The sequence below is a fragment of the Oncorhynchus nerka genome, linkage group LG4 (assembly GCF_034236695.1).
Source record: "Oncorhynchus nerka isolate Pitt River linkage group LG4, Oner_Uvic_2.0, whole genome shotgun sequence".
Taxonomy (NCBI): Eukaryota; Metazoa; Chordata; class Actinopteri; order Salmoniformes; family Salmonidae; genus Oncorhynchus; species Oncorhynchus nerka.
Window position 1 is genome coordinate 21,691,234 of NC_088399.1, and position 70,873 is coordinate 21,762,106.

A 70,873-nucleotide genomic window follows, 5' to 3' on the forward strand; every position below is an offset into this window, starting at 1 on the left:
ATTAGGACACGTCTCAATTAAGCATGAAGACAGTGGGCCATTAGGACACATCTCAATTCAAATCAAATCAAATTGTATTTGTCACATACACATGGTTAGCAGATGTTAATGCGAGTGTAGCGAAATGCTTGTGCTTCTAGTTCCGACAATGCAGTGATAACCAACAAGTAATCTAACTAACAATTCCAAAACTACTGTCTTATACACAGTGTAAGGGGATAAGGAATATGTACATAAGGATATATGAATGAGTGATGGTACAGAGCAGCATACAGTAGATGGTATCGAGTACAGTATATACATATGAGATGAGTATGTAGACAAAGTAAACAAAGTGGCATAGTTAAAGTGGCTAGTGATACATGTATTACATAAGGATGCAGTCGATGATGTAGAGTACAGTATATACGTATGCATATGAGATGAATAATGTAGGGTAAGTAACATTATATAAGGTAGCATTGTTTAAAGTGGCAAGTGATATATTTACATCATTTCCCATCAATTCCCATTATTAAAGTGGCTGGAGTTGGGTCAGTGTCAATGACAGTGTGTTGGCAGCAGCCACTCAATGTTAGTGGTGGCTGTTTAACAGTCTGATGGCCTTGAGATAGAAGCTGTTTTTCAGTCTCTCGGTCCCAGCTTTGATGCACCTGTACTGACCTCGCCTTCTGGATGATAGCGGGGTGAACAGGCAGTGGTTCGGGTGGTTGATGTCCTTGATGATCTTTATGGCCTTCCTGTTACATCGGGTGGTGTAGGTGTCCTGGAGGGCAGGTAGTTTGCCCCCGGTGATGCGTTGTGCAGACCTCACTACCCTCTGGAGAGCCTTACGGTTGAGGCGGAGCAGTTGCCGTACCAGGCGGTGATACAGCCCGCCAGGATGCTCTCGATTGTGCATCTGTAGAAGTTTGTGAGTGCTTTTGGTGACAAGCCGAATTTCTTCAGCCTCCTGAGGTTGAAGAGGCGCTGCTGCGCCTTCTTCACGACGCTGTCAGTGTGAGTGGACCAATTCAGTTTGTCTGTGATGTGTATGCCGAGGAACTTAAAACTTGCTACCCTCTCCACTACTGTTCCATCGATGTGGATAGGGGGTGTTCCCTCTGCTGTTTCCTGAAGTCCACAATCATCTCCTTAGTTTTGTTGACGTTGAGTGTGAGGTTATTTTCCTGACACCACACTCCGAGGGCCCTCACCCTCCCCTGTAGGCCGTCTCGTCGTTGTTGGTAATCAAGCCTACCACTGTTGTGTCGTCTGCAAACTTGATGATTGAGTTGGAGGCGTGCGTGGCCACGCAGTCATAGGTGAACAGGGAGTACAGGAGAGGGCTCAGAACGCACCCTTGTGGGGCCCCGTGTTGAGGATCAGCGGGAGGAGATGTTGTTGCCTACCCTCACCACCTGGGGGCGGCCCGTCAGGAAGTCCAGTACCCAGTTGCACAGGGCGGGGTCGAGACCCAAGGTCTCGAGCTTGATGACGAGCTTGGAGGGTACTATGGTGTTGAATGCCGAGCTGTAGTCGATGAACAGCATTCTCACATAGGTATTCCTCTTGTCCAGGTGGGTTAGGGCAGTGTGCAGTGTGGTTGAGATTGCATCGTCTGTGGACCTATTTGGGCGGTAAGCAAATTGGAGTGGGTCTAGGGTGTCAGGTAGGATGGAGGTGATATGGTCCTTGACTAGTCTCTCAAAGCACTTCATGATGACGGAAGTGAGTGCTACGGGGCGGTAGTCGTTTAGCTCAGTTACCTTAGCTTTCTTGGGAACAGGAACAATGGTGGCCCTCTTGAAGCATGTGGGAACAGCAGACTGATATAGGGATTGATTGAATATGTCCGTAAACACACCGGCCAGCTGGTCTGCGCATGCTCTGAGGGCGCGGCTGGGGATGCCATCTGGGCCTGCAGCCTTGCGAGGGTTAACACGTTTAAATGTCTTACTCACCTCGGCTGCAGTGAAGGAGAGACCGCATGTTTTCGTTGCAGGCCGTGTCAGTGGCACTGTATTGTCCTCAAAGCGGGCAAAAAGTTATTTAGTCTGCCTGGGAGCAAGACATCCTGGTCCGTGACTGGGCTGGGTTTCTTCTTGTAGTCCGTGATTGACTGTAGACCCTGCCACATGCCTCTTGTGTCTGAGCCATTGAATTGAGATTCCACTTTGTCTCTGTACTGACGCTTAGCTTGTTTAATAGCCTTGCGGAGGGAATAGCTGCATTGTTTATATTCGGACATGTTACCAGACACCTTGCCCTGATTAAAAGCAGTGGTTCGCGCTTTCAGTTTCACGCGAATGCTGCCATCAATCCACGGTTTCTGGTTTGGGAATGTTTTTATCGTTGCTATGGGAACGACATCTTCGACGCACGTTCTAATGAACTCGCACACCGAATCAGCGTATTCGTCAATATTTTCATCTGACGCAATACGAAACATGTCCCAGTCCACGTGATGGAAGCAGTCTTGGAGTGTGGAGTCAGCTTGGTCTGACCAGCGTTGGACAGACCTCAGCGTGGGAGCCTCTTGTTTAAGTTTCTGCCTGTAGGCAGGGATCAACAAAATGGAGTCGTGGTCAGCTTTTCCGAAAGGGGCGGGGCAGGGCCTTATATGCGTCGCGGAAGTTAGAGTAACAATGATCCAAGGTTTTACCACCCCTGGTTGCGCAATCGATATGCTGATAAAATTTAGGGAGTCTTGTTTTCAGATTAGCTTTGATAAAATCCCCAGCTACAATGAATGCAGCCTCCGGATAAATGGTTTCCAGTTTGCAAAGAGTTAAATAAAGTTCGTTCAGAGCCATAGATGTGTCTGCTTGGGGGGGGGGGGGTATATACGGATGTGATTATAATCGAAGAGAATTCTCTTGGAAGATAATGCGGTCTACATTTGATTGTGAGGAATTCTAAATCAGGTGAACAGAAGGATTTGAGTTCCTGTATGTTTCCTTCATCACACCATGTCTCCTTAGTCATGAGGCATACGCCCCCGCCACTCTTCTTACCAGAAAGATGTTTGTTTCTGTCGGCGCGATGCGTGGAGAAACCCGTTGGCTGCACCGCATCGGATAGCGTCTTCCCAGTAAGCCATGTTTCCGTGAAGCAGAGAACGTTGCAGTCTCTGATGTCCCTCTGGAATGCTACCCTTGCTCGGATTTCGTCAACCTTGTTGTCAAGAGACTGGACATTGGCAAGAAGAATGCTGGGGAGTGGTGCGCGATGTGCCCATTTTCGGAGTCTGACCAGAACACTGCCTCGTTTCCCTCTTTTTCGGAGTCGTTTCCTTGGGTCGCTGCATGCGATCCATTCCGTTGTCCTGTTTGTAAGGCAGAACACAGGATCCGCGTCGCGGAAAACATATTCTTGGTCGTACTGATGGTGAGTTGACGCTGATCTCATATTCAGTAGTTCTTCTCGACTGTATGTAATGAAACCTAAGATGACCTGGGGTACTAATGTAAGAAATAACACGTAAAAAAACAAAAAACTGCATAGTTTCCTAGGAACGCGAAGCGAGGCGGCCATCTCAGTCGGCGCCGGTGGTCCAACGACACATCTCATTTATACATGAAGACAGTGGGCAATGACCATGGGCCATTAGGACACATCTCAATTATAAATGAGGCCATATTAGCAAAGTAATTACAATTTAGCTAATTAACACTGGAGTGATAGATGATACATGAAGGTCAGCGGGTCATTAGGACACATCTCAATTATACATGAAGGTCAGTGGGTCATTAGGACACATCTCAATTGTATATGAAGAAAGTGGGCCATTGGACATTAGGACACATCTCAATTATACATGAAGACAGTGGGCCATGGGTTATTAGGACACATCTCAATTAAGCATGAAGACAGTGGGCCATTAGGACACATCTCAATTAAGCATGAAGACAGTGGGCCATTAGGACACGTCTCAGTTATACATGAAGATAGTGGGCCATGGTTCATTAGGACACATCTCAATTATACATGAAGGTCAGTGGGTCATTAGAACACATCTCAATTGTATATGAAGAAAGTGGGCCATTGGCCATTACAACACATCTCATTTATACATGAAGACAGTGGGCCATAGACCATGGGCCATTAGGACACATCTCAATTATACATGAAGACAGTGGGCCATGGGTTATTAGGACACATCTCAATTATACATGGAGACAGTGGGCCATTGGCCATTAGGACACATCTTAATTATACATGAAGATAGTGGGCCATTGGCCATTACAACACATCTCATTTATACATGAAGACAGTGGGCCATAGACCATGGGCCATTAGGACACATCTCAATTATACATGAAGACAGTGGGCCATAAGGACACGTCTCAATTATACATGAAGACAGTGGGCCATTGGCCATTAAGACACATCTTAATTATACATGAAGACAGTGGGCCATAGACCATGGGCCATTAGGACACATCTCAATTATACATGAATATAATGGGCCATAAGGACACGTCTCAATTATACATGAAGACAGTGGGCCATTGGCCATTAGGACACATCTTAATTATACATGAAGACAGTGGGTCATAAGGACACGTCTCAATTATACATGAAGACGGTGGGTCATGGGCCATTATGACACATCTCAATTATAAATGAAGACAGTGGGCCATTGGCCATAATGACACATCTCATTAATACATGAAGACAGTGGGCCATAGAACATGGGCCATTAGGACACATCTCAAGTATACATGAAGACAGTGGGCCATGGGCCATTATGACACATCTCAATTATAAATGAAGACAGTGGGCCAACGGTCATTAGGACACATCTCAATTTTACATAAAAGTCAGTGGGCCATTATGACACATCTCAATTATAAATGAAGACAGCGGGCCATTGGCCATAACGACACATCTCATTAATACACGAAGACAGTGGGCCATTTGCCATTAGGACATCTTAATTATACATGAAGACAGTGGGCCATGGGTTATTAGGACACATCTCAATTATACATGAAGACAGTGGGCCATTGGCCATTACGACACATCTCATTTATACATGAAGACAGTGGGCAATGACCATGGGCCATTAGGACACATCTCAATTATACATGAAGACGGTGGGCCATTAGGACACATCTCAATTATAAATGAGGCCATATTAGCGAAGTAATTACAATTTAGCTAATTAACACTGGAGTGATAGATGAGCAGATGTTGATGTGCAAGTAGAAATACTGGTGTGCAAAAGAGCAGAAAAGTAAAGAAAAATAATATGAGGATGAGGTAGGTAGATTGGGTGGGCTATTTACAGATGGGCTATGTACAGCTGCAGTGATCGGTTAGCTGCTCAGATAGTTGATGTTTAAAGTTGGTGAAGGAAATGATAATCTCCAACTTCAGCGATTTTTGCAATTCTTTCCAGTCACTGGTAGCAGAGATCTGGAAGGAAAGGCTAATAAAAAATGCAATATCTTTTGAATGAGTTATCCACATTGCAATGTTTTGAAATATGGGCTTTTATTTTAAAGGTTTCCTTATTACCATACGAACGTGACGTCATCATTGTCCTGCTGGCAGAATACTGGTGGCTTGAGACCTGCAATTTGCCCTTTTAAAATAGCACTCTCATGAGTCACTGCAAAGCTGGCTGTTAAAGGCGCTACATGGTCAATCTGGAGGCTGCATTGGCCGTGAAGCATTTACGGCGATATGGCCTCTGCAGAGGTCAGGTCAGCGCCGAGCAGCGCTGTTGTGAAGGAAGTTGTCAAGGAAGTGAGTTTGTGTTTATACAGGACCTCCCGCCCTCACCTACCCTCAACCAATCATGTCAATGCGGAGCTATACCGAGCCCTCCCTATTGTTACAACGTTTGAGGGGCATACGGCGATGTGGTACAGAACTCAATTTGGCCTCTGCGTGCCTCCTCCGGATGCTCCGCGATTGCGTCACACCATCCATTTAGTGGCTTCGACCACATTTTCAGGTCAGGTCATATATTGGCTCTTGCTGTTATGAGAGTTCGTTCGTAGAGTCAGAAGGGGTAGACTGGTAGCGTATTCAATAATGTATTTTTTGAAACGGAGGAGTCGGACAGGATTTTTCAGTCAACATTAATATCCTAACCGATGGCGCCTAGGCAGCTGAAAACATGTGCTCAGAATGTCAGTCTGCATGCTGTGAAAGGAATATAGCTCCACTTTGTATTTTTCCCCAATGACGTCTGAAAGCTTAGGATAGGCTATGATTTTCTGCAAACCGAATGGCGTTGTTTGTGTATGAAATTGGATTATGAAACGATGCCCACTTTCTCGCTGACCTGACTCACTGTGGCTCTGGACTGTTTAGATTTGGTCTTTTATTTTCATAAAGGATCTTTGCTCCACATGAAAATCTCGAACGATAAATGCGCACAAAACTGAATGCCATAGGGGTGAACAGGTGACGTCAGTTTAGTATGCTCAGACTGGAGATGCCTGTCCCATGGATGTGTCTCGACGGGAATACGGTTCAGTGATTTGCAGTTCCAGCCCGAGCGCGTTCTACTAACGGAATCGCTTATGATGCCCAGAGGTTTACGGAGGCTCGTGCACCTGGTGCTGTTTTGCCCTATGTCGAAGGGGCTGCAGGTGGGACCACTAGCTGAGATTTGGCTGCGTTTTTGTGCCCTATATGCCATCAGATCGTTACAAATAAGAGTATTCTATCTCTCTCTATTTGTCAGTAAATTGCTAAACTATAGACTTCTAATTAGGTAATAACACAATATACCATTGTATTGATTTGATTTTGTCTGCACAAAGTTTAGACCAGGCTATTTGCCTTATGGACACGGGTGCTATTGAATATCAATGTTGGAAAGATTTGAGTGATATACATCCGTGGTATTCATTTCTTGAATACACAAGCCTTTCAGTTTTGGCTGCAGTGAAGGCCCTGAAACTGTGAATAATGGCTTGGCAAGTTGCATGACAATCGGGACAATTTACTACCCCCAGAATATGGGTTCTGCACGCACTTATGAATTAAAAGTGATTATTCATATTAATTTGCAAAATGGTCTCAGAGCATTGCATATCATTCTGTACGTACACTAATCAAAAATATAAACGCAACATGTAAAGTGTTAGTCCCATGTTTCATAAACTGAAATTAAAGATTCCAGAAATGTTCCATATGCACAAAAAGCTTATTTTTCTCAACTTTGTGTTTACATCCCTGTTAGTGAGCATTTCTCATTCGCCAAGAGCATCCATCCACCTGACAGGTGTGGCATATCAAGAAGCTGATTAAACAGCATGATCGTTACACCTTGTGCTGGGGAAAATGTGCAGTTTTGTCACACAACACAATGCCACAGATGGCTCAAGTTTTGGGGTAGCGTGCAATTGGCATGCTGACTGCAGGAATGTCCACCAGAGCTGTTGCCAGAGAATTGAATGTTCATTTCTATACCATAGGCCGCCTTCAACGTCATTTTAGAAAATTTGGCAGGTACGTTCAACCGGCCTCACAACCGCAGACCATGTGTATGGCGTCGTGTGGGTTAGCAGTTTGCTGACGTCAATGTTGTGGTACAAAGTTCCCCATGGTGGCGGTGGGGTTATGGTATAGGTAGGCATAAGCTACAGACATTAAACACAATTGCATTTTATTGACGGCAATTTGAATGCACAGAGATACCATGACAATATCCTGAGGCCCATTTTCTTGCCATTCATCGGCTGCCCTCACCTCATGTTTCAGTATAATAATGCACGGCCCCATGTTGCAAGGATGTGTATGTACACTCTTCCTGGAAGCTGAAAATGTCCCAGTTCTTCCATGGCCTGCATACTCACAAGACATGTCACCCATTGAGCAGGTTTGGCATGCTCTGGATCCACATGTATGACAGCGTGTTCTGTCACCCATTGAGCAGGTTTGGCATGCTCTGGATCCACATGTATGACAGCGTGTTCCATTTCCCACCAATATCCAGCAACTTTGCACAACCATTGAAGAGGAGTGGAACAACATTCCAAAGGCCAGAATCAACAGACTGATCAACTCTATGCGAAGGAGGTGTGTCGCGCTGCATGAGGCAAATGGTGATCACACCAGATACGGACTGGTTTTCTGATCCATGCCCTTATTGTTTTTTTAAGCTATCTGTGAACAACAGATGCATATCTGGGCCTAATGAATCTATTTAAATGGACTGATTTCTTTATATGAACTGCACTTCAGTTCGTGCTAAATACGGCTGCTAGAATCCTGACTAGAACAAAAAATTGGATCATATTACTCCAGTGCTAGCCTCTCAACACTGGCTTCCTGTCAAAGCAAGGGCTGATTTCAAGGTTTTACTGCTAACCTACAAAGCATTACATGGGCTTGCTCCTACCTATCTCTCTGATTTGGTCCTGCCGTACATACCTACACGTACGCTACGGTCACAAGACGCAGGCCTCCTAATTGTCCCTAGAATTTCTAAGCAAACAGCTGGAGGCAGGGCTTTCTCCTATAGAGCTCCATTTTTATGGAACGGTCTGCCTACCCATGTCAGAGACGCAAACTCGGTCTCAACCTTTAAGTCTTTACTGAAGACTCATCTCTTCAGTGGGTCATATGATTGAGTGTAGTCTGGCCCAGGAGTGGGAAGGTGAACGGAAAGGCTCTGGAGCAACGAACCGCCCTTGCTGTCTCTGCCTGGCCGGTTCCCCTCTTTCCACTGGGATTCTCTGCCTCTAACCCTATTACAGGGGCTGAGTCACTGGCTTACTGGGGCTCTCTCATGCCGTCCCTGGAGGGGGTGCGTCACCTGAGTGGGTTGATTCACTGTTGTGGTCATCCTGTCTGGGTTGCCCCCCCCTTAGGTTGTGCCGTGGCGGAGATCTTTGTGGGCTATACTCAGCCTTGTCTCAGGATGGTAAGTTGGTGGTTGAAGATATCCCTCTAGTGGTGTGGGGGCTGTGCTTTGGCAAAGTGGGTGGGGTTATATCCTTCCTGTTTGGCCCTGTCCGGGGGTGTCCTCGGATGGGGCCACAGTGTCTCCTGACCCCTCTTGTCTCAGCCTCCAGTATTTATGCTGCAGTAGTTTATGTGTCGGGGGGCTGGGGTCAGTTTGTTATATCTGGAGTACTTCTCCTGTCCTATTCGGTGTCCTGTGTGAATCTAAGTGTGCGTTCTCTAATTCTCTCCTTCTCTCTTTCTTTCTCTCTCTCTCTCGGAGGACCTGAGCCCTATGACCATGCCCCAGGACTACCTGACATGATGACTCCTTGCTGTCCCCAGTCCACCTGGCCATGCTGCTGTTCCAGTTTCAACTGACCTGAGCCCTAGGACCATGCCCCAGGACTACCTGACATGATGACTCCTTGCTGTCCCCAGTCCACCTGGCCATGCTGCTGCTCCAGTTTCAACTTCCACCTGACTGTGCTGCTGCTCCAGTTTCAGCTGTTCTGCCTTATTATTATTCGACCATGCTGGTCATTTATGAACATTTGAACATCTTGGCCATGTTCTGTTATAATCTCCACCCGGCACAGCCAGAAGAGGACTGGCCACCCCACATAGCCTGGTTCCTCTCTAGGTTTCTTCCTAGGTTTTGGCCTTTCTAGGGAGTTTTTCCTAGCCACCGTGCTTCTACACCTGCATTGCTTGCTGTTTGGGGTTTTAGGCTGGGTTTCTGTACAGCACTTTGAGATATCAGCTGATGTACGAAGGGCTATATAAATACATTTGATTTGATTTGATTTAACTCAGTAAAATTGTTGCATGTTGCGTTTATATTTTTGTTCAGTGTAAATCCTGGACACTCCATTTAGTATGATATATTATGTTTGGTATGGTTACATAAAACAGATGGTTACTTAAGACAAAAACGAAGGAGGGTGGCTGGTCGGTGTGACTGGGTAGGCGTATAACGTGAATGTTTAGAAACCCAAAGGTTGTGAGTTCAAATATCATCACAATTTTGTTTTGCATTTTAGCACATCTTCAACTACTTACTACTTCTGAGCTACTTTGCAACTACTTAGCATGTTTGCTAACCGTTCCCCTAACCTTAACCCTTTTATCTTCCCCTAACCTTAACCCTTTAATCTAACTCCTAAACTTAACCCTAACCCCTAGGTAACATTAGCCACCTAGCTAGAATTCGTAACATATCTTATATTTTGCAAATTTGTGACATATTGTACGTTTTTCAAATTCGTAACATATAGTACAAATCGTAATTCGTAATATATCATATGAAATGGGGGATGGACATCCACAAATTAATACATGCCATACGAAACATAACATAACATACTAAATGGAGTTTCTCAGGTTTGCGTACAGCATAATACAAAATGCTCTGAGACCAGGTTGTCATTTTGTGACAACCAAACCTTATACTCCATGAACGTTTGAGGAGTAAAAGAAAGGTGCCAGGAATGGCAAGACTGCAAATTTCTTTGCACATTAGAGAGTTTAACAAGAGGGCATCTGTTTAAAATGTAACTTTGTAGATGCCCCTCTCTGATATGGCACTACAGCCAACAGTAAATTGCCACACATGCTCCTGCTCCCCCTCCCTGGCGCTCGAGGGTGCCAGGCTGCCCATCATTACACACACCTGTCACCATCGTTGGCTCGAGAGGTTTTCTTGCCTCGGTTGGCTCGGCAGGCTCCTACCTCAGCTGACTCGTCAGGCCCACGCCTCAGCCGACTCGTTAGGCTCCTCGCCTCAGCCGGCTCGACAGGCTCCCATGCCTCAGCGGGATCGTCAGGCTTTCACGCCTCAGCCGGCTCGTCAGGCTCCCCCGCCTCAGCCAGCTCGTCAGGCTTCCATGCCCAAGCCGGCTCCCATGTCTTGGCCGGCCCATCAGGCTCACCCAGGTGGGACGCCGGGTGGCACCCCTAGAGGGGGTGGGGTACTGTCACACCAGCTCCCGCTCCTCCTGCCTGGCGCTCGAGGACGCCAGGCTGCCCATTATTATGCACACCTGTCACCATCGTTAGGCGCATCTGCGCTTCTTTGGACTCACCTGGACTCCATTACTTTGTTGATTTTTCCCTCCTATATCTGTCTTTTCCTCGATTTGATCTCAGTGTCAGCATTATTGTTGTTGTTTCCCCTGTTCAGATGCTGTCCTTGTTTGTTTCATATCAGATATTTATTAAATGTTTACTCCCTGTACTTGCTTCTCATCTCCCAACGTCTGTCCTTACATAAATACAGGTTTGAATGGGTCATTGAGGGTTGTCAGGGTTGTGCATTTTCTTCCCCGCAATGGCCATGCTGATAGTTCTGTATTTCGCCTTGGAGAAGAATGTCTTCCACAAGACCATATTATAAAGATTGCTTAGATTTCTCAGTGTCTTTATGGCCTTAAACCCCTCTCTTCCTCAGTATGTTTGTCTTGTTTGGGATAAAGCAGAAAACCCATATCTGTAGGACTGTGGACTTTGGTCAATGTGTAATCTTCTCCTCTCCTGTGTAGAGTCGTCTCCCGGCGTTAAAGGTGAAGTACCTGCTGCTGGCCTGGCTGGGGATCCTGGTAGCCAGCTGGGTCCTCTACATGCAGTACGCCTCCTACTCAGAGCTCTGCAGAGGACACGTCTGCCACATGGTCATTGTAAGTATGAAACAGCGTGAACACCCTGACACCTCCTACGAAGGAAGGAGAAAGAGAGAGCGTGGGAGTAATGGATTGGAAGAACATTTAAAGGGACTGGAAGGGCAAGCTGTGGGTGGAAGATGGAACACTGGAAATGGACAGATGGAAAGAGTGAATGAGAAAAAGAGTCATCTGTATTTAGTGTCAGTGACTGCTGAGTGCAGGATGGTTCCTCTTATAATAGAGTAGCAAATTTGGACCAGGAAAAAGTAATTCACAGAATACCTGATAAGAGTCACACTGGATGAGAAATCAGTGATGTAACAGAGAGCCTGCATCCAAAATGTCATCTTATTTACTCAGGCTCTGTCCAAAATGTGTGCACTAAATAGGGAATAGGGTGCCATTTAATGATAGCCAGGCCACAGGAGAAGTGACTCTACTCTAGTTTCCTTAAGCATTGTTCCCTGTGATGAACAGCGATGAGAACTAACCAATCATTCCCAGATCAACAACGTCAGCACAGTCATTTCCCTCGTCACATATTTTACATTTCAGGTTGAATTTAAGCAGGCCGAGATCCCTGTGAAATATTACATTTATACTCTGAAGTGGGACTGTTTGTTGCTCAGCAGTCGGCACACACATATTCAGAAGTAAAGGATCAAGAGAGAGAGAGGGGAAGGGTAAAGATGAATGGCCAGCCTGAGGTCGTCCTGTTTTGCAGTCTTTATCTATGTATAGTGTTATTGTGATGAATAAGGCAGTACTATCGTGCCCTACTCTTCCTTGTGCTGTGAGAGGGAGAGGCAGGCTGTCTGTCTCAGGACATACAAACAGGGAAAACAGTGTCTGGAAAGGGGGAACATGGAGAGAGGAGATAGCGGGATGGAGAGTGTAAAAGACAGAAGGAAGGAGTGAGAGAAGCGTGTTGCCATTGTTGTGTGTGTCCCGCTAGGCTAATTTGCACATTAGTGCGACATTAAGGACGACTGGGCCTTTAATTGGTTGGCTCGCAACCAAAGTGGCCAAAATTAAATCATATTACCATAGCAACTGTTATACCGTGGAGAAGGAGGTCACAGCCTATAGTCTTTATTTATCAATTTTGCTTTGCAAGAGTGAAACTGTTTGGGTGGATCTCATCTTACTGTGGCACAAGCTACTGGAGCAGTGGATGTAGCTACAGGCTGGCGTGCTGCCTGGGTGTTTTACCTGGATGTTTCCTAAACAAGATAATCTCACACCCACACATGCTAATTTATGCAATGACTTTACTTCTCCTTTCAGCTTCTGCAAACAGTCTTTTCCAGATATTTTTTTGGGGTTGGGGTATATCGCTACTCAGTGCCAACAATGGTGCCCAGCTCAGGGTGGACCAAATATAACCGATACATGTGTATGAACACATAAGCCATCTCACAGGGGGTGAAAATAAGTTGACATCTGTGTGGAAACTGGAAAATCCTCACCATTGTTATCTACAGTATTAAAAAAACGATGGTTTGCGTACAGGTGGGTATCTCCACCTGGGATTTAGGCCATAGTACATATGAGGGAGAGATACAATTATTCACATTTGACAATTTGACAAAAGCTGTATTTATTTTAGCTCACCCGTTTCCTAACCTTTACCTAATTCACCTAACCTGCTAAGTAAGTTCTCCGAACCTGCTATATTGTAGGATCCTTGGATCCTCTTCCTGTTGATAATGTGATGACGTATTTCCTGTTTCCTGTCTGTCTGTCTCAGTGTGACCACTACAGGAGAGGCATTATCTCAGGGTCGTCCTGCAAGGACCTGTGTGAGGAGAGGAGCCTGACCCTGCAGCGATGCATGTCCACCTCTTCCACACACCAAGTAGGTAACACATACACACACATCAGGTAATACCCACGCACACACACTCTATCTACTCTGTCTCTATGTAATGGGTATATTTACCTGTGGTTCTAGGTGTACAGTGGTCTGTGGAAGGACAGGCCTGTGGTGATAAAGTGTGGTCTAGAAGAGCCTCTGAAGGGGGACGTGGCTCCTGACTCTGTACTGAGACAGGAAATTACCCTGTTTGACAAGCCCACCCGCGGGACCTCCATGGATGAGTTCAGAGAGATGTTGCACAGCTTTCTCAAGGTCTGGTTGCCCATTTCACTTCCTGTCAGTCCTCACAGTTAGATTAGATAGAAGAGCTTTCCACAATAGACATGTTGGTTGTTTAGCAACAAAACTGAGGTGTGTGTAACTATGGGGAAAAACGGACAGGGTTGGCTAAGATAGAAGCTATATTTAGTCTCCGATGTTTATTGAAAACTTAAATACATTTGTACAATGAGCATTTGTCTTTCAATTAAATCGTTAGTTGTTGGTTAACTAGCTAGTGAATTTGAACCATTTTAGCATTGACTTGAAATCAGTCAAAACATAGTATCAATAACAAGCTGAAACGAGCCACTTACGATTCCCCACATTTTATTTATTTATTTACTTTTTTATTTCACCTTTATTTAACCAGGTAGGCTAGTTGAGAACAAGTTCTCATTTACAACTGCGACCTGGCCAAGATAAAGCATAGCAGTATGAACAGACAACCCAGAGTTACACATGGAGTAAACAATTTAACAAGTCAATAACAGGTAGAAAAAAGAGAGTCTATATACATTGTGTGCAAAAGGCGTGAGGAGGTAGGCAAATAATTACAATTTTGCAGATTAACACTGGAGTGATAAATGATCAGATGGTCATGTACAGGTAGAGATACGGGTGTGCAAAAGAGCAGAAAAGTAAATAAATATAAACAGTATGGGGATGAGGTAGGTAAATTGGGTGGGATATTTACCGATAGACTATGTACAGCTGCAGCGATCGGTTAGCTGCTCAGATAGCAGATGTTTGAAGTTGGTGAGGGAGATAAGTCTCCAAATTCAGCGATTTTTGCAATTCGTTCCAGTCACAGGCAGCAGACAACTGGAACAAAAGGCGGCCAAATGAGGTGTTGGCTTTAGGGATGATCAGTGAGATACACCTGCTGGAGCGCGTGCTACGGGTGGGTGTTGCCATCGTGACCAGTGAACTGAGATAAGGCGGAGCTTTACCTAGCATGGACTTGTAGATGACCTGGAGCCAGTGGGTCTGGCGACGAATATGTAGCGAGGGCCAGCCGACTAGTGCATACAGGTCGCAGTGGTGGGTGGTATAAGGTGCTTTAGTAACAATACGGATGGCACTGTGATAAACTGCATCCAGTTTGCTGAGTAGAGTATTGGAAGCTATTTTGTAGATGACATCGCCGAAGTCGATGATCGGTAGTATAGTCAGTTTTACTAGGGTAAGTTTGGCGGTGTGAGTGAAGGAGGCTTTGTAGAAAGCCGACTCTAGATTTGATTTTAGATTGGAGATGTTTGATATGAGTCTGGAAGGAGAGTTTACAGTCTAGCCAGACACCTAGGTACTTATAGATGTCCACATATTCTAGGTCGGAACCATCCAGGGTGGTGATGCTAGTCGGGCGTGCGGGGGCAGGCAGCGAACGGTTGAAAAGCATGCATTTGGTTTTACTAGCGTTTAAGAGCAGTTGGAAGCCACGGAAGGAGTGTTGTATGGCGTTGAAGCTCGTTTGGAGGTTAGATAGCACAGTGTCCAAGGAAGGGCCGGAAGTATACAGAATGGTGTCGTCTGCGTAGAGGTGGATCAGGGAATCGCCCGCAGCAAGAGCAACATCATTGATATATAAAGAGAAAATAGTCGGCCCGAGAATTGAACCCTGTGGCACCCCCATAGAGACTGCCAGAGGACCGGACAACATGCCCTCCGATTTGACACACTGAACTCTGTCTGCAAAGTAATTGGTGAACCAGGAAAGGCAGTCATTAGAAAAACCGAGGCTACTGAGTCTGCCGATAAGAATATGGTGATTGACAGAGTCGAAAGCCTTGGCCAGGTCGATGAAGACGGCTGCACAGTACTGTCTTTTATCGATGGCAGTTATGATATCGTTTAGTACCTTGAGCGTGGCTCGAAACCAGATTGCACAGCGGAGAAGGTACGGTGGGATTCGAGATGGTCAGTGACCTGTTTGTTGACTTGGCTTTCGAAGACCTTAGATAGGCAGGGCAGGATGGATATAGGTCTGTAACAGTTTGGGTCCAGGGTGTCTCCCCCTTTGAAGAGGGGGATGACTGCGGCAGCTTTCCAATCCTTGGGAATCTCAGATGATATGAAAGTGAGGTTGAACAGGCTGGTAATAGGGGTTGCGACAATGGCGGCGGATAGTTTCAGAAATAGAGGGTCCAGATTGTCAAGCCCAGCTGATTTGTACGGGTCCAGGTTTTGCACCTCTTTCAGAACATCTGCTATCTGGATTTGGGTAAAGGAGAACCTGGAGAGGCTTGGGCGAGTAGCTGCGGGGGGGGGGGGGGGGGGGTGGAGTTGTTGGCCGAGGTTGAAGTAGCCAGGAGGAAGGCATGGCCAGCCGTTGAGAAATGCTTGTTGAAGTTTTCGATAATCATGGATTTATCGGTGGTGACCGTGTTACCTAGCCTCAATGCAGTGGGCAGCTGGGAGGAGGTGCTCTTTTTCTCCATGGACTTTACAGTGTCCCAGAACCTTTTGGAGTTAGAGCTACAGGATGCAAATTTCTGCCTGAAGAAGCTGGCCTTGGCTTTCCTGACTGACTGCGTGTATTGGTTCCTGACTTCCCTGAACAGTTGCATATCGCGGGGACTATTCGATGCTATTGCAGTCCGCCACAGGATGTTTTTGTGCTGGTCGAGGGCAGTCAGGTCTGGAGTGAACCAAGGGCTATATCTGTTCTTAGTTCTGCATTTTTTGAACAGAGCATGTTTCTTGCCATTCTTGCTAGCAATCTGGCCATCCAGAATCACAACAACAGGATGACATCTGCCTGTGATGTTGTCAGCTAACCCATCTATAGAGAACTGGTGTTTTCTGGTACAGGCTGTGTTACAGACATGCACATTCAAAATGCAAATGAACTCAACCCCTCAATCAGAGAGGAGGAAGATAGAGAATAGAGTGTGTGATGGAACGAGGCGGTAGGGGGAGGGAGGGAGAGGCAGAGAGAGGTTAGGGGCTGAAGCCCCGTGCCAAATATAACCCTACACGTCATTGTCAGTACAATGGCTCCACTCTCAGCCATATAGAGATGGGCTGAGAGTGGGGAAGGGAATAAGTTACATGGAAGAAATCTAGCACATTTCAATCATTCCTCACAGTCTCGTTTTTATCTTGTTTTTATTATGGTGTGTACGACTAACTGAACTGAAAAGTGAACTGTTTTTGGTTGTCTATTTTTTTCTTCTTTAAATAGCATTATATACACTCAGTGTCCAGTTTATTAGGTACACCACCCCATTCATGAAAATAGTTTGCTCCTACAGACAATAGCTATATTTCCATTAACTTGTCCAGCGATTTCTTTTTCCGACATGTAGAACATTTGAATAGAAAATAGATGTGACAATTGCCTGTTAGGTTGCGTTTCCATTGAACTATCTTGAGTCGATTTAAAAACAGCTGGATGTAATGAATTCACACCTAAACAGTTTTCAGAAAAACCCAGTGTCTAATAAAAATGTAGTGGTTGAAGTGTTACCATTATCCATTCAGGCAAATTGCACGTTAATATATTGCTGGCATTTGTATGCCATCCCATCTGTTTCATGTCTCAGGTAGCATGCAAAAATTGACTAATATTTCCACATTTAATAACTCCTATGTTCCTATCATATCGGCTGCCTAGGCTGGTCCGTGCCATGGTGAAATTTGCACTCCTGTAGAGCTGAAATAATTGAATGGTGAAACTTGCCAGCCAACCAGAAAAGCAAGGTGAGCAGTGGAAACATTCTCTGGAGTGATGAATCACGCTTCACCATCTGGCAACCCGACAGACAAATCTGGGTTTGGTGGATGCCAGGATAACGCTACCTGTCCAATACATAGTGCCGACTGTAAAGTTTGGTGGAGGAGGAATAATGGTCTGGGGCTGTTTTTCATGGTTTTTCATGGTTCGGGCTATGCCCCTTAGTTCCAGTGAAGGGAAATCTTAAAACAACACCATACAATGGCATTATAGATGATTCTGTTGCTTCCAACTTTGTGGCAACAGTTTGGGGAAGGCCCTTTCCTGTTTCAGCATGACAATGCACTCGTGCACAAAGTGAGGCCCATACAGAAATAGTTTGTCAAGATTGGTGTGGAAGAACTTGACTAGCCTGCACAGAGCTCTGACCTCAACACCATCGAACATCTTTGGGATGAATTGGAACGCCGACTGCGAGCCAGGCCTAATCGCCCAACATCAGTGCCCGACCTCACTAATGCTCATGTGGCTGAATGGAAGCAAGCCCCCCTAGCAATGTTCCAACATCTAGTGGAAAGCCTTTACAGAAGAGTGGAGCAAATGGAGGACAAACTCCATATTAATGCCCATGATTTTGGAATTAGATGTTCGACAAGCAGGTGTTCATATATTTTGATCATGCAGCCATATCTAGAAAAAAATAATTCCAAAGACTGGACCTAAAATTGTATATGAACAATAATTCCTATGTCGAAGATGTGAAAAATATTTGTTGGTCTGATTTGTCTAATGAGGAACATTCGGATGCTGCATTTATGAAAATGCTTCTTCTGGTTACTGAAAGGCATGCGCCCATCACGAAACTGACTGTTAGAACTGCGAAATCCCCATGGATAGATGATGAATTGAAAAACTATGGCTGACAACAAAACAGACTGGTAAACATACAGTAAATTGAGAAATCACGTAACTAAACAAAAATAAGAAACTATACTATGGAACAAAGATGAATAATAAAGTACTTTGAATTAAATTTTTGTCAAAAACGCAAACTCTGCTCTATCCTTCATTGAGGCAGATGGCTTGTTCCTTTGATTTTGCCAACCACTTTAATAACTTTTTTGTTGACAAGATTAGCAAACGTAGGTATGACATGCAAACAACAAGTATTTAATACTGAGCCTCCATATTCATGCATAATTGTTATGGGATTTTTATCAATAATGACTAAATAAGGTATACTGCACTATAACTGGCAAGAATTCTACCCTGTCTTTCTTGTAGTATTAAATTATGTTAGGAAGGGGTTATATGGTATGGACCTAGGAAGAAAGGAATGTATGTGGAGATAAGAGAGGACAGGGAGAGCTCCTCCAGAGTAATAGTGTCTGGGGGAGCCTGGAACGGTCAGCTGAGGGGTTAGACTCATGAGAAAATCCATGTTGGTGTGTATGTATGTATGTATGTATGTATGTATGTATGTATGTATGTATGTATGCATGCATGCGCATAGTTTAGGATGGTATAAGAAGAAATGTATTTGTGAAAAGTTGAGAGCTCTCGCAAAGAAATTGGGATCTGATCAATTGTGAGCTGGGAATTGTTGTTTTATTGAAGACCAGAACTTTACAACCTCTGGGTGTCAGACAGATACATATCATTGGAATTTATGAACACTGATTCAATAATTACTTGACAATAATGGACAAAATAATGAAAGACAAGCACAGTAGTTTTGAGTTACACCAAGGTAAATTGCTGAGGTTGGTAGCAGAGTACATTGTGACTCCTGTTTGCCACATCTTCAATTTAAGCCTGGAAGAAGGCATGTGCCCTCAAACATGGAGGGATGAAAAAGTCATTCCACTGCCCAAGAATAGCAGAGCATCCTTTATTGGCTCAAACAGCCGACCAATCAGCCTGTTACAAGTGCTTAGCAAACTTTGGGGAAAATTGTGTTTTATCAAATACAACGTTTATTTTACAGAAAACAAATGAAAAATCATGAACTGGCAGAGAAGATGATTTAGTGTAGAGGTGCTGACTAACGGTGAATAAACTGTAAGCTATAAAAACAAAGTGTCACACACCCAGAGAAGATGATTTAGTGTAGAGGTGCTGACTAACGGTGAATAAACTGTAAGCTATAAAAACAAAGTGTCACACACCCAGAGAAGATGATTTAGTGTAGAGGTGCTGACTAACGGTGAATAAAAACAAAGTGTCACACACCCAGAGAAGATGATTTAGTGTAGAGGTGCTGACTAACGGTGAATAAAAACAAAGTGTCACACACCCAGAGAAGATGATTTAGTGTAGAGGTGCTGACTAACGGTGAATAAAAACAAAGTGTCACACACCCAGAGAAGATGATTTAGTGTAGAGGTGCTGACTAATGGTGAATAAAAACAAAGTGTCACACACCCAGTGAAGATGATTTAGTGTAGAGGTGCTGACTAACGGTGAATAAAAACAAAGTGTCACACACCCAGAGAAGATGATTTAGTGTAGAGGTGCTGACTAACGGTGAATAAAAACAAAGTGTCACAACACACCCAGAGAAGATGATTTAGTGTAGAGGTGCTGACTAACGGTGAATAAAAACAAAGTGTCACACACCCAGTGAAGATGATTTAGTGTAGAGGTGCTGACTAATGGTGAATAAAAACAAAGTGTCACACACCCAGAGAAGATGATTTAGTGTAGAGGTGCTGACTAATGGTGAATAAACTGTAAGCTATAAAAACAAAGTGTCACACACCCAGAGAAGATGATTTAGTGGAGAGGTGCTGACTAACGGTGAATAAAAACAAAGTGTCACACACCCAGAGAAGATGATTTAGTGTAGAGGTGCTGACTAACGGTGAATAAAAACAAAGTGTCACACAATCCATATACAGTTGAAGTGGGAAGTTTACATACACCTTAGCCAAATACATTTAAACTCAGTTTTCACAATTCCTAACATTTAATCCTAGTAACAATTCCCTGTCTTAGGTCAGTTAGGATCACCACTTTATTTTAAGAATGTGAAATGTCAGAATAATAGTAGAGAATGATTTATTTCATCACATTCCCAGTGGGTCAGAAGTTTACAAACACTCAATTAGTATTTGGTAGCATTGCCTTTAAATTGTTTAACTTTGGTCAAACGTTTCGGGTAGCCTACCACAAGCTTCCCACAATAAGTTGGGTGAATTTTGGCCCATTCCTCCTGACAGAGCTGGTGTAACTGACTCAGGCTTGTAGCCTCCTTGCTCGCACATGCTTTTTCAGTTCTGCCAACAAATGTTCTATAGGATTGAGGTCAGGGCTTTCTGATGGCCACTCCAATACCTTTACTTTGTTGTTATTAAGCCATTTTGCCACAACTTTGGAAGTAGTCTTGGGGTCATTGTCCATTTGGAAGACCCATTTGCGACCAAGCTTTAACTTCCTGACTGATGTCTTGAGATGTTGCTTCAATATATCCACATAATTTCTCTTCCTCATGATGTCATCTATTTTGTGAAGTGCAGCAGTCCCTCCTGCAGCAAACCACCCCCACAACATGATGCTGCCACCCCTGTGCTTCACGTTTGAGATGGTGTTCTTTTGCACAATTGGCCTAGCGTCGTCCGGGTTAGGGAGAGTTTGGCCGGTAGGGATATCCTTGTCTCATCGCGCACCAGCGACTCCTGTGGCATGCCAGGCGCAGTGCACGCTAATCAGGTCACCAGGTGCACAGTGTTTCCTCCGACACATTGGTGCGGCTGGCTTCCGGGTTTGATGCGTGCTGTGATAAGAAGCAGATAGTATTTACTAACAATTGGATACCACGTAAAAAAAAAATAATGACCCCAACCTAAGTGTATGTAAACTTCTGACTTCAACTGTGTGTGTGTGTGTGTGTGTGTATATATATATATATATATATAGTGTGCGACTCTCTTTGTTTTTATAGCTTACAGAAAACAAATTCACAACAAACTTTCAGTTTGCTTATAGGGACGCTACCGTAGGGCAGCCGACTTGGGCCATTATTGTTTTTACAAATGACCTTTCACTGACCTTGAGTAAAGCCTGTGTGTCAATGAACACTGATGACTCAACAATATACATGTCGGCTGCATCAGTAAAATAAATAACTCAGACGCTTCAGTTTTAGAGTGGGTAACTAGCAATAGGCCTGTGCTAAAAATCTCTAACTAAAAGCATATTTTTTAGTGCAAATTACGTATGCAACTCTAAACCTTTTTTAGATCTATTTTTGAATAATATGGCTATTGAGCAAATTAAGGAGACAAAACTGCTGGGTGTAACCCTAGATGGTAAGCTGTCATGGTCAAAAAATATGCACTCAATGGCTGCTAAAATGGGAAGAGGTCTGTCCATGATAGGCTGTTGCTCTGCCTTCTTGACATCTCAGACGACCAGACAGGTCCTACAGGCCCTATTTTATTTTGCACCTGGACTACTGCCCAGCTGTGTGGTCATGTGTGGCAAATAAATGTTTTTATATATCTTGTATTGTAGTGTAATTTGCACTGTACTATGTATTAGACCTAGATATTGTGTGTACTGATATGTAGGCTGTGTGTGACATTTTAAATCTAGAGTGCATTCGGAAAGTTCAGATCCCTTCCCTTTTTCCACATTTTGTTGCGTTACAGCATTGTTCTAAAATTGATCAAATGACCCCATAATGACAAAGCAAAAACAGGTTTTTAAACATTTTTGCAAATGTATTAAAAATAAAAACAGAAATAGCTTATTTACAATAGTATTCAGAATCTTTGCTATGAGACTCAAAATTGAGCTCAGGTACATCCTGTTTCCATTGATCATCCTTGAGATGCTTCTACAACTTGATTGGAGTCCACCAGTGGTAAATTCAATTGATTGGACATGATTTGGAAAGGCACACACCTGTCTATTTCAGGTCCCACAGTTGACAGTGCATGTCAGAAAAAAAAACAAGCCATGAGGTTGAAGGAATTGTCCAAAGAGAGATGAGACAGGATTGTGTCGATGCACAGATCTGGGGAAGGGTACCAAAAAATTCTGCAGCATTGATGGTCCCCAAGAACACAGTGGCCTCCATCATTCTTAAATGAAAGAAGTTTGGAACCACCAAGAACCCAATAGTCACTCTAAAAGAGCCTCAGAGTTCCTCTGTGGAGATGGACAACCACCTCTGCAGCACTCCACCAAGAGTGCCTTTATGATAGAGTGGCCAGACGGAAGCCACTCTTTAGTAAAAAGCACAACAGTCTGCTTTGAGAGTGCCAAAATGCACCTAAAAGACTCAGACCATGAGAAACTAGATTCTCTGGTCTGATGAAATCAAGACTGAATTATTTTGCCTGAATGTCAAGCGTCACATCTGGAGGAAACCTGGCACCATCCTACGGTGAAGTATGGTGGTGGCAGCATCATGCTGTGGGGATGTTTTACAGTGGCAGGGACTGGAAGATGAGGCTAATATGAACGGAACGAAGTACAGTGAGATCCTTGATGAAAAACTTATCTAGAGCACTCAGGGCCTCAGACTGGGGACAGGACAACGACCCTAAGCACACAGCCAACACAATGCAGGAGTGGCTTCGGGACAAGTCTCTGAATGTCCTTGAGTGGCCCAGTCAGAGCCCGGACTTGAATCCAATCAAATATCTCTGGAGAAATCTGAAAATAGCTGTGCAGCGACGATCCCCATCCAACCTGACAGAGCTTGAGAGGATCTGCAGAGAAGAATGGGAGAAACTCCACAAATACAGGAGTGCCAAGTTTATAGCGTCATACCCAAGAAGACTCGAGGCTATAATTGCTGCCAAAGGTGCTTCAACAAAATATTAATGTAAATGAGTAAATGATCTGAATACTTATGTAAATGTGATATCAGTTTTTCTTTTTATATAAATTTGCAAAAATTCCTAAAAACCTGTTTTTGCCTTGTCATTGTGGGGTATTTTGTGTAGGTTGATGAGATAAAAAAACACTTATCAATTTTAAAATAAGGCTGTAACGTAACAAAATGTGGAAAAAGTCAAGGGGTCTGAATACCGAATGCACTGGATTTCAGTGCTTTACTAATAATGTTCTGTATTATGTCATGTTTCATGTGGACCCCAGGAAGAGTAGCTGATACTTTTGCCATGGCTAATGGGGATCCTAATACCAAATCCCAACGGATCTGTGACCAACAGATGCATATCTTGATTTCCATGTGAAATCCATAGATTAGGCCTAAATATTTTTTTCAATTGACTGATTTCCATATATGAAATGTAATTCAGTAAATCTTTGAAATTGTTGCATGTTGCGTTTTTTATATTTCAGTGTAGATGGGTGTACCTAATAAACTGTCCATGAAGTGTATGTTTAAACTGTTATTCTAGTCTTAGCTGGCTGATATTTACGCCGTTGCTTAGTGGACAAAAACTGTAACATTCGATTGCAAGGTTTGAACATCATGGTCTCCTGTACATATCAGTTCCTCACTTTGTTTTCTATCTGTCCTCCCTGCAGTCTAACCTGGGAGAGCAACCTTCTCTCACCACCTTGGTGGGTCGTGTCATCACCCTGGCCGATGTCAACAAGGACCGCAAGGTGTCCCTGGCGGAAGCCAAGTCTGTGTGGGCTCTCCTCCAGATTAACGAGTTCCTTCTGATGGTAGCCCTGCAGGAGAAGGAGCATACCCCCAAACTGCTGGGCTTCTGCGGGGACCTGTACGTGACTGAGCGCGTGGGCCACAGGTAAGGACCACTTTGGAAATAAGGGTTTTAATTAAAGAATGACTGTATTGGCTGATTTTAATTGGTTTTGTCCATGTAATTTCCAAGAAATGCCACTAGAAACATTTGTGTCTTGGATGTGTGGTTTGATTAGGTGTTCATTGGTTTCAAATTATATTATCTGGGATTAAATGCACATCTTGTTGGTGTATGTATTTTTTTTTTACCCAGAAATAATATTACATTAAATCTACAGCTCCCTCTATAGGTTGGAGGTCCCCAGCTACCTGCAGGCATTAGTTCCAGAGGCCCTGAGCTCCAGCCTGAACCAGTGGCTGGCCCCGGCGTGGCCCCGGAGGGCCCGCATCACCATAGGCCTGCTGGAGTTCATAGAGGAGGTAAAGATAAGATAGGAGGAGCCATAGAGATAGAGGACTCATCTTTGTATCTGTGCCATTATAGCGTTTGTGACAGCATGGGCAGTGCCATTGAGGCCACCTCCATTTTAAAGTAGTCAATTTTCTTCACGATTGGCCGATCCCTCCTGATGACCTGGTTGAACATGACTCCAAAAGGATCACCAGGAGGGATCAGCCAATGAAATTGGAAGTTTCCCCCTGGGTTGGCTACATTAAAATGGTGGAAGCCCAATGGTACTGCCCATGCTAATATGACCTTTTGGCCACTGGTTGCGGCTCTGTGAATACATAAAACATATCAAGCTTAGACAGAGGACAGACAATTTATAATCATTGGGAATAGAACGTGTAGTTGTCTGATTTATAATGATCTATACACTAAACATCTGTACCCCATCAATTCCAACAGGTGTTCCACGGGGCCTACGGCAGCTTCCTGATGTGTGACGCCAGCCTGCGCCACGTGGGGTATAACTTCAGGTATGACTGCAAGATGGCAGACCTGCGCAGCGTGGCGTCCGAGATGGAGGTCCGCAGGTTCCTGCGGGGACGTCGCTGCGAGACCAACGCTGACTGCACCTTCGGGCGGGACTGCACTGCCACCTGCGATCGGCTGGTGAAGCAATGTAACACAGAGGTGGTCCAGCCCAACCTAGCCAAGGTGTGTGTGATGCTACAGGACTATCTGGTGTCTGGGGCGCCCCAGGACCTCCGCATAGACCTGGAGAAGCAGCTCCATACCTGTGTGACGCTCAGCGGCCTGGCTAGCCAGATGGAGGTGCACCACTCGCTGGTCCTCAACAACCTCAAAACCCTGCTGTGGAAGACCATCTCCAACACACAGTACTCCTGAGGACCACAGAAGAGCTGCTGGGAGCCATATGTAGGCCTGGGTCGTATTCATTTGACACCAAATAAAGGAAACTGGATTGAAACAAATGGACAATCTGAAGTTGTCCAGTAAGAAGTGCAAATGTATTAACTGTTCACATAATTTTCTACGGTATGCCCTAATGACTACAACTCATTTTTCCTTAGACCGACCTTAACCAGGAAAACAAAAACACCAGGACCTACCCATAGGAGTGAGGCAGGTCCAAACTCTACCCTATTATTTACCCTAGAGGTACTTCACCTCCGACCCTACTTTTTTACAAACATGCCAAAAGCTTGAGTAAAACAGACTAGTAAAGTGAAAATGAATGAAAATCAAATGGATTATGATTTAAAAGTAAAGGCAGTTTATTTTTATGGAAGGATTCTTTATTTTGTGAAGGAGGAAACTGTCTGGTCTATTCTCAGGGCCTTGCCTATGTAATGATAATTAACTGTACAGTATTCTACTTTAAAGAGTAGTTAAGTGTATAACTTCTATCAGGGAACGTCAATGTAGAGGTGTAATGCCATGAAAATATGGGAGTGATGTAACAGTATGTGAAAAAACTACTATTTTATCTGTGTGTGAATGGTCCATCAGACAAGGTCAAATGAGATGGAAATATGGAGGGATCAATTGAGCTTTTGTGATAGATCATAACCAATCTATATTACTCAGATGAAAAGAAAAGAAAATACAGCACTCCAATCTATGGCAATTTTTCTAGACTTAAAAAAGTGAAGTCTCAGTATTTTATGAATTATACAACAGGTTGGTCTAATCCTGAATGCTGATTGGGTAAAACCGCATTCCAGTCAGTGTCTGTACCACCATCTAACTTACTATTTACTGTTCCATCCGATTGCGCAATCCACTGTCTGGCGATATCGCACCTCATTAGCTCATTGCTCATTAGCTCATTGCTCATTAGCTCATTGCTCATTAGCTCATTGCTCATTAGCTCATTGCTCATTAGCTCATTGCTCATTAGCTCATTGCTATGATGCATCCAAATAAACAATAAACATTATCCAAACAAATGTCACAAAACAGCTTAAACAAATGCAGCTATTCAGGCTGCACTGTCTGACGTGACTAAGTTAGCCGTAGTTGGCTAGCTAGCAAGCAAGGGATAAGAAGGTTGCCAGCCAGCATGGCAATGGAACATTAAGAATGAAAGACTGACACAGAACAAAAAATTGAACAACTGTGGCGCGTCTCTGGCAACCAAAACACCAGCTTGGGTAGCAACCCTAGATTTGTGTCGGGACTGTCTTGTGGAACCATGAAATAGTATGAACAAATTCATCAAATCAAAATGTTAATCATTATTTGAATATATTTGAATATGTTGATAAAAGTGAATATGCACTCAAAGCCGGTGTGGAGGATATTGGCACGGTTTGCCGGCCCTAGTCATGGGCCTAACACCCGTGCCAATATATACTCCAAACACCGGCTTCTCTGGCATTATCACTTAAAGGGAAAAAAGCTGTCTTTTACCATTGTGTAGTTCGCCCCGACAGTATTTTGCAATTCAAATTCCAACCAACCATGTTCTCGCCTCAAGTTCCATCCATCTTTCCATGGCACCAATATATTCATTTTACAGGTGTACTTGTTAAAATAGTCTCCAGTGTCAGTAGATACATTGTAATAGTGACATGTTTCGGCATCTGAAGGGAAACGCTCATAAGAAAATATATTTCAACCAGTGAGATCAGCTTGAGATTTGAATTAGCTTGAAAATTGCATCATGATAAAAGTGATACTCAGAACCAAAGTCTGGTCCATAAGGCAATTTGATTCTTAAATTGGATCCAAATACTGCCTAATTAAATAAAAGGTACACAGTCCAGAGGTTAACATGATCAGACAGTCCAGAGGTTAACATGATCATCCATCTACCCAAATACAGTGCCTATCAGATTCTACCAACTTTGCGCAACTCTTACAGCAACATGCACAGTGTACAAAAAATGAGGAATACCTTCCTAATATCAAGTTGCACCCGATTGTGCCCTCAGAACAGCCTCAATTTGTCTGGCCATGGACTCCACAAGGTCTAGAAAGCTTTCCACAGGGTTGCTGGCCCATGTTGACTCCAATGCGTCCCACAGTTGTGTCAAATTGGCTGGTAGTGGATCTCTATACCGAATAGTTCATTCCATCTCATCCCACAGATGCTCAATTGGATTGAGATCTGGTGACTGGGCAGGCCACTGCAGTAAGCAGAATGCATCATTCGTGGAACCATTCCTGGACAATCCAAGCCTTGTGCCATTATCCTGCTGAAAAAAAATCAATTCACAGATTGATACACTCCTGCCATGAAGGGATGCACCCGATTGACAATGATGTTTATATATCCCTTGGCATTCAAACATTGTGCCACTTATCAACTGGCCCAATGTGTGCCATGAAAACACACCACCAACCTGCAATGTTGACACGCGGCATGATGGATGCATGTACTCGTGGTTCTCGCCATACCGAAGTCCTCCCATCAGCGTGAAACAGCAGGAACTGGAATTCATCAGACCAGGCAATGTTTTTCAAACTCTCTATGGTTTGTTCCTTGGTCCACTGCAACCCATTTATTTATTTTTGTGCTGAAAGAGGAACTCCAAGGTCGTCGACTGCCACACCCCATTCGTGTCGAGGTAGGACGAGTTGTGCCTTCTTTTGGGTCTTTGGGCACCAATGTTGTACTGGACTGTCAGTTGACTAACTGTAGCCAGTCTGTTGCTCTGCACAATTCAGGTCAGCCTCCTTTGTCGTCTTTCGTCAAAGACCCATTTTCGGCCACAGGCCTGCCGTTGGCTGGATGTCCTTTAGGCGGTGGACCATTCATGAGACACGGGAAACTTGAGTGTGAAAAACCCAGCAGCATTGCAGTTCTTGACAAACTGATACGCCTGGCAGCTACTACCATACTCCGTTACAAAGGTACTTCGATCTTGCCCATTCACCCTCTGAATGGCACACATACACAATCCATGTGTCTCAAGTATTACATCTTTTAACCCATCTCCTCACCTTCATTTACACAGATTGAAGTGGATTCAACATGACATCAAGGATCATAGCTTTCACCTGGTCAGGCCATGTCATGGAAAGAGCAGGTGTTCCTAATGTTTTGTACACAGTGGTTGTTGCCGTAAGAGTTCTGCAAAGTTGGTAGAATCTTATTCCAAATGATTCAGAACTAATGGATGCCAAAGGTGCTTCCAAGTACTAAGTTTAGGATGGAGACTTATCCAAATTATGATATTTCAGTGTTTAATTTGTTACATTTTCTATAACTTTAACGTTGAAGATGTGGGGTTGGTTGTGTAGATCTGTAGGAATATAATAAAATGTAACATATTAATGCAGCAAAACAGTGCCCTACGCTATAGAAGATGTCACCATAAACAGGCAAGAGTGTGGCCTGCACAATCCTTTCTCTACCATCACCTTGAATCTTCAACTTTGAAACTGGCCACATCTTGGCTTCTTCGTCACATCTGCAATCTGTCAAAGAATCAGGAAATGGGTGAGAAAACGATAGCCAAGACCTATCAATCCTCCAAAATGATCAAGAAAAGTAGACCTCAGATCAAAGTCAATCAAAACTCACAAAGTCTTGGACTAATGGCAGTTACCAGTCAGTAAACAAATTAACACAAGAAACACAACTGCTGAGGGTGAGGGATCTTGAAGGAAAAGTCCACCACAGTTTTTGGTGTTTGTTCCATTGTTGACATAAGTAAAACATGTTTGGTGTTTGTTCCATTGTTGACATAAGTAAAACATTTTTGGTGTTTGTTGCATTGTTGACGTAAGTAAAACATTTTTGGACAATGTCACCAATGGACTAACAATAAATACCAAACTATTTTTTCTTTAACTGACTCACTCCTGTTCAAATACTTCCTGTACACTAAGAACCCTTTTCAGAGATTCTAAATGGTTCATTGGTGGCCAAATGTTAGAGCTATGATCATTTCAAGTACCCACCGTTCTGGGTCCTCAGCATATAAATATCTTTCACTCTCCGCCCCTCATCACACAGGCTCAACACGTACAGTCAGACTGCAACGCCTCGAGGGGCGGATTGGTCAGAGACCAACACACTTAGCCAGTACGTTACCCAGTGAGGAGTGTAATGACCATGGCTTATGGCTTGGTCATCCCCCACTACGACCACAGTCGCTACTGCTGCACCTCCAGACTGCTCTTCATCTGAAATTAACATCCAAAAGACTATAGGTTAGGTTTGAAGAGCCACAAGGAAACGGATATTAAGGCAACAAAGTCAAAAGTACATAAAGTAGTTAGTCCAAGTACATTGCTGCTAGTTCTACAGCATCCATTTTACACCAAGATGAACCATTCTTGATTAGACTGGTTGGCTGACAATGTCACAAATGACGTAGGCGTCGATGTGGCCGGAAGGCTTGATTCTAACATGTTAGATAGCTATCAACAATGACAAGAAGCTGCCATGTGGGGAATTGTAGGTGACACAAAATTGCTTCCAACACTCTACTCAGCAAACTGGATGCAGTTTATCACAGTGCCATCCGTTTTGTCACTAAAGCACCTTATACCACCCACCACTGCGACTTGTATGCTCTAGTCGGCTGGCCCTCGCTACATATTCGTCGCCAGACCCACTGGCTCCAGGTCATCTACAAGTCCATGCTAGGTAAAGCTCCGCCTTATCTCTGTTCACTGGTCACGATGGCAACACCCATCCGTAGCACGCGCTCCAGCAGGTGTATCTCACTGATCATCCCTAAAGCCAACACCTCATTTGGCCGCCTTTCCTTCCAGTTCTCTGCTGCCTGTGATTGGAACAAATTTCAAAAATCGCTGAAGTTGGAGACTTTTATCTCCCTCACCAACTTCAAACATCTGCTATCTGAGCAGCTAACCGATCGCTGCAGCTGTACATAGTCTATCGGTAAATAGCCCACCCATTTTTACCTACCTCATCCCCATACTGTTTTTATTTATTTACTTTTCTGCTCTTTTGCACACCAATATCTCTACCTGTACATGACCATGTGATCATTTATCACTCCAGTGTTAATCTGCAAAATTGTAATTATTCGCCTACCTCCTCATGCCTTTTGCACACAATGTATATAGACTCCCCTTTTTTATTATTTTCCTACTGTGTTATTGACTTGTTAACTGTTTACTCCATGTGTAACTCTGTGTTGTCTGTTCATACTGCTATGCTTTATCTTGGCCAGGTCGCAGTTGCAAATGAGAACTTGTTCTCAACTAGCCTACCTGGTTAAATAAAGGTGAAATAAAAAAATAAATAAAAACACATCTCAGCTAGTTCTCTTGTTGAGACCATGTCTTGTTTAGAGGCATTTTCACAGATTTCATGTCAATGTTAATATGGCTCAAATTTTCTAGCCAGCCAACAACTTTCAATGTATTTGAGACAAGTGCTCATTTTGTATTTGTATTTATTATGGATCAGCTACTCTTCTTGGGGTCCAGCAAAATTAAGACAGTTTACACAATCTTAAAAACATTACAATACATTCACAGATTTCACAACACACTGTGTGTCCTCAGGCCCCTACTCCACCACTACCACATATCTATAGTACTAAATCCATGTGTATGTATACTGCGTATTTTATCGTGTGTGTGTTTGTGTGTGTGTGTTTGTGTGTGAGTGTGTGTGTGTGTTATGCAGGTGAGTGAGGACCCAAAAGCGGTTTAACAGAAACAGAGTCTTTTAATGTCCAAACACAGGGAAGACATAAATCCTCTTCAGATGTATCGGTTGACAAAATAGACAACCCGCAGAGAGGGCGACAAATAAATCATAAAGTCCTCTGATCTTTACAGGAGAGTCCCCTTCTAGCAGCAGAGGAGAATAGCAGGGTTAGCGGCAACAGACTGCTGGTCTCTCCGGGTAGGCGCGGGTTGTAGAGGACAGAGGTACCTGATCACACGTAGCATCTGATGAAGAGGCAGATTACGACAGGACGGGACAAGGGTGAAGCAAACGAGAATCTGACAAAGACAGAAGCAGAAACAGAGAGAGAAATAGAGACCTAATCAGAGGGAAAAAAGGGAACAGGTGGGAGAGAGTAAACGAGGTAGTTAGAGGAGATGAGGAACAGCTGGGGGAAGGAAAGGGAGAGAAGGTAACCTAATACGACCAGCAGGGGGAAACGAAGTGAAGAGAAAGAACAGGAACAAGACATAACATGACAATACATGACAGTGTGAGTGTGTGCATGTTTCTGTGCCAATGTTTGTGTTGCTTCACAGTCCCCGCTGTTCCATAAGGTGTTTTTTTATCTGGTTTTTAAATCAAATTTTACTTGATGTGGAATAGAGTTCCGTGTAGTCATGGCTCTATGTAGTACTGTGTGCCTCCCATAGTCTGTTCTGGACTTGGGGACTGTGAAGAGACCTCTTGTGGCATTGTGCAGATGTATTTATGTTTTCAATAAACATTGATACGAAAGTTCAAATGTTGTCAATCATCTAAGCCAAACCCATGTGTTTTACCCCATAGTTGACACACATTGGTTGTTGCTAAACAACCAGTCTATAGGTTAAACATACCCTGTCCTTCTGGCGAGGGTCAGGGTTTATCTGGCCCAGTTCCGTACCCGCTGGACAGGGCAGTAGAGCCATCATGTGTCAGTTTGTCTGCCCGGTCATTGCACAACCGTGGCATTGGCACCGCGGTTACATCTGAAGGGAGGAATAAACCCAGAGACTATTAGTCTTACCAGTTCCAGAAGAAACAGTTAGAACCCATGAACCGTTATTACAGGCCACAGACATACCATTCAAAACAGCCTTGTGAGCATGCATTTGTATGTGACTGTGCAGGTCTCAGATAATGTGGTAGAGGTTGTCCATCACAAGTTCAGCATGGTGCATGATTTCTCATCACAGACCTATATATTTCATGCAGACTGAATTAAGGCCACCCGTTGCTTACCATTAGGTGTGCACACCATTATTTCAGGGAGGAACGACAGGCTGTTATTTTCCTGTTTCATCAGCTTGGCCAGTGGGACCCAAATGATCATGGTGGTATCCAATGTTCCTCATTGGACGCTTCCCAGCCGAGGGGCTAGATAAAATAGATCATTTGAGATATGACTGACATGAATACCAGTAATTATTTACCCTCAACATTTTATATACACTGACCAAAAATAGAAACGCAACAATTAAGATTTTACGGAGTTAGTTCATATAAGGAAATCAGTAAATTGAAATAAATTAAATTGATAAATTAGGTCCTAACCTATATATTTCACACAACTGAGAATATAAATGTATCAGATTGATCACAGATAGCGTCAATAAAAGGTGGGGCGTGGATCAGAAAACCAGTCAGTATCTGTTGTGACCATTTGCCTGATGCAGCGTGACATCTTCGCATTGAGTTGATCAACCTGTTGATTGTGGCCTGTGCAATGTTCTCCCACTCTTCAATTGTTTTGTGAAGTTACCGGGTATTGGCAGGAACTGGAACGTACTGTCGTACACATTGATCAAGAGCATCATAAACATGCTCAATGGGTGACATGTATGGTGAGTATGCAGGCCATGGTAGACCTGGGACATTTTCAGCTTCCAGGAATTGTGTACAGATCCTTGCAACATGGGGCTGTGCATTATCATGCTGAAACATGAGGTGATGGCGGGGGATGAATGGCACTACAATGGGCCTCAGGATCTCAAGATATCTGTGCATTCAAATTGCCATCGATAAAATTAATTTGGATGTTGTCCATAGCTTATGCCGGCCCAAACCACACCGTGCCCACACAACACCATACACCTTGTCTGCCATCTACCCGGGATTCATCCGTGAAGAGCACAATTCTCCAGTGTGCCAGTGACCATCGAAGGTGAACATTTGCCCATGGCGCCAAATTGCAGTCAGGTCAGGACCCCGGTGACGTTGATGAGCACACAGATGAGCTTCCCCGAGACGGTTTCTGACAGTTTGTGCAGAAATTCTTTGGTTGGTTCTTTGGTTGTGGCTTAGTTACATTTAGTCTGCGGTTGTGAGGCCGGTTGGAGGTACTGCCAAATTCTCCAAAACGACATTTGAAGCGGCTTATGGCAGAGAAATTAACATTCAGTTCTGGCAACAGCTCTCATGGACATTCCTGCAGTCAGCATGCCAATTGTACGCTCACTCAACTTCAGACATCTGTGGCATTGGGTTGTGACAAAACTGTACATTTTAGAGTGGTCTTGTCCCCAGCACAAGGTGCACCTGTAATGATTGTGCAGTTTAATCAGCTTCTTGATGCCACACTTGTAAGGTGGATGGATTATCTTGGCAAAGGAGAAATGCTCACTAACAGGGATGTAAACAAATTTGGCAAATGAGAGGAATACGTTTTGTGCGTGTAGAACATTTCTGGGATCTTTTATTTCAGCTCATGAAACCAACACTTTGCATTTATATTTGTTGGCAATTTGAATGCACAGAGAAACCAAGACAATATTATCGCAAGGCCCATTGTTGCCAGGTTCTGTACACAATTCCTGGAAGCTGAAAATGTCTAATTTCTTCCATGACTTGCATACTCAGACATGTCACCCATTGTGCATGTTTGGGATGCTCTGGATTAACATGACAGAGTTCCAATTCCAGCCACTTCACACAGCCATTGAAGAGTGGGGCAACATTCCACAGGTGGATCAACTCCATGCTAAGGAAAGGTGTCAGGCTGCATGAAGCCAATTGTGGTCACACCAGATACTGACTTGTTTTCTTTGGCTGCATCACATCCGGCCGTGATTGGGAGTCCCATAGGGTGGCGCACAATTGGCCCAGCGTCCTCCGGGATTGGCCGGGGTAGGCCGTCATGGGAAATAAGTATTTGATCTTAACTGATTTGCCTAGTTAAATAAAGGTTCAATAAAAAATTAAAATACATTCTTATCCACGCCCCTACTTTTTTAAAAGGTATCTGTGACCAAATAAAACAGGTGACCTTGCAGTGAAATGTTTACTGACAAGCCCTTAACCAACAATGTGGTTTTAAGAAACTAAACCCCCAAAATAAGAGATAAGAATAACAAATTATTAAAAACAAGCAGTAAATAACAATAGTTGGGATGTATACAGGGCGTACCGGTACAGAGTCAATGTGCGGGGGCACTGGTGTTGAGGTAATTGAGGTAATATGTGCATGTAGGTAGAGTTATTAAAGTGACTATGCATAGATAATAACAGAGAGTAGCAGCAGCGTTCCAGCTGTTCAGGAGTCTTATGGTGTCACGTTCTGACCTTTATTTCCTGTGTTTGTATTTAGTTAGTATGGTCAGGGCGTGAGTTGGGTGGGCAGTCTATGTTTGTTTTTCTAGGTTTTGGGTATTTCTTTGTTTTCGGCCTAGTATGGTTCTCAATCAGAGGCAGGTGTCATTAGTTGTCTCTGATTGAGAATCATACTTAGGTAGCCTGGGTTTCACTGTGTGTTGGTGGGTGATTGTTCCTGTCTCTGTGTTTGCACCAGATAGGACTGTTTTGAGTTTTCACATTTCTTGTTTTTTGTAGTCAGTTGTTCATGTGTACCTTAACGCATTAAAAAGAACCATGGACACTTACCACGACGCATATTGGTCCTCAGATCCGTTTCGCCTCTCCTCTTCGGAGGAGGAGGAGGAAATTCATTACAGAATCACCCACCACAACAGGACCAAGCGGCGTGGTAAACAGCAGCTGCAGCAAAAGCAGCAGCAGGAGAAGGAACAGCAACAGCGAGGTCAGGATTTTGGGACATGGGAGCAGAATCTGGACTACACAACTTGGGAGGAAATAGACAGGTGGTCGGTCGACCCAGGGAGAGTGCCGGAGCCCGCCTGGGATTCGATGGAGCAGTGCGCGGAAGGTTACAGGAGAATGAGGTTGGCGAAGCAAACACGGCGGAGCGGACGGAAGCCCGAGAGTCAGCCCCAAATATTTCTTGGGGGGGGGGGGCACAGGGGGAGTGTGGCAGAGTCAGGAGTCAGACCTGAGCCAACTCCCCCCGCTTATCGTGAGGAGCCAAGGAGGAGCTCAGAACCAGAGCTGGTGTTGGAGGTGAGCGACGCAGAGACTGTGAAGGAGTTAATGGGGAGATTGGAGGAGAGAGATATGAGGGAGTTGCTGTGTTGGTGCATGAGACACGGAATTCGCCCGACGGAGCATGTCAGGGATTTAATGGCACCTGGGTCAGCTCTCCATACTCATCCTGAGGTGCGTGCTAGGGGTCTGGTGAAGACTGTGCCAGCCTCACGCACCAGGCCTCCTATGGATCTCCCTAGCCTTGCACGTCCTGTGCCATCTCAGCACTACAGTGCTCCTAGCAGTGCTAACCGTGGCGAGCGTGGTGCTGGTCAGGCACCGTGTTATGCGGTGGTTCGCACGGTGTCCCCAGTACGCGTGCTTAGTCCGGTGCGCTACCTCCCAGCTTCCCACATCTACCGGGCTAGGGTGAAGATCCAGCCAGGGCGGTTAGTGCCAGCCCTGCTCTCAAGATCTCCAGTACGCCTTCACGGTCCGGTCCATCCAGCGCCACCTCCACACACCAGCCCTCCGGTGGCAGCTCCCCGCACCAGGCTTCCTGTGCGTGTCCTCGGCCTAGTACCACCAGTGCCAGCACCACGCATCAGGCCTACAGAGCCTTCCTCCTCTCCAGTGTTGCCGGAGCTTCCCGTCTGCCCAGCGCCGCCAGTGCCGCCAGTCTGCCCAGCGCCGCCAGTCTGCCCAGCGCCGCCAATCTGCCCAGCGCCGCCAGCGCCGGCAGTCTGCCCAGCGCCGCCAGCGCCGCCAGTCTGCCCAGCGTTGCCGGAGTCTCCCGCCTGTCCGGCGCCGCTGCCGGAGTGTCCCGCCTGGCCGGAGCCTCCCGCCTGTCCGGCGCCGCTGCCGGAGCCTCCCGCCTGTCCGGCGCCGCTGCCGGAGCCTCCCGCCTGTCCGGCGCCGCTGCCGGAGCCTCCCGCCTGTCCGGCGCCGCTGCCGGAGCGTCCCGCCTGTCCGGCGCCGCTGCCGGAGCCCCTCAGCCCAGAGGCGCCAGAGCCCCTCAGCCCAGAGGCGCCAGAGCCCCTCAGCCCAGAGGCGCCAGAGTCCCTCAGGCCAGAGGCGCCAGAGCCCCTGCCCCTCTGTCCCGAGCTCCTGCACCTCTGTCCCGAGCTGCCCCTCTGTCCAGTGGAGTCATTGAGAGGGGTTGCCATGGTTAGAGAGCCAATGAGGCGGACTAAGACAATGGTGAAGTGGGGTCCGCGTCCCGCGCCAGAGCCGCCACCGCGGACAGACGCCCACCCAGACCCTCCCCTATGGGTCAAGGTTTTGCGGCCGGAGTCCGCATCTTTGGGGGGGGGGGGGTACTGTCACGTTCTGACCTTTATTTCCTGTGTTTGTATTTAGTTAGTATGGTCAGGGCGTGAGTTGGGTGGGCAGTCTATGTTTGTTTTTCTAGGTTTTGGGTATTTCTTTGTTTTCGGCCTAGTATGGTTCTCAATCAGAGGCAGGTGTCATTAGTTGTCTCTGATTGAGAATCATACTTAGGTAGCCTGGGTTTCACTGTGTGTTTGTGGGTGATTGTTCCTGTCTCTGTGTTTGCACCAGATAGGACTGTTTTGAGTTTTCACATTTCTTGTTTTTTGTAGTCCGTTGTTCATGTGTACCTTAACGCATTAAAAAGAACCATGGACACTTACCACGACGCATATTGGTCCTCAGATCCGTTTCGCCTCTCCTCTTCGGAGGAGGAGGAGGAAATTCATTACATATGGCTTGGGGGTAGAAGCTATTTAGGAGCCTCTTGGACCTAGACTTGGCACTGTCTATGACTAAGGTGGCTGGAGTCTTTGACAATTTTTAGGGCCTTCCTCTGACACCGCCTGGTATAGAGGTCCTGGATGGCAGGAAGCTTGGCCCTGGTGATGTACTGGGCCGTACGCACTACCCTCTGTAGTGCCTTGCGGTCGGGGCCCGAGCAGTTGCCATACCAGGCAGTGATGCAACCCGTCAGGATGCTCTCGATGGTTGTTAAGGGATTTTTATGAATAATGACTAAATTATGTATACATTTCAATCAGAACTATGACTAAACAGAATACTACTATGTTACTGTATGGATGTATGTATCTTATTATAATCATAATACTGAATGTAATGTGTGTAGTTTTCGTCCAGAATTAGGACTGTCTGTTCCTTGTTAGAAACGAATGGAGCTATCGTCAGACTGGCTGGAATGCTGTGTTGCTTACAGGACATCCTGTCTCTATCCAGGGAGGGGAGAGACCTTGGGCTAGTAGTAGATTATTTAACAGGTGGTGGACAATGTGGGAAGGCTTGTGAACTATACTGCCATTGTATCGGAGTGGAGGAAGGACAGAATAAAACCTATGACGTCATTTTTAGTATATAGCCTGTTGTAAATTGTACCATGATCAGTACTCTCGAGAATAAACTCTATTGATTGATTTTGAAACTGGTCTCTGTCCATTTTATGCAAAATAAGTATCTTACAAATCTTTAGAAATGGGCAGAGTGTTTTAATTTAATTGGTTGATAAACATATAGGAATCAAATTCCTTTAACAATGGTGCAGCTGTAAAACCTTTTGAAGATCTGAGGACCCATGCCAAATCTTTTCAGTCTCCTGAGCGGGAATAGGTTTTGTTTCACGACTTTCTTGGTGTGCTTCGACCATGTTAGTTTGCTGGTGATCTGGACGCCAAGGAACTTGAAGCTCTCAACCTGCTCCACTACAGCCCTGTCGATGAGAATGGGGGTGTGCTCGGTCCTCTATTTCCTGTAGTCCACAATCATCTCCTTTGTCTTGATCACGTTGAGGGAGATTGTGCTTGCACCACACGGCCAGGTCTCTGACCTCCTCCCTATAGGCTGTCTCATCGTTGTCAGTGATCAGGCCTACCACTGTTGTGTCATCAGCAAACTTAATGATGATGTTGGAGTCGTGCCTGGCCATGCAGTCATGAGTGAACAGGGAGTACAGGAGGGGTGTAAGCACTCACCCCTGAGGGGCCCCCGTGTTGAGAATCAGCGTGGCAGATTTTTTTTTTTTTTACCTTTATTTAACCAGGCAAGTCAGTTAAGAACAAATTCTTATTTTCAATGACGGCCTAGGAACAGTGGGTTAACTGCCTGTTCAGGGGCAGAACGACAGATTTGTACCTTGTCAGCTCGGGGGTTTGAACTTGCAACCTTCCGGTTACTAGTCCAACACTCTAACCACTAGGCTACCCTTACCACCTGGGGGCGGCCCGTCAGGAAGTCCAGGATCCAGTTGCAGAGGGATGTGTTTAGTTCCAGGGTCCTTAGCTTACTGATGAGCTTTGAGGACACTATGGTGTTGAACGCTGAGCTGTAGTCAATGAATAGCATTCTCACATAGGTGTTCCTTTTGTCCAGGTGTGCAAGGGCAGTGTGGAGTGCAATAGAGATGGTGTCATCTGTGGATCTGTTGGGGCAGTATGCAAATTGGAGTAGGTCTAGGGTTTCTGGGATAATGGTGTTTATGTGAGCCATGACCAGCCAGCCTTCCAAAGCATTTCATGGCTACAGACGTGGGTGCTACGTGTAGGTAGTCATTAAGGCAGGTTACCTGTTCTTGGGCACAAGGACTATGATGGTCTGCTTGAAACATGTTGGTATTACAGACTCAGACAGGGAGAGGTTGAAAATGTCAGTGAAGACACTTGCCAGTTGGTCAGCGCATCTTCGGAGTACACGTCCTGGTAATCTGTCTGGCCCTGCGGCCTTGTGAATGTTGACCTGTTTAAAGGTCTTTCTCACATCGGCTGCGGGGAGCGTGATCACGCAGTTGTCCGGAACAGCTGATGCCCTCATGCATGTTTCAGTCTTATTTCCCTTTACGTGAGCATAGAAGTTATTTAGCTTGTCTGGTAGGCTTGTGTCACTGGGCAGCTCTTGGCTGTGCTTCCCTTTGTAGTCTGTAATAGTTTGCAGGCCCTGACAAATCAGACGAGTGTCGGAGCTGGTGTAGTACGATTCGATCTTAGTCCTGTATTGGCGCTATGTTATGCGCGGCCACGCAGTCGTGGGTGAAGAGGGAGTACAGGAGGGGACTAAGCACCCCTCCTTGAGGGGCTCCCGTGTTGAGGGTCAGCAAGGCAGATATTTTATGCCTACCCTCAACACATGGGGGCGGCCCGTTTGGAAGTCCAGGATCCAGTTACAGAGGGAGGTGTTCAGTCCCAGGGAGCTTAGCTTAGTGATGATCTTTGAGGGCACTATGGTGTTGAATGCTGAGCTATAGTCAATGAACAGCATTCTCACCTAGTTGTTCCTTTTGTCCAAGTGAGAAGGGGCAGTGAGTGCAATAGTGATTGCGTCATCTGTGGATATTTTGGGGCAGTATGTGAATTGGAGAGAGGCCAGGGTTTCTGGGATGATGGTGTTAATGTGAGCCATGGATTCTGGGCAATAGTCATTTAGACAGGTTACCTTGGCGTTCTTGGGCACAGGGACTATGGTGGTCTGCTTGACATATGTAGGTATTACAGACTGGGCCAGGAAGAGGTTGAAATGTAATTGAAGACACTTGCCAGCTGATCAGCGCATGCTCTGAATACGCTTCCTGGTAATACGTCTGGCCCTGGGGCCTTGTGAATGTTAACCTGTTTAAAGGTTTTACATTGGCTACGTACAGCGTGATCACACAGTTGTTTGGTTTGTGTCATAGGGCAGCTCGTGGCTGGATTTCCTTTTGTAATCCGTGATAGTTTGCAAGCCCTGCCACATCCAACGAGCGTCAGAGTTAGTGTAGTAGGCTTTGATTTTAGTCCTGTATTGATGCTTTGCCTGTTTGATGGTTCATCAGAGTGCGTAGCGGGATTTCTTATAAGTGTCCGGATTCGTGTCCCATTCCTTGAAAGCATCAACTCTATAGCCTTTGGCTCAGTGCGGATGTTGCCTGTATTCCATCGTTTCTTGTTGGAATATATACGTATGGTCACTGTGGGGACGACTTGGTCGATGTGCTTATAAATAAAACCGGTGACTGATGTGGTAAACTCAATGTCATCGGATAAATCCCAGAACATATTCCAGTCTGTGCAAGCAAAACAGTTTAGCATCCACTTCATCGCACCACTTCCGAATTGAGTGTGTCACTGGTACTTCCTGTTTGAGTTATTGCTTGTAAACATTCTTCAGGATCGGTGGGTCCCCTGTGGGATGGTTAAGCTAACGTAGGTTAATGCGATTAGCAAGCGGTTCTAAGTAACAAGAACATTTCCCAGGACAGAGACATATCTGGTATTGACAGAAAGCTTAAATTATTGTTAATCTAACTGCACTGTCCAATTTACAGTAGCTATTACAGTGAAATAATACCATGCTATTGTTTGAGGAGAGTGCACAGTTTTGAACATGAAAAGTTATTAATAAACAAATTAGGCATATTTGGGCAGTCTTGATACAAGATTTTGAACAGAAATGCAATTGTTCATTGGATCAGTCTAAAACTTTGCACATACACTGCTAAATTACACCTTGGCTGGAATAATACATTATGGCCTTTCTCTTGCATTTCAAAGACGATGGTACCAAAAAAACAAATAAAATGGGTTAGTTTTTTCTTTGTATTATCTTTTACCAGATCTAATGTGTTATATTCTTCTACATTCCTTTCACATTTCCACAAACGTCAGTGTTTCCTTTCAAATGGTACCAAGAATATGCATATCCTTGCTTCAGTGCCTGAGCTACAGGCAGTTAGATTTGGGTACGTCATTTTAGGCGAAAATTGAAAAAAAGAGTCAGATCCTTACTTGAGATGGAGTCAGGAGTATAGGGTTATGGTCAGATTTGCCAAATGGACAGCGAGGGAGAGCTTTGTATGCGTGTGTGGAGTAAAGATTATCTTGTTTTTTTACCGCTAGTTGTACAGGTGGCATGCTGGTAGAAATGAGGTAAAACGGATTTAAGTTTTCCTGTATTAAAATCACTGCCAACTAGGAGCGCATTTTCTTGTTGGCTTATGGCCCTATACAGATCGTTGAGTGCAGTCTTAGTGCCAGCATCGGTTTGTGGTGATCAGTATACAGCTACGAAAAATATTGATGAAAACTCTCTTGGTAAATAGTATGGTCTACAGCTTATCATGAGATATTCTAACTCAGGCGAGCAGAACCTCGAGATTGTGCACCACCTGTTGTTAACAGAGACACACACCTCTGCTCTTGAGTTTACGAGACACTGACGTTCAGTCCTGCCGATGCATAGAAAAAACAGCTAGATTCATATTAACCATGTCCTTGTTCAGCCACGACTCCACAAAGCATAGGATATTACAATAGGACATTCTCAAACGGAGCCTGTCTCATTTGTTCTCCAGTGATTGTACATTCGCCAATAGAACAGGGGGTAGAGGTAGTTTCATCAGGCTGCCCCCACGTTAGCCTCTACATCTCTGTCTTTTCCTCTTCCGGGTGTCGGGGATTAGGACCTGGTCCAGGGTGAGCAGTATGTCTTGAGCGGCTGAGTCATCCAAATCGAGGTGTGATCACCGTTTTGATGTCCAGAAGCTCTTTTCGGTCATATGAAACAATGGCAGAAACAATGTACAAAATAAAAAGTTAAGATCAGCGGAAAATAGTATAATTGGTCAGGAACCCATAAAACAGCCACTATACATGCAGGTGCCATTTTTGTATTTTATTGCTACAATGATAAGGATGTTAGATGAATTCAGACATTGATTTTATATGACTGGGAACACTAAGATTTTAGCCCAGTATTACAATTCAAGGAAATAGTTGGAATGTCGAAAAAGCACACGAGGAGACCACACATATTTAGTGAAAAGAAAGTTGACTTAATAAATAGTATGAGTGCATTCATGTCATTTGATACAGAAATAGTTTATTTTTTATTTTATTTGACCAGACAATGTCAAGCCAAATGTTAGAAATAATCTGGAAACATTATCAGTTTGATGGAGCAAACTCTGCAATTACATACTTTGTAAACCTCAGTTTTTCCAGATAAATCTAGACAAAGAGCAACAACTCTGTACAAATGCACCAAATCTGTTGCTGAAAAACAGTGCTTCATATAGCATTTTAGCAGTAGTCCTTGGCCATATTTGACTATATACATATATTTTTTTACCTTTAACTAGGCAAGTCAGTTAAGAACAAATTCTAATTAACAATGACAGGCCTAGGAACAGTGGGTTAACTGTCTTGTTCAGAACTACAGATGTTTACCTTGTCAGTTCGGGGATTTGATCTAGCAACCTTTCGGTTACTGGCCCAACACTAACCACTAGGCTACCTGCCGCACCTAAATGCATGCTTTACCCACCCTTCCTTGGCATAAATCCCTAATCTGACATGAACATAATATTTGTATTTATTTCTTAATTCCATTATTTTACTTTGAGATGTGTGTTTTGCTGTGAACTATTAGATACTATCGCAATGTTGGAGCTAGGAACACAAACATTTCGATACACCCGACCAATAATGATTTATTTGTTATGTTGTTGTAAACATTGAAGTGGAACACTTGCTTTCAAATACTACACTTGATCTTAACCAAAAGGCAGAGATTTTACCTATCCTATAATTTCAGATCAGGGTTAACTTCAAGGGAGTAAAATTGAATAATGCATTTTCAAATAACTCAAAAAGGGGCCCTTCATTAATTCCACCAGTGCCTCTCACGAGGAACCCTGTGTGAGGCCCGCTGGTGATAAACCCTGGAGCAGCTCCATCTGCCTCCTCTTGTCCTTGGCCCTGTTTATGGTCATCTTGAAGAGGCGGCAGTACAGCTCCATTGCGGCTGGTGTGTCATCATTCCCAGGCACCGGGTATGTCACCAGGCTGGGGTTGCAGTTAGAGTCCACCACACCCACCGTGGGTATATTCATCTTGGCTGCATCGCGGACCCCCACATGCTGCTGGAACACGTTGTTGAGAGTTGAGAGAAAGACGATGAGGTCAGGCAGCCTAACCCCCGGGCCGTACTGGATTGGAGCATTGGTGAGCAGACCACCCTGCCAGTAGCGTGTGTGGGCATATTCTCCACAGTCCCCTGCCGTGCTCTCCACCACGTGGCCGAACTGTCGGCGGCGGGAGACGAAGAGGATGATGCCGCCGCGGTAGGCGATGTGGGCGGTGAAGTTCAGGGCGCTCTGGAGGTGCGCCATTGTCTGGTCCAGGTCGATGATGTCCTGGCCCAGACGACTGCCGAACAGATAGGGCTCCATCAGTCTAGTAGAGAGGGATGAAGGGAGAGAGAATCAAGATCAATGTTTGTGTGACAATGTGCTCCTGTTCATACCTACAGTATGCGGTCTGTCTCTGTATATGAAATCTGCAAGGCATGTTTTGGGATGGCAGGTAGCCTAGCAGTTAGAGCGTTGGGCCAGGAACCGAAAGGTTGCTGGATCGAATCCCTGAGCTGACAAGTTATAAATAGGTCCTTCTGCCCCAGAACAAGGCAGTTAACCCACTGTTCCCTGGTAGGCCGTCATTGTAAAATAAGAATTTGTTTTTAAGTTCTTAACTGACTTGCCTAGTTAAATAAAGGGTTAATAAAAAAACATATGTATATGTTTTAATGTTGCCCTATGAAGATAATCCAGCTGGTTTTACTTTACTCTGATGCAAGAGTAAAGTAAATATGGTAGATAAGGTCAATATGAACCACAATGAGAACATAACTGTCAAATGAACTATGAAAATCAGCCATCCAACCTGTGTCTGCAGCCTTTCTTGTGTCCAAGGTGCACTCTGGCATCGAATAGATCTTTTAAGGAGAAGAGTTCTGACAAGCGAAAGAAATCTGGCGTTTCAAGAGGCAAGTTCTGGATCTTGTCAGTGACAGCTATTTAAAAAAAAAAAAGATAATATCGAGAAGTGGTTAGTTCTTTGTGATTGTAGAGAAGCTTTATGAATTCGTGTTAAATATCCATAGCATGAACTACTGCAAGACAGCGAACTGTACGTGTCACTGACAACTCGGCCTACCCGTGCTGTCAGTTTGCAAAGGGAGTGTTTTGACTGCGGTAGCAGTCGCATAGAGAGGTCCACTACAGGAGTATCCGGCTGCAACAATCCGGGGCTGGCGGAACCCGCACAAACCTACAAGAAACCCACCAGCAGTCAGACGATAAAGACAGCAGCTAACTACAACATATAAAACATTACATTGTAACGTTGGACATCCAACTTGATGCTACTGCTAGCTAACGTTAGCAATGGTTGTGTAATTGAATTGTCAATTAAAAACGAGGATACAGTACAGTCTTACAAGGTAGCAAAAAAGATGCTAAATATAGTTCATGTCATAATCATAACCAACATATATGAATTGATTGTATAATGTAAATAAAAATGTACCTTTGGTAAGAACTCCAGCTGCCATGCTTGCTCGTGCTGTCCCCTCCCACTGAAGGTCAAAGAAATATGCGACTGGTAGTTGAAGTCCATTGGATGTCTCGTACGCACTAGATCACGTGTCAATAATTTCCTTTGGACCACAACTCCCATGAGCACGCATGTAGTTGAATGCTCATTCAAAAACTTTATTGAATTGTAATACCACAGTTACTGAACCATACTGTACTCGCTTGTAGCCTACACATTTTATTGTCAAATTCTAGCCAAATACTGTAACATCTACATTTTTTGGGATATGTTGATTTTCAGAACTGTTTTTTTCTTCAATAAATTATATTTTAACATTAATATGAATGTGATGTAGAAGTCAATCTATAAAATGTATTGAAATCGAAAACGTTCTTCAACAACTGTCAATTTGAATATTGAGAACCCATAGCCAAATAAAAACAAACATTAAACAAACATAAATAATTAAAACATTGTTGAACAATAACAAGTGCAATTTCAACATAACCAACATAATTCAGAATCAAACAATTCACATACAACAGACAAACCCTCTTCACCAACAATAACAGTTTTCATATGCATGACTAAGTCGCTTTGGATATAAGCATTTGCTAAATGGCATATACGCATTTAAATGTTTGATAAGAAATCTTGAAAGATCTTCCTGTACAAAAAAACATCTGTGCTTCTGTTGCTTTACTTCCCAGTTGATTTATTTTTCCTGCAAAGAAACATAATTCATTACACTCAATGAACCCTCCTTATCTTCTAATTTAATCATGTCTGTGCCTAATCCTTTATTTATCTATGTGTTGTACTATTGTGTTATCAAGTAGGTTAAATACGACAAGATTTGCCTACAAAATGTACCTGGATAGAGGTAGAAATTGGAGTATTCTCTTCACAGGTTTCTTAAATTTGGTCTTCTGAAAAAGAGCCCAGAAAGAATCGATTGTTAACAAACCAAGCCAACAAACACCAATTCATCACAAACCTATTCCAGACAGATTGGAACACACTGTAAAGCCCCTTGCACACTGCCCATTACAATGCCTAATAAACTTCAACAAAAACATAGGGGCACACCCAGTACTTAATTTGTAAATCGGGAGGTACCGGAACAAAATGTGAGCGGGAGAGAGGGGTGCCCTAGGGAGCTCTGAGGTACCGGAACAAAATGTGAGCGGGAGAGAGGGGTGCCCTAGGGAGCTCTGAGGTACTGGAACAAAATGTGAGCGGGAGAGAGGGGTGCCCTAGGGAGCTCTGAGGTACTGGAACAAAATGTGAGCAGGAGAGAGGGGTGCCCTAGGGAGCTCTGAGGTACTGGAACAAAATGTGAGCGGGAGAGAGGGGTGCCCTAGGGAGCTCTGAGGTACTGGAACAAAATGTGAGCGGGAGAGAGGGGTGCCCTAGGGAGCTCTGAGGTACTGGAACAAAATGTGAGCAGGAGAGAGGGGTGCCCTAGGGAGCTCTGAGGTACTGGAACAAAATGTGAGCGGGAGAGAGGGGTGCCCTAGGGATCTCTGAGGTACTGGAACAAAATGTGAGCAGGAGAGAGGGGTGCCCTAGGGAGCTCTGAGGTACTGGAACAAAATGTGAGCCGGAGAGAGGGGTGCCTAGGGAGCTCTGAGGTACTGGAACAAAATGTGAGCGGGAGAGAGGGTGCCCTAGGGAGCTCTGAGGTACTGGAACAAAATGTGAGCAGGAGAGAGGGGTGCCCTAGGGAGCTCTGAGGTACTGGAACAAAATGTGAGCGGGAGAGAGGGGTGCCCTAGGGATCTCTGAGGTACTGGAACAAAATGTGAGCAGGAGAGAGGGGTGCCCTAGGGAGCTCTGAGGTACTGGAACAAAATGTGAGCGGGAGAGAGGGGTGCCCTAGGGAGCTCTGAGGTACTGGAACAAAATGTGAGCGGGAGAGAGGGGTGCCCTAGGGATCTCTGAGGTACTGGAACACATAAGAAAAAATAATTACCTTAATAATAAAGCATTGCATGCTTATCATCACATTTGTGTAGTGGCATAGAGCAGGAGAGTAGAGGCACTTACACATTGGGAATATTTTAGTTCTGTGAGAGATACAGGCGTGCTACTCACACAGCCATGGCCATGCATTGGTCTCAAACATAGGTTACAATGTTACGCACACCGTAAGGCAGGGCTGGCCCAACCCAAATCAACTCTTGGAATATCAGGCCTAGGATGAAAATCAACTTTTTCACATTACGTTTTTTTGGGTGGGTTGGGGCAGGACAATAAATGAAGAGGTAACTCAAATTAACTTTGATCTCTTTCATTTGAATTTTTACATTGTAAAAAGTGACAATTATTTTTCATGCCAAGAGAGGTACCGGATCCAGCCAAACAGCTGCCAGAAAAAAACTGTCCAAAACAGGGAGGTGCCGGCTCAAATTAAGCACTAGTCACACCTATCCATCTGTTTCTGGTTGGTGTTTGATTGGCATTGTATGGACAGTGTGCAACATGCTTTAACTGTCCCCGTACGTCACTGTACCTTTGGCTGATTTACAGCAACAGCTTTACACATCCATCTGAACCTCTTGCTCCTTTCCTCTGTGTTCAATGCTATGTAAGGGCTGAGGGTGATACCAGGGTCAATGGAGCTGGACAGAGACCTGGGGCAAGGCAGAGTAGGGGAGGAAACATCAGTGCATGTTTATGTAGAGACTAATCTACACATCACCTTGCATTATAAATGACTACTCATTATGGTCGCATTCCCCTGCTCAGATGTTGCATGCATCAACCAATGGTTGACGTGGCACGCATCGACTGTGCCGTCATACACCAGATAGCTATAACATGTGGTTCACGTGCTGTAAAATGCCTATCCAGGCATTGTAAGATCTGGCATGCGTCAGCTAAGCCTGGACAGAGGAACACGCCCTATAATTTGGGGTTGGCAATCAGCGACTGAGCAAAATTGATGTCGAACACATACTCCTATCCTCACTATGCATTAGACATTATGAACATCATGATAACCATGAAGCCAGTACGATCATATCACTCTCAACAGTAGAGAAATGTAAACGGTGTGGCCGGCTGGCCGCAGACCAGACTTTTACATGCTGTTACCAGAGGGAAATGTTGAGAGAGAAGCCTTTGAGTTACTCATTCATGTATCCAAGTCAGTCTGTCTGTCTAATATAATGTATTGTGGCCCAAGGTACTGCTGAACCCCTCACTGCTGAGTAATTCTGATTTGGTAATATGATGAGGTCAGAGGACACTAAGGATTTTAACATTAGCTAAATGAGTCATATAGAGGGATAATATAGCAAGAGTTACAGTTGGTTTCACAGAAATGCACATTTCTCCAGTGGAAAAGTGTCCTTCTGAAGAGTAGCAGCTGATAAGAACACCTTGAAGAGCTGTAATGCATGTACGGCCCATCTTTGTTGAGGAATATCAAGGTGTTTAGAATATTGTTGAGGATACATTTTAATTGAATTAGATAAGAGATGCACCACTATTGATGAAATTCACTCTTTATTACACAGTTGCACTTTAAAAGATACAGTCAAAGTTCTTCCTTTGACAGGGAAAAGGGAGAAAAGTTAAATTTTTGCTAATTATTTATGAAAACTGGCGATGCACAGCATGTTCAGTACAATTATTTTTTCCTCCTTTTTTCCATAAACAAAAATAAATAATATTTTCACGTAACAAAATTCAAGAAAACTACTAGAACATCAAACAAAAAACAACCAAATGGCAAGTCAAGAAATACAGAGCCTTGATGATTGATGTGTGCTGTTGACAGTTTGTCAGAGGGAAATCAACCATTGATATGGGAAATGTGCCTATGATTGTAGAGGAAAATCTCTTCTTGAATTTAAAAGGTATTTGTATATTGTCAGCGACAGAACAAATATACAAAAACCACATGTAAAAACAGCATTTGTGACTGGGGTTAGTTGCTTCTGTTATTTTAACCACTGCTGACAGAACCCTTAAAAGAGAACAAACATAAATATATGCCTACTTTATGACAAGGTTTAAACTTGCTTGTCATGAGAATAGAATATGATACTTTTGTTTAAATGTGTTAATGCCACTAAGAGGAAGACTATATTAGAATGCAAAGGGAAGATTTTGGCCGATGGACAAATGACAAGGAGGGCAAGGGGAACAAACACACACACAAATATTAGTTGAATACAGTCTGACGTATTTGCATGATAAAAATAAGTCCCTTCAGTCACTCATCCATGGAGCTACAAAACACTAACTCACTGCTCCCTGTAAAATGATGTCTTCAATTGATCATTTTGACCCAATATTTTATTGTACAAATTACTCATATAGTATATTTGGGTGGTTAGGCCTATATCTTTGGCCTGATAACTTTAAGAGGGCTTTGATAGGATTTCCATATGTTGTATCTTTACAAAAACAGTCAGTGAAACATTGGTGAGACAAAAATAACCATCTTATTTCCTGTAAGAAACAACCAACACACAGCTGTGCATTGGGTGGTACTAACATTCATGCACTTTGCTTGTTGTTTCAGGGCGGTGGCTGATATTGCTTAAAGGTTTCAATGATAAGAATTTAAAATAATAATAATCTAAGAGCACAAATTAAAAAAGGAACATTTTAGTCTTAAATTCTCAATGACATTGCGTTAGAGTATTTAAATAGATGTATAAAATGTACAAACATATAAAAAGAGTCTTTGTGTGTGTGTATTAACAATAAACAAACAAACCATTGGAACCTACGAACTAACAAATGTACTTGAATTGACATGACATCCACCAGGAAGGAGGGCACTCAATACGCTAACTAATATTTAAAAAAAAAAAAAGGTTATGTGATGCCGCTATGTGACCTAACAAACAAGAAAAAAAGCCTGCACTTACAAAGTGTGAAAGCCCTGCTGCTCTGGGCTCGTCCTCTCATCTGACTCGCTGACGTCGGTCTCATCTACACACTCCTCTCCTCGTCTTCCTATCTGCTCTGTCTTCCTGCACTCCCTTTCTCTCTCACTCTCTCCTACTGCCAAGTCTCTCCTCCTTTCCTCCTTTCCCTCACTCACTTTCACCTCCCTGCTTCTGACCTGAACGTGGTTGGTCTCGTTCGTGAACAGTTCAACAAACATCGTCTTGTCCTTGGCCACGTGTACCACGCTGCTCTCCGACAGCCCCGGGGTCAGGGATGGGGATTGACCCCAGCGGCTGCCTGACTCATGACCCTGAAGGAAGTACCTCCCTGATGGTCCTGTCTCCGTAGGTCTCCTGGTCAGGCTGGGGAACGGGGAGCTGAAGACTGCAGCCGACGTAGATATGGTCTCTGAGGATGAGGGGCGGTGGAATGGAACCAGTGGTGATCTGATGCTGCTCCCAGTCCGTACAGCAGCAGGTCGGGTGGAGACAGGTGTATCCGGTGCAGGCTCAATATTCCTCCTACGCGAATAGATACTGGCTGGTACTACACACTGATACGCTGGAGTGGTGGCTCTCTTCTCACCGAAACTAGGTGAGCTGTACTGGAATGGGTTCCTGTTATGGATCTTCTCTTTTGTCTCAGTGGTGGGGATCACTTGGCTCTTACGCCACTGCTCCGAGTCAGTCCTGGGCAAGGGGTAGCTGGTGCTGGGAAATGACCTGTAGCTGTGCTCCCTTGCCATCTCAGAGTTGGCACTCTGGTGGGTATCACCGCTTCCTGGATCTGAACTAGAGATCCTCCTCTTCTCTGATCTGGCAGCCCCAGACACAGCGCCATTGGCAGGCTCCAGCGCTGGAGGATAGGAGCTGGGGGTGAGGGTTGAAATTAGGCACGACCCCCTGGCTGTTTCTGGGGTGTGGTTTCCTGGCACTGGCTGGATAGGGGGTGTGTTTGGAAAGATTCCTCTTTCCGGAACTCCTCTCTGCTCACAACTGCTCTGACGAGGCAGGTCAGGGAATTGAGCAACATCTATCCTTGGAATTTCAGCCAGCAGATTTTCCAATTTGATGCATTTCTCCGTGAGAGGGACTGCTGTTTTGCCCTTGCCATTCACGATCTCCTCTCTATCATCTGTTTTCACTGTGGTAGTAGAAACCTTGGCCTTTTCTGCCAGGAACTTTCTGATCTCCTGTTCGATGCTGTCATCGCTGTCCACTGAACTGCTCTCTTCCTTGATCTGAACAACTGGGATAGTCTCTCTTGACAGGCCTTCTACATCCCGGTTCCCTTGAGATCGGTCCATCTCATCTGTCTGGTTGAGGGGCTCTTTCTTCTCATTGCTCTGTGGATACTGTGACACATTCGTACTAAATGTGCCTTTTTTCCTGTTGTTGTTACTACTCTGGGCAGTAGTAGTAGTGATTTTAAGGCTAGTTTTCAAAAGGCTGGTAGTCTTCGGCACATGGTCCATACCCAGCTTCTTTAACTCTGTTTTTCTAGACAACGGCTTCTCATCCTCAAGGCCCTTCCTTGACTTCAACTTCATATCTCTAGTCTTCTTTTTCAACTTCTTCTTAGTCTTGAGCAAGTCTTTTATTGCAGTGTCCAGGTCTTCGTCACTGTCCAGTGAGCTACTCTTGTCTCCACTCTTAGGTTCCCCCCTCCTCTCTGAGGTCCTCACTGATTTCAGTGGGGATTTTTTCAGGGTGGAAACAGATGACCTTGACCTTTGGTCATGCTTGGTCAAATGCTTTCGGAGTGCCTCTTCTTTCATTTTGAGATGACTCTCTCCTTCCTTGGAACCCCTCCTGTTGCCACCTTCCTCTTTGAGATTTATTTTCTGCTTCACAGATAGCCTCAGTGTTTTCTTCTGGGCCGGACTCAGTTTGGTGTTTTTCTCTGGTTCTGTTATTGTGTTGGTTTCACCTGGACTTGTAGTACCAACATCTGAGCCGGGCCCAGATGGCAGTTTGTGCATTTGGGCTTTCTTCTCAAGAAACTTCCGGATTTCCTGTTCGATCCCATCCTCACTATCAATGGAGCTCTCATCATCACTTGTATTATTATCATCATTATCATCATCATGGCAGTTTGTGGAGATAAGAGAAGTGGTGGCGGTGGACTCCGTGGAGCTACTGTTAATATTGATATGGCCTGCTGATGCTACATTAGGGTTAAAGGCCCCTGGCATTTTAATGACAGCTTTAGAAATGTCCAGAATGGCCTCAGCACACATCAGCTCAGCTGTGGTGGTGGTGTTCACCTTCAGAGTGGCTGGGCATGGGGTGGTGTGCTGCTCTTGCTCCCTCTCTCGCAGCGGCTCCACTTTAGTTGACAAGAGGAGGCCATTCCCTTTGGGGCTGCTAACTGCTAATCTCTTCTTGATAAGAGAGAGTGAGGAACCAGGAGTTTGAGAGGGTAGAGATGATTTTAAATCCCTAGTCTCAGGTTTCTTCTTTTTAGACAGTTTGTGTTTTTTCATGGCTGCTGCCTGAGTGCTTGTGCTCTCTGAACAGTGCAGGGGAGCCGCTGCTTTACCCAATTGCTTTTGTTTGGATAGAAATAGAGAGAGCGTCGGTACACCCGTCTCTTTCTGCTTCTCCAGCTGGTAGTGGCGGATGGCCTCCTCTATTCCGTCATCACTGCTGCTGGAGTCTGACTCCTCTTTGAGGACGAGAAGGGGTTTGGAGGACTTAGGGCCTCCTTCATGTCTCTCTTTCTTCTTCTCCTGCTGGTAACGTTGAATAGCCTCCTCAATGCCGTCATCACTACTGCTGCTGCTGTCAGTGTCAGACAAGTGTTCCTCCAACTTCACTGCTTTCAGTACAGGACTCTTCTGTTTGTCAGAGAGAGGGTTGGAATTAGAGGGGCCTCTCTTCTGTTTGTCAGAGAGAGGGTTGGAATTAGAGGGGCCTCTCTTCTGTTCCAAAGATTGTTTTTTTACCACCACTGTGTTGCTTATTGTGTCCAGTTTCTTAAAGGGATTCTCTTTGCAGGTGGGTATTTTACTTTTCAAACATTTTTTCATGGGTAGTGCTGTGTTGTGTGTCTCTGTTTGGACACTTCTCGGAACCTGGTTGCTGGCAGTTAAAATCTTATTGCTGTCGGAATGTTGTTTAGTAGGTTCTGGAAAGGTTGGAGCAGCCTCCCTCCGGGGAATCTTCGGTGGCTGTAAAATATTAGTGGCTGGTTCTGGCTCAGCCTTGCGTTTGTGGTCATCCTTTTCCTTCAGGTACTCCTGAATGGCCTCCTCGATGCCTCTATCTACAGAGTCATCGCCGTCAGAACTCTCTGAATCAACATTATAGGAAACTTCTGGCAGTGCCAGCAAGTTATCAGTGAGAGGAAGAGGGCCTCTGAATTTGGGCTTGGGTCCCATAACCACAGGAGGCCCCCTCCGGAACTTGAAGCCTTGGCCCTGGGAGCCCCGGGCTCCAGCCTCCTGTACCGGTTGCCCTGATAGCACTTGGTTCCCCTCGGTCTCGTCGCCCATGTTGAGTGAGGACTGGGTGCTCCTTAGGCTCTCTATGATCATCTGGACCTTCTCTGAGATGGGTGTTCCAGTGGTGGACAAGTCGCTGTCAGAGTCATTGAAGCACAGGGGCAGACCGCTAAAGCCTCTGGGCAGACCACCGCACGATGACCTCCATTCTGTGTGCAAAGCCGCGACTGGAGGCAAGTTCAAGTACATTCTAGTGTGGTGCTGGGGTGGGTGGGGGGCTGAAGCATGGGATCACAGCTGCCTCAGACCACACTCACATCTTTACATCTGAAACAAAAAAGGAAACAAGAGACAGTCAAAATACAGCTTTTGTATTCATATCACAATATTTTTATTATTATTGTTCAGATTTTCACTGTAGGCACAAAGGATGAGGGGGCACAAAGTATGTGAGGGAGGTGGTCTGGAGGTGAGCTTATCCCCTGTCCATAAATTGGAGAATTTTGTATTTTTCAAACACCTGAAACAGCCCCTATGGGCACAATGCCCCATATTGGTCTTGTATTTCTGATTATGCACCTTGAAAGGAATAGAAAACCTTTGAAAAGTACATCACATTACTGCTGAAATTGTCCTTTACCGAGTATCATGATAATTACAATACTTTAATTTAACCTCTATTTATACAGGGAGTCCCAATTGAGACCAGGGTATAGCTACAGCAATGCAGTAAGGGCATTGGCCTAAATTGGTAAAAATAACACATCTGCCAGAATATAAACGTTTTATTAATATAACACTCAACCAAATTAGGGTATTCTACAAATAGGCTACGTCATGCACTGCATCAAACTATCAGGTGTAAGGGGCAGTCATGTGTAGCGCGATACTCAAACCCGCCATTCTGTATCAACCAAGTAAAGTGATAAACAACGTCGCCGAAACCCCAGGCTGCAGTAGCCAGATGAGAAAGAAGGGAGGGCTGCAAGCCCAGAGAAGACCAAGCCTAGGTTACTGTTTAATCAAATAATATACCACAAAAACGCAGATATCGTTGGTCACGAATACAACGTGGACAGATGAGTCAATGTAATTTACTGTATAGCCAGTTCAAATAGACGACATCCATGTCCAAATGTGATTTGCCGTCATCATACATAATAGCCGAGAACGACTTTTAACACTGAATCCAAAAATAATTTGTTACCATCCATACACACACACATTTAACTTTACCTGTGGTAACAGTAACATCGTCTGCATATGGCTATAGCTGATAAATAGTTACGTTTGCTTTCCAACAAAATCGTATGTTGAGGACATTGTCTCCGAACCTCAATGCCTTGGTTGTCGCAACGCCACCCCCGGTAGGCCCGTATCCCTCTAGCGGCTCGGGCTGCACTATTGCCCGGTGTGCATCACTAGGAGACACCGCAGAGCAACCATGTTCCTCCGCTACCTGGCCACTGCTCCATCAAACCCTCTCTTAACGTTGTCATATTCTCAAAGGACACCGGTAATTCGACAATATTTTTCTCACTAATTACGATATTAAGAGAAAAGGTATAAACCAGGCGGAATAGGGGATATCCCACTGAACCTATTCGGTGTATTGAGAAATAAGATACTGGCGGGCCTGCTGTAGAACAGGCATTTTTCTGCGAAGAAACATTTGTATTGTGCACCTCGACAACCTCTAAATATTAACACACACGGCACAAGACATATCGGCACATCTACTTAGTTCAATTTACCTGGTTATGGTTGAATTACACGTAGGCCCTACACGTGAATTTAATTTCCCTGGTAATTCTTCAGATTTTAGCATCCACACACAGAACAGACACGCGCAAACAGTGCACGATCTCGAGCACCCCTTCGTCTCCACCTCGGCTTGACAGGAAACGCCGTATTAAATTGCTTTGAATTCTGTCAAGCCGAAATTAACGTTTGAATCAGGAAAGTTCTCTCACGACCTCTACATGCCAGAATGTTGAATACAATTATATTTTGGCGTACTTTACCAGTTGTCCGTGTTAACCTCCTCCTGTATTACTTTAGCTTTGTGTAACAGCCCCTCCTGATGTTAACCTCCTTGTATTAACCTACAAACCATTTTATATGATTAAAATATTATTGATATGGACAGCCAGGCATATTAGAAATCAGGCCTAATTATTTTAAAGCAGCCTATGATGTTTGAAATAATATTACACAAATGTCTTTACATATTACGAAATATTGTGGCCTAATTACATTTTGCAATAATTAGACCTTCTTAAATGAGTTACAAGTAAATACTCATAATAGTATTATAAGTTGATGGCACTTTTATTCCAACACATATGTTTAATACAAAGCTATAGGTCCAGACAATACAGTTACAAATATACATGTAGTGCAGCTCAAATGATTACATAGTAGCCTTATAGAAAGTAATGGGAATTCACTTAAAAACGGACACAAATTAATTGTCCACTATATTCCATGCATTTACTGTAGGTTGGTGAACGTGACAGTAGCAATATAAATACTATACATAAAGTGAGCTATACTACATACGCTGTATCTGTAGTTGTTTCAAATACCACAAGATGATGCTGTATGCAAGCACAAACCATCTCTTCTTTTCTTCTCTCTCATTTCCTATCCTCTCTCCCTCTTCATCTCTATTCTCTCACCCTCTTTCCCCTCTCATCATCTCTTTTCTCTCTTTCTCTTTCCCTCGGGTGCAGTTACACCCCAGGTTCAAAATACTGATACTTTTTTGTCTCAATTTCTTCAACTTGGATTGGTGTAGGCATGGGCTAGAGAAAGTTCCCCATGCCAGTCATTTCCTTTCAAGGGAAGTGAACAAGTGCAAACTCCAGGGGAAAATAGATATTATGGGGATAGAAGGAGTTATGGGGACACAAACCCTCTGTCCCCTTCCTCCCTCCATCTTTATTATGATTCACTCGAACAGGCTTCTATCACAGTGATTCTCAGTGGAGTCAGTTCATTTCTCTTTCTCTCTAATTCATTTAAATGACCATTAAACAGGTTCCCATATCCCAGACTGTAGCTTTAAGATATTTTAAGCCTGTGTGTGAGATAATGTGTGTGAGATAATGCTTGTATCCAAAATGGCACCCTATTCCCTACAAAGTGTAGGGAATAGGGTGCCATTTGGGGCGTAGACACTATCTCACACACAGGCTTAAAATATCTTAAAGCTACAGTCTGGGTTATGGGAATCTGTTTAATGGTCTTTTAAATTCTTAAATAATATAACATGCCTCATGACTCATGAGCTTTGCACTGCCCTTGGATCTAGAGCACTGTCTATGAATTTGAGAGGGGTCTCATTTCCCCCCGAGACTCTTCCCTTAGATGAATACCAAAACAAATGGAGGGGCTGCCATTTGGTTGAAACATGAATCCCAGATTGCAGCTCTATTGACAACATCCTATCACAGTAGTGAGTGCCTGTGTCCCAAATGGAACCCCATTCCCTGGGTATTTCCATAAAATTAGTGTCTTTAGCGTCTCTTTGATATTTAAGTAGAAATTGTACAACAATATTGCATTTTGAAGCCTGTTATGAAGTGCCTTTTAATACAGACCATGTAGATAATTCAATAAATCAGATTTTGAATATGAAAAAAAGCTTTCTGAAATACCAAATTTCAGCATTTTGACATGTCCCTTTGATCAACCTTGTGTCATTTCTAGAAAGATTTTAACAAATTGAATCCCAACATTTCTCAAAGTTTCACCATCATTGTAAAGACCTAGTTATTTTATTGCTTTGAGTCTTTTCTGGACCGGAAAGGTCTTTTCTGAAAATTAGTATTTATTTAATGTGATTAGTGGTTAATTTATGTCTGTCCCTCATTTTAAGGTCAACCCTGTTATGTGAACATATCTCTCATTTAAATGGTGAAACTATTCCTTTTAAATATATATATTTTTAAAGAAGCATTGAACATATAACTGAACAAACATATAAACTCAACATGCAACCATTTCAAAAATGTTACTGAGTTACAGCTCATATAAGAAAATAAGTAAATTGAAATAAATAAATGAGTCCCTAATCTATGGACTTCACATGACTGGGAATACAGATATGCATCTGTTGGTAACAAATACCTTTAAAAAAAAGTTAGGGGCGTGGATCAGAAAACCAGTCATGATCTGGTGTGACCACTATTTCCCTCATACAGCACAAAGTATCTCCTTTGCGTAGAGTTGATCAGGCTGTTGATTGTGGCATGTGAAATGTTGTCCCACTCCTCTTCAATGGCTGTGTGAAGTTGCTGGTTATCGTCGATCGAGAGCATCCCAAACATGCTCAATAGGTGACATGACTGGTGAATATGCAGGCTATGGTGGAACTGGGACATTTTCAGCTTGTGTACAGAACCTTGTGTACAGATCCAGGAATTGTGTACAGATCCATGGGGGCCGTGCATTATCATGCTAAAATATGAGGTGATGGCGGCGGATGAATGGCATGACAATGGGCCTCAGAATCTCCTCATGGTGTCTCTGTGCATTCAAATTGCCATCAATAAAATGCAATTGTGTTCATTGTTCGTAGCTTATGCCTGCCCATACCGTAACCCCACCCCAACCATGGGGCACTCTGTTCACAACGTTGACATCAGTTAACTGCTCGCCCACACAATGCCATACACACTGTCTGCCATCTGTCCAGTACAGTTGAAACCGGGATCCATCCATGAAGATCACGCTTTTCCAGCATGATTGGGAGTCCCATAGGGCAGTGCACAATTGGCCCAGCGTCGTCTGGGTTAGGGTTTGGCTGGGGTAGGTCGTCATTGTAAGCAATAATTTGTTCTTAACTGACTTGCCTAGTTGAAAAAAGGTTCAATAAAATAAAAAAGTTGGACTGTCAGCACATGCAGTCATTCCAAACTTCTCAATGTCTCTCACTGCACCAACCCCCCCCCCCCCCGCCCCTTGTTTTCATTTCCCCTAACTATGTGTGTGAACTCCATCCCCATACACTGAGGTTCAGGAGAATGAGCGTTAGTGTTAGAATACCCATTTGTTATTGAGGGCTGCATCAATACAATGTGAGGTAGGCTGTCACATTGGATGTAGCAGTGAGGAGCCAGAGAAGGATATAAACATTTAAAAAACATCTACTGTTCTTAGCAAAAGTGGAAAATAAATAGGCACCAAAAGTAGGATACTTACAATATTTACAAATTAATAAACAGGACAAAGAGCAACATAAGTAAAAGCACTGTCCTAACCTTAATAATTCATTTGACCCATAATGCATTTCACCATGGGATATCCCATTAGACATGAATGAGCAATTAACATCATAAAGATCATGATTGGCACATATTCAGGCAATAAACATTTTACCGATAGCACACACTTCCATCAAGGTGCTAAACAATGCCTTAAAGAGCGACTGCCCCTAAAAACCAACTCATCCCTTTTGAAACTGCAACGCTCGTCATGGGTGGAAGAAGAGGAGGACCAATGCGCAGCGTGGTAAGTGTCCATATTGTTTTTAATAAGAATACTGAACACTGAACAAAAACAATAAAACGACAAACGAACAGCCCTGAAGCAAAACACAGAACAGAAAATAAGGCTGCCTAAGTATGATTCTCAATCAGAGACAACTAACCACACCTGCCTCTGATTGAGAACCATACCAGGCCAAACACAAAAACACCACATAGAAAAAGGAACATAGACAACCCACCCAACTCACACCCTGACCATACTAAAACAAAGACATAACAAAATAACTAAGGTCAGAACGTGACAGAAACAAGCTATGTGGTATCGATACGAGCAAGAAACATTTTTTCTAGTGTTAAAATTGACTACAAAGTAGGATCATTTTGCTCATAAAGTCGGTCTCATCTAAAACGAAGTTTGGAACCTCGGTTTGTCACAACAAGTAAATGAAGGTTAGGTTTGGATTACAATTATGTCAACAAATCGTGCCCCCTTTTGCCAAGCTCCAAATGCAAATCACCCCTCTGCCCACTTTGCTTCAATTAATTTAATGGAGTTCAGTTGTTTCATCGCTCCAAACACGTTCAAAGGATCATTACTTTTTGTAGACTTTACCCTTTGCCAAAGTTTCAAACAATTGCATTGTTTAGAAGGAGTGCATGGGTTAGGACGAATTGAGTTATTACAGACCCGCAATTCATAGAGTACGCTTTTCTAACGGAAATATGCAAATACGTGCTAGAACGTGTCAACAAGATCTCGCTAGCTCGTGCTGTGGTCTATGTTGGGTTAGTTATAAAAATATTCATTATAACTTTAGCCAGCTAACTAAGATTGAGGGAAACCCCACATTTTAGCTAGCTAACATTAGCATTTCTAGCTATTTTTTTTGCTTTGCTTATAACATTCATGGCAACATTGCCTTCTCCCAAGGTTAATTTGACTACTTCATAATATGGCAAAGTTGTTTCGTACCAATTATTTTCTGAAATATTGGATGCAGCTATGGTGGTACTAGCTAACTCATGTCTGACTACAACAGTCTACTAACTAGCAGAAACAAATTCAAACCAACCCAGGGCCATAGCAAAACATTATTTAACCAGGTAGGCCAGTTGAGAACAAGTTCTCATTTACAACTGCGACCCGGCCAAAATAAAGCAAAGCAGCACCACAAAAAAACAACAACACAGAGTTACACGTGGGATAAACAAAAGTACAATCAATAACACAATTGAAAAATCTATATACAGTGTGTGCAAATGGTGTAAGGAGATAAGGCAATAAATAGGCCATAGTAGCGAAGTAATTACAATTTAGCAAATTAACACTGGAGTGATAGATATGCAGATGATGATGTGCAAGTAGAAATACTAGTGTGCAAAAGAGCAAAAAAAGTAAATAAAAACATGGGGATGAGGTAGGTAGTTGGATGGGCTATTTACAGATGGGCTGTGTACAGCTGCAGCCATCGGTAAGCTGTTCTGACAGCTGACGCTTAAAGTTAGTGAGGGAGAAAGAAGTTTCCAACTTCAGCGATTTTTGCAATTTGTTTAAATCATTGGCAGCAGAGAACTGGAAGGAAAGGCGGCCAACTGAGGTGTTGGCTTTGTGGATGTCCAGTGAGATAAACCTGCTGGAGCGCGTGCTAAGGGTGGGTGTTGTTATCGTGACCAGTGAGCTGAGATAAGGCGGAGCTTTACCTAGCAAAGACTTATAGATGACCTGGAGCCAGTGGGTCTGGCGACGAATATGTAGCGAGGGCCAGCCGATGAGAGCATACAGGCCGCAGTGGTGGGTGGTATATGGGGCTTTAGTGACAAAACGGATGGCACTGTGACAGACTGCATCCAGTTTGCTGAGTAGAGTGTTGGAGGCTATTTTGTAAATGACATCGCCAAAGTCGAGGATCGGAAGGATTGTCCGTTTTACGACGGTCTGTTTGGCAGCGTGAGTGAAGGAGGCTCTGTTGCGAAATAGGAAGCCGATTCTATATTTAATTTTGGATTGGAGATGCTTAATGTATGTCTGGAAGGAGAATTTACAGTCTAGCCAGACACCTAGGTATTTGCAGTTGTCTACATATTCTAAGTCAGAACTGTCCAGAGTAGTGATGCTAGTCGGGCGGGCGGGTGTGGGCAGTGATCGGTTGAAAAGCATGCATTTAGTTTTACTAGCGTTTAAGAGCAGTTGGAGGCCACGGAAAGAGTGTTGTATGGCATTGAAGCTCGTTTGGAGGTTTGTTAACACAGTGTCCAAAGAAGGGCCAGATGTATACAGAATGGTGTTGTCTGCGTAGAGGTGGATCAAGGAATCACCAGCAGCAAGAGCGACATTGTTGATATATTAGCGTAGCCTCTTCTGTAGCCTGTCAACTATGTGTCTGTCTATCCCTGTTCTCTCCTCTCTGCACAGACCATACAAACGCTCCACACCGCATGGCCGCGGCCACCCTAATCTGGTGGTCCCAGCGCGCACGACCCACGTGGAGTTCCAGGTCTCCGGTAGCCTCTGGAACTGCCGATCTGCGGCCAACAAGGCAGAGTTCATCTCAGCCTATGCCTCCCTCCAGTCCCTCGACTTCTTGGCACTGACGGAAACATGGATCACCACAGATAACACTGCTACTCCTACTGCTCTCTCTTCGTCCGCCCACGTGTTCTCGCACACCCCGAGAGCTTCTGGTCAGCGGGGTGGTGGCACCGGGATCCTCATCTCTCCCAAGTGGTCATTCTCTCTTTCTCCCCTTACCCATCTGTCTATCGCCTCCTTTGAATTCCATGCTGTCACAGTTACCAGCCCTTTCAAGCTTAACATCCTTATCATTTATCGCCCTCCAGGTTCCCTCGGAGAGTTCATCAATGAGCTTGATGCCTTGATAAGCTCCTTTCCTGAGGACGGCTCACCTCTCACAGTTCTGGGCGACTTTAACCTCCCCACGTCTACCTTTGACTCATTCCTCTCTGCCTCCTTCTTTCCACTCCTCTCCTCTTTTGACCTCACCCTCTCACCTTCTCCCCCTACTCACAAGGCAGGCAATACGCTCGACCTCATCTTTACTAGACGCTGTTCTTCCACTAACCTCATTGCAACTCCCCTCCAAGTCTCCGACCACTACCTTGTATCCTTTTCCCTCTCGCTCTCATCCAACACTTCCCACACTGCCCCTACTGGATGGTATCGCGCCGTCCCAACCTTCGCTCTCTCTCTCCCCGCTACTCTCTCCTCTTCCATCCTATCATCTCTTCCCTCTGCTCAAACCTTCTCCAACCTATCTCCTGATTCTGCCTCCTCAACCCTCCTCTCCTCCCTTTCTGCATCCTTTGACTCTCTATGTCCCCTATCCTCCAGGCCGGCTCGGTCCTCCCCTCCCGCTCCGTGGCTCGACGACTCATTGCGAGCTCACAGAACAGGGCTCCGGGCAGCCGAGCGGAAATGGAGGAAAACTCGCCTCCCTGCGGACCTGGCATCCTTTCACTCCCTCCTCTCTACATTTTCCTCTTCTGTCTCTGCTGCTAAAGCCACTTTCTACCACTCTAAATTCCAAGCATCTGCCTCTAACCCTAGGAAACTCTTTGCCACCTTCTCCTCCCTCCTGAATCCTCCTCCCCCTCCCCCTCCTCCCTCTCTGCAGATGACTTCGTCAACCATTTTGAAAAGAAGGTCGACGACATCCGATCCTCGCTTGCTAAGTCAAACGACACCGCTGGTTCTGCTCACACTGCCCTACCCTGTGCTCTGACCTCTTTCTCCCCTCTCTCTCCAGATGAAATCTCGCGTCTTGTGACGGCCGGCCGCCCAACAACCTGCCCGCTTGACCCTATCCCCTCCTCTCTTCTCCAGACCATTTCCGGAGACCTTCTCCTTACCTCACCTCGCTCATCAACTCATCCCTGACCGCTGGCTACGTCCCTTCCGTCTTCAAGAGAGCGAGAGTTGCACCCTTCTGAAAAAACCTACACTCGATCCCTCCGATGTCAACAACTACAGACCAGTATCCCTTCTTTCTTTTCTCTCCAAAACTCTTGAACGTGCCGTCCTTGGCCAGCTCTCCCGCTATCTCTCTCAGAATGACCTTCTTGATCCAAATCAGTCAGGTTTCAAGACTAGTCATTCAACTGAGACTGCTCTTCTCTGTATCACGGAGGCGCTCCGCACTGCTAAAGCTAACTCTCTCTCCTCTGCTCTCATCCTTCTAGAACTATCGGCTGCCTTCGATACTGTGAACCATCAGATCCTCCTCTCCACCCTCTCCGAGTTGGGCATCTCCGGCGCGGCCCACGCTTGGATTGCGTCCTACCTGACAGGTCGCTCCTACCAGGTGGCGTGGCGAGAATCTGTCTCCTCACCACGTGCTCACCACTGGTGTCCCCAGGGCTCTGTTCTAGGCCCTCTCCTATTCTCGCTATACACCAAGTCACTTGGCTCTGTCATAGCCTCACCTGGTCTCTCCTATCATTGCTATGCAGACGACACACAATTAATCTTCTCCTTTCCCCCTTCTGATGACCAGGTGGCGAATCGCATCTCTGCATGTCTGGCAGACATATCAGTGTGGATGACGGATCACCACCTCAAGCTGAACCTCGGCAAGACGGAGCTGCTCTTCCTCCCGGGGAAGGACTGCCCGTTCCATGATCTCGCCATCACGGTTGACAACTCCATTGTGTCCTCCTCCCAGAGCGCTAAGAACCTTGGCGTGATCCTGGACAACACCCTGTCGTTCTCAAATAACATCAAGGCGGTGGCCCGTTCCTGTAGGTTCATGCTCTACAACATCCGCAGAGTACGACCCTGCCTCACACAGGAAGCGGCGCAGGTCCTAATCCAGGCACTTGTCATCTCCCGTCTGGATTACTGCAACTCGCTGTTGGCTGGGCTCCCTGCCTGTGCCATTAAACCTCTACAACTCATCCAGAACGCCGCAGCCCGTCTGGTGTTCAACCTTCCCAAGTTCTCTCACGTCACCCCGCTCCTCCACTCTCTCCACTGGCTTCCAGTTGAAGCTCGCATCCGCTACAAGACCATGGTGCTTGCCTACGGAGCTGTGAGGGGAACGGCACCTCAGTACCTCCAGGCTCTGATCAGGCTCTACACCCGTTCATCCACCTCTGGTCTGCTCGCCTCCCTACCACTGAGGAAGTACAGTTCCCGCTCAGCCCAGTCAAAACTGTTCGCTGCTCTGGCCCCCCAATGGTGGAACAAACTCCCTCACGACGCCAGGACAGCGGAGTCAATCACCACCTTCCGGAGACACCTGAAACCCCACCTCTTTAAGGAATACCTAGGATAGGATAAAGTAATCCTTCTCACCCCCCCCCTTAAAAGATTTAGATGCACTATTGTAAAGTGGCTGTTCCACTGGATGTCATAAGGTGAATGCACCAATTTGTAAGTCGCTCTGGATAAGAGCGTCTGCTAAATGACTTAAATGTAAAATGATATATGTAGAGAAAAGAGTCGGCCCGAGAATTGAACCCTGTGGCACCCCCATAGAGACTGCCAGAGGTCCGGACAACAGGCCCTCCGATTTTACACACTGAACTCTATCTGAGAAGTAGTTGGTGAACCAGGCAAGGCAGTTATTTGAGAAACCAAGGCTGTTGAGTCTGCCGATAAGAATGGGGTGATTGCACAGCAGGAAAGGCACGGTGGGATTCGAAATGGTCAGTGACCTGTTTGTTAACTTGGCTTTCAAAGACTTTAGAAAGGCAGGGCAGGATGGATATAGGTCTGTAACAGTTTGGGTATAGAGTGTCACCCCTTTTGAAGAGGGGGATGACAGCGGTAGCTTTCCAATCTTTAGGAATCTTGGACGATACGAAAGAGAGATTGAACAGACTAGTAATAGGTGTTGCAACAATGGCGGCAGATCATTTTAGAAAGAGAGGGCCCAAATTGTCTAGCCCAGCTGATTTGTACGGGTCCAGTTGCATAGTGTAACTGTGTCACCGACCTGAATCTAATCCAATCTGGAGCCAGTCAGTTTACATCTCTACAGCATAACATTTGATTCCAAACGGGATGATGACAATCGTTGACCCTGTTTTTCTGTTCGATAAAGTGTGCAGTTGGGTGCCAGACTGATCACCTGGTTATGAATGGATGCCGGGACCTACCAGTAGGAGCAAAGGTGGGTATCATAGCATGTTTAGCGACCTCCAAAAATAATTTAATTCACAGTTCACTTGCTATTTTCACAGCTTGTCAGGCAAGACCTCAGAATAAAGGTGTGTCATGCGACACAGGTACCCTTGTGATACCTCCTCTGTTGTTGACACAATCTCCCTCGACTCCTATGAAAAGGACACACCATCATGAGGCCTCTGATAGTGACCCAAGTTACTGCCCTGAGGACACAGATGGCTTCATCAACAATGACAGGCAATGTGTGTTGTGTGAAATGTGAAAAGTTGTATAAAAAAAATACCTGGCTTGATAAACTAGTAGGCTTATTCCCCAGCCAAGCAGATACAACTAGTAGAGTCATGTTGGTTGTGAAGTGCATTAGCAAAACCCTTTCTTTTTTCTTGAGAAGAAAATGTAATTTACCACTTGGCTGTCAATTGTTTCACCCTGTCACAGGGTCAATCAACACCACCTCTGAAGATTGCCTGCTGCAATTGTTTGAGAGATGTCCAGTTTGCAACCGAACATGCAGTATAGAGAATACCAGCAAGGGGGCCCTTCTCAGCATGATGTAGACATGCCCTCGCTGTGAGTATTCCTATGAATGGAACAGTCAGCTACATGTCGGCAAGTATCCGACCAGCAACCTTCACCTATCGCCGGCAACACAGGTTCGTCATTGGTTCAAATACAGAAGGTAACCCACTTCATTACTTTGATACAACTGACTTTTGTTGTTTATTTTCTTCTTCTTAGATGCATATAATGTCCAGGGAATAACCTAGCCTGGAAGCAGACTAATCGATTTGTTCACCAGTCTATTTCACGTCACATTTTATGATATCTGAAGTGAAATAGAAAGGTGAATCAGTGATTGGGTTGGTTCCACCAGCCTAATCATAACCACCATTGATAATGTAATCAGTGATCTGTGTGTATGAGTGTGTGTGTGTGTGTTTATGTGTGACCGACCAGTATCTTTGATGAGGGGCCAGGAGCTGAGCTACGCTGCTATGCCCGTCAATGGGGCTCTGGCAAAGACCTCACCTCCAGCCCCACCTCCTGCCTGCTCACCAATGGTCGTCGATGGTGAGAAAAGAATTAGGTAGGTTTAATCTGACTTGTTCAAACTTCAACATAGTATATGTTTCTGTGTCAAATACCAACTGCCATTGCTAATATAACAGTGACTGTGTGTATGTGTTCACCGATGCATGATATGAGAGACCTGACACTCAACACATTCACTCAACACATCCACAATGAGGTTTGTACCTATAATACAGTAAAGCACAAATGTCCAGTAATGGCAACAACCTTTTCATTCCATGTGTCACTTATGAACTCTCCTTCAACTCTGCCTATTTCTACAGAAGGACTGGAGATGCTTTTGTCAGACAGCAGCCTCAGTTGTTTAATGGGGAGACCATAATTGGGTAGGTTTTGTCTGATCTGTTCAAACTTCAACATAGTACCTTTTTGTGTTTCAGATATTACGTATCCTAACTGCCATTGGTAATAGAACAGTGACTATGTGTGTATGTGTTCACAGAAACATGTATGGAGCCAGCACATGGAGACTTGCAAGATGATGTGATGAAGTCCAGAATGATAGACGGGCTTGATATGGATATTTCTGAATGGAGAGAGACATGGGACTCGGCATTAACATTTTACTAGACACAGCTTTTAATTGTATTGCCTTTTTTATTATTGAATTGAATGGTATCAGTCAACATGGGGAGGGAGAAACACAGTGTATTCTGCACCAGGATAAAGGAAATCCTATTGTAATAAGGGACACCTCTCAGGAAGGTATGACCACTCTGACATGTTTGCCAAGGTAGCCCCATTACCACCAGACAAAGTGCCGATAGGCACAGTACCTGTATCAGCTGGGAATGACAAATGAAAGATGAAAGGTGCACATTGTTATATTATCAGAACACTGCTTCTATGGTATATTGTAAAGGTTTGTTTATTCTATATGGACCTGTTACTACATTTGAAAGTTATCAAAACACTTAGTTTAGCATATCTACATAAATTCAGCAATTGCATTCTTCTCATATTACTGTGTAGCCTACTGACCTATTCAGAGCTTCCATCGTCATCTCACATTACATCTGCATGTAGTTAATGAACTCAACCTGCGCAAGGTTTGTTTGTTGTGGCTGAGTGGGGGGAAACAGCTGAGGGCAAAGGTTCTGACAGATGGGTGTGTCTTGATGGTGGCAAGGACAGACGCAAGAAACACACACATTAAACCACACCCCCAATCCAACTCACGTTTGGCTTCTGTCATAGCCGCCAGCATTTCTTGAGGAGAAAGCCCCCATAAATTGGCCTGATCATCGGGTCCAGGGTTCCCCTAATAGTTACACATTTCAATATTTTCCAATTGTTCTCCCCCTGGCCCTGGGACAATTAACAGGTGTACGAACCACTACACAGTTCAAAAATGCCATTCTCAAACGCATCTCCAATTGCGGTCATACTCTCCAACCAGGAAACATGAAAATACCTCAATAATTAGGTTCAAATAAAGTAAGCATTCACATTTCTTTAGCTTAACTTTAGCGTTAATTCTTAAACATGATCACTTTACTTATTAATACACTTTGTAATTATACTTTCAATTAACACATGCATACATGGAACAGTAATTAGTCTGGAGCCGCTAACAAAAGTTTGGCCCCAAAATCTAATTAGCTGGTGTGACCACACATTTTCATACACGTCTTTTCTCACAATCAAAATATCTGCTAACATTGCTGCAAAGTGTATTTCTATTTTTATTGCCTGTCAGTTACACAGAATAGGACCAGATGCTCAGACTTCACTATTCAAACAAATGTGTTTTGTTTGGCAACTTATACCAATTCATAATTGATAGTTGTCTTTGGCCAGGATATAAAGGCCTTGCTTTATTGCGCCTCGAGCAGCACGATGATTATTTGAGTCAAATTAGCATTTTCTCCTGCTCTGGCTGAGGAGATGAGGTTGTAAGGAGTCAGTCGGTCACTACCGTCGGTACATGCTAATAACTGTGTTTTCAGTTGTAGCTTTGTGAATAATATAGCCCTATCTCAGGGTTGGCTGTGGTTGGCTGGTGGTGGAGCCAGGAGAATGACATGTAATGAGAACACACGGAAGCGAGGGAGGAGAGGGGAGAGAGGGAGAGACAACAGCCTGAGAGGGGTGGGGATAGAGGGAGGATGGAAAGAGGGAAAGAGAGATATGATGGCGAGAACCTTTGGAGGGAGGGGGAAGACATACCACAAACTGATAGAGAGAGAGAGAATGGAGAGAGAGAGAGAGAGAATGGAGAGGGAGAGATAGAGAGAGAGAATGGAGAGGGAGAGAGATAGAGAGAGAATGGAGAGGGAGAGAGATAGAGAGAGAGAGAGAGAGAGATGTGATAAGAAGAGGAAGGAGTGTGAAGGGCAGGGGAGAGATGGAGTGTGGGAATGAGAGTGGGGCATTGAGTAGGAGTAGAGCCTTGGAGGAAATGTCAAAGGTTGTAGGGCTGAGATGTCAAGCAAAGAACATTGGTGTGCTCTAGTTCATCCTTTTCCTTTCAATCTAAACAGAACAATAGATCAGGATGGATTTCAAAGGCACTGTTGCCAATACTAAAAAGCATGTTCATAACACTGAAAGCAGCTAAGTTGCAGTGTTTATAAGAACGCAACACACAAATTGTTCCAACTTCTATTCTTTGTTAGTGTGACACCACAGGAAGAATATTTACTATGATCGCAAGCCTCCAGTATTAATAATTAATGAATGATTTATTAATTCAAAGTATAAGTGACATGATTAATGATACAATTCTTGCTGCTGTCGACTTGTCATCTTTCGTTGACAAGGATGTCCTTGAAGAGGCTTGATGGCCGTTAGTGAGTGAATTAATGAGTTCGCACATCGAGCAAAAAAATATGCATTTATTTTCCTCTCTGGTGGACAGATGACTTCGTTGTAGGTCACCTAGAGACAGATGTGAGAAGGGCTGATTTAGTGAAGTTCCCTTTATTTGGTCAATGTTTGCAGAAAAAATTACCGCACACACACACACAAAGTGACCCTTGGCTGGCTGTGAGTACAGTGTGATGTTAGAGACAAGAGGGCAGTTTCACCTCAAAATATGTGTGTGTGTGTTTCACCCCACAGTGTGTGTGTATGTGTGTTTCACCCCACGGCCCTTTCCTTGCTGTTCCTCTTCGGTCCTCTCCCTGCCCCACAATGTGATATTGATCGTAGAAGAAAATACGTTTAATATCTCCCTCAGCAGGTTGGCTGCTGTGGCCAACTGTCCTTGAGGCCTCCGTTTGACTTATTTTAATGGAATATTACAGAGAAAGAGAGAGTGAAAGAGGGATGGAGAGGGAGGGAGTGAGAAAGAAAGAGAGAGCAATAGAGGGAGAGAGAGAGAGAGAGAGAGAGAGAGAGAGAGAGAGAAAGGGGGTAGTGTGTGTGTGAGAGGGAGAGAGAAGGGGAGAGATAGATATAGAGGGAAGGAGAGAGAGAGAGAGGGAGGGAGAGAGGGAAAGAGAGAGCGAAAGAAAGAGAGAGAGATGCCCCCTCTAACCTCTGCTCTCCAGAGGGACTATTGAGTTGATGGGGTTTTGTCAGAAAAATATGCACTTTGCAGTGTATCCAAGATGTTGTCATCCAGATGCTGTCAATGACTAAAATAACAGGCTAGAGACTATTATGTTTATAATTAATCCTCTGCATTGCTTTATGTCAGCTAGTGCTCTCAAAGCACTTTTCTACATGATAAGTAACCTTATCAAGAGCCTTTGCAGGGAAATGTTCATTCCTGATGTGCATCAATAGTAACACCTAGATATACACATCATTTAATATCAGATATATAATTATTAGGTGCTTGATTTAAAAGAAAAGTGAGAAAACTTAAAAGTACACTTAGTCCTTAGAGCTTTGCATAACAGTTGTCTCTCAGTGCCTGTGGGAGTGTTTGTGAGTTTCCAAAGCCCAGCAACAGGGTTCCCAGCGGGGCTTTGGCCCTCATATGTCCCCCACATGTCCTTGGCAACCCCTTTACCCTGGCAACCCCTCTCCCCGGGGTTCCAGCTGGAACATCATAACTCATTAGAGAAAGAGGATGACATCATCGAGGGTCATTTCTGTGCCTCTATAGTTTCTTTGTGGAACACCTGAAAACCCTGGAGAGTTAGAGTTGGCCTCTAGGGGATCCTGTCCTCTGCTCACAGCTGAGGTAGACAAGAAATGTCTGTTGTCAAACACGTGGCAGTTGTAAAGTAGTACTTATGAAAAAGCATCTGTCGGCTTATGTGTTTATAATTAGTAGTAATAGTAGCCTAGTTATTTTGGGTGACTAGTAGTAGTTTAATCACAAGTTTTTGTTTTATGTTGAAGATCCATAAACGTTCCCTCACAAACAACAAACATATTTTGTCAGTTTGAGTTTGCGCTGCAATAGATAGCTCTTTAGATACAAAGATACTGTAGCATCCTCGTCTTCTGTGACTCACAATGGCAGCCTGAGGCCTCTGATCTACACAGGGGCAGCAGGTAGCCTAGCGGTTAAGAGTGTTTGGCCAGTAACCGAAACGTCACTTGTTTGAATCCCAGAGTCAACTAGGGGAAAAGTCTGTTGATGTGCCCTTGTGCAAGGAACTTAACCCTAATTTCTCTGGATAAGAATGTCTGCTAAATGACTAAAATGCCAAAATATATGTCAAAACAACACCATCTTAAAGGGAAACAGTGATGTTTCCTGAACGCCGGGCATCCTTCCACCCCCTCTCCTCAGGTTCCTAGTAGAAAGGAGTTCCAGGGAAGAACACAGGCATGGGATGACCCATGATGATTATCTTCCTTGTCGCACTCCACACAAGATACTCTTGGTTGGCCACCATTCTAATAATCAATTAGAATCTGGTATAGGGATATCCAAGCCTAGACCCTGAAAGTAAAAGAGATAGTGAGGAATTTGCCAATATGACAACCAAATATAAACAATACTATTTGCCGAAAACAACTGGTCAAAGGAGAAATGTGGGATTTGACAGCACTAGCACTACTTGTGTTTTGACTGCAACATCATCAGATGCTACAAAAAAGGCATCTCTG

At 44.5% G+C, this 70,873-nt stretch overlaps 3 protein-coding genes, 1 long non-coding RNA gene and 1 other non-coding gene across 9 annotated transcripts; 2 read left to right on the plus strand and 3 right to left on the minus strand.

The window, feature by feature from the left end:
• The first annotated feature begins 5,884 nt into the window (after positions 1 to 5,884).
• Positions 5,885 to 29,269, plus strand: LOC115120483 (divergent protein kinase domain 1B-like). 2 transcript variants are annotated; one of them, XM_029649434.2, is made up of 7 exons: positions 5,885 to 6,590; positions 11,433 to 11,567; positions 13,303 to 13,410; positions 13,507 to 13,683; positions 23,876 to 24,102; positions 24,350 to 24,479; positions 24,910 to 29,269. In XM_029649434.2, the coding sequence occupies exons 1-7, from the start codon at positions 6,522 to 6,524 to the stop codon at positions 25,351 to 25,353; spliced, it is 1,290 nt and encodes a 429-aa protein (XP_029505294.1). In that variant the 5' UTR covers positions 5,885 to 6,521; the 3' UTR covers positions 25,354 to 29,269. The 2 variants fall into 2 exon arrangements, with proteins under 2 accessions (XP_029505294.1, XP_029505286.1); XM_029649426.2 differs by having other exon boundaries at positions 5,887 to 6,590; positions 24,338 to 24,479.
• Positions 29,270 to 29,346: 77 nt separating this feature from the next.
• LOC115129101 (small nucleolar RNA SNORA17) lies at positions 29,347 to 29,476 on the minus strand. The gene has a single exon (XR_003863623.2). It is a non-coding gene; the product is annotated as a small nucleolar RNA SNORA17 (small nucleolar RNA).
• A 12,781-nt stretch (positions 29,477 to 42,257) lies between these two features.
• On the minus strand, positions 42,258 to 44,871 carry LOC115120511 (small ribosomal subunit protein uS2m-like). Its single transcript, XM_029649465.2, has 4 exons — positions 44,764 to 44,871; positions 44,392 to 44,505; positions 44,119 to 44,248; positions 42,258 to 43,632 (listed from the first exon to the last, which is right to left on the minus strand). The coding sequence occupies exons 1-4, from the start codon at positions 44,786 to 44,788 to the stop codon at positions 43,080 to 43,082; spliced, it is 822 nt and encodes a 273-aa protein (XP_029505325.1). The 5' UTR covers positions 44,789 to 44,871; the 3' UTR covers positions 42,258 to 43,079.
• Positions 44,872 to 44,907: 36 nt separating this feature from the next.
• LOC115120498 (protein phosphatase 1 regulatory subunit 26-like) lies at positions 44,908 to 55,030 on the minus strand. 2 transcript variants are annotated; one of them, XM_029649453.2, is made up of 5 exons: positions 54,883 to 55,030; positions 49,662 to 53,455; positions 47,288 to 47,408; positions 45,646 to 45,698; positions 44,908 to 45,496 (listed from the first exon to the last, which is right to left on the minus strand). In XM_029649453.2, exons 2-5 carry the CDS (start codon positions 53,375 to 53,377, stop codon positions 45,472 to 45,474), a joined length of 3,915 nt encoding a protein of 1,304 aa, XP_029505313.2. In that variant the 5' UTR covers positions 53,378 to 53,455; positions 54,883 to 55,030; the 3' UTR covers positions 44,908 to 45,471. The 2 variants fall into 2 exon arrangements, with proteins under 2 accessions (XP_029505313.2, XP_029505304.2); XM_029649444.2 differs by having other exon boundaries at positions 45,646 to 45,701; positions 54,883 to 55,029.
• Positions 55,031 to 63,837: 8,807 nt separating this feature from the next.
• On the plus strand, positions 63,838 to 67,034 carry LOC115128857 (uncharacterized). Of its 3 annotated transcripts, XR_003863557.2 has the most exons (5): positions 63,838 to 64,754; positions 64,928 to 65,010; positions 65,207 to 65,855; positions 66,124 to 66,186; positions 66,303 to 67,034. It is a non-coding gene; the product is annotated as an uncharacterized LOC115128857 (long non-coding RNA). The 3 variants fall into 3 exon arrangements; XR_003863559.2 differs by lacking the exon at positions 64,928 to 65,010; XR_003863558.2 differs by lacking the exons at positions 63,838 to 64,754; positions 64,928 to 65,010; positions 65,207 to 65,855 and adding an exon at positions 65,883 to 66,017.
• The last annotated feature ends 3,839 nt before the right edge of the window (positions 67,035 to 70,873 follow it).

What these genes read in the sequence shown, in the direction of transcription:
- LOC115120483 (XM_029649426.2), top strand. Translation starts at nt 6,522, where the DNA reads ATGATGCCCAGAGGTTTACGGAGGCTCGTGCACCTGGTGCTGTTTTGC. An exon ending in ACGTCTGCCACATGGTCATT is followed by an intron (nt 11,568 to 13,302) that starts GTAAGTATGAAA and finishes TGTCTGTCTCAG; the next exon opens with TGTGACCACTACAGGAGAGG. An exon ending in TGTTGCACAGCTTTCTCAAG is followed by an intron (nt 13,684 to 23,875) that starts GTCTGGTTGCCC and finishes TCCTCCCTGCAG; the next exon opens with TCTAACCTGGGAGAGCAACC.
- LOC115120511 (XM_029649465.2), bottom strand. Translation starts at nt 44,788, where the DNA reads ATGGCAGCTGGAGTTCTTACCAAAG. An exon ending in TTTGCAAACTGACAGCACGG is followed by an intron (nt 44,249 to 44,391) that starts GTAGGCCGAGTT and finishes TTTTTTAAATAG; the next exon opens with CTGTCACTGACAAGATCCAG. An exon ending in AAGAAAGGCTGCAGACACAG is followed by an intron (nt 43,633 to 44,118) that starts GTTGGATGGCTG and finishes CCTCTCTACTAG; the next exon opens with ACTGATGGAGCCCTATCTGT.
- LOC115120498 (XM_029649444.2), bottom strand. Translation starts at nt 53,377, where the DNA reads ATGTACTTGAACTTGCCTCCAGTCGCGGCTTTGCACACAGAATGGAGG. An exon ending in CAGCAGGGCTTTCACACTTT is followed by an intron (nt 47,409 to 49,661) that starts GTAAGTGCAGGC and finishes GCCTTGCCCCAG; the next exon opens with GTCTCTGTCCAGCTCCATTG. An exon ending in CAATTTCTACCTCTATCCAG is followed by an intron (nt 45,497 to 45,645) that starts GTACATTTTGTA and finishes GTTTCTTTGCAG; the next exon opens with GAAAAATAAATCAACTGGGA.